At 36.2% G+C, this 72,089-nt stretch overlaps 1 protein-coding gene across 2 annotated transcripts; it reads left to right on the top strand.

Moving 5' to 3' along the window:
- Positions 1–42,093: 42,093 nt before the first annotated feature.
- VSTM2A (V-set and transmembrane domain containing 2A) lies at positions 42,094–67,090 on the top strand. Of its 2 annotated transcripts, none has more exons than XM_041475949.1 (5): positions 42,094–42,597; positions 44,842–45,008; positions 45,963–46,013; positions 49,375–49,711; positions 65,593–67,090. In XM_041475949.1, the coding sequence occupies exons 1-5, from the start codon at positions 42,519–42,521 to the stop codon at positions 65,679–65,681; spliced, it is 723 nt and encodes a 240-aa protein (XP_041331883.1). In that variant the 5' UTR covers positions 42,094–42,518; the 3' UTR covers positions 65,682–67,090. The 2 variants fall into 2 exon arrangements, with proteins under 2 accessions (XP_041331883.1, XP_041331885.1); XM_041475951.1 differs by having other exon boundaries at positions 65,471–67,090.
- The last annotated feature ends 4,999 nt before the right edge of the window (positions 67,091–72,089 follow it).

Here is a 72,089-nt window from a genome sequence, read left to right as displayed (position 1 = left end):
AGTAATTGAAAGCAGACCAGGGTTTTATACAGGGCTACAGAGCAAAGAGATTTCTGAGATAGCATGGTATTGAAAGGACATGGAAATTTTGCTTCAGCAAATCTGTAGACCAAGACCAAATATGAAATTTTTGAAATGAAATGAAATCCAAGTGCTGGATTCTGTACTTGGCATGGGACAACCCTGGATGAATGTACACACTGGGGAATGAAACACTGTAAAGCAGGGCTACAGCAAGGGACCTGGGGGTCCTAGTTGATGTCAAGTTGAACATGAGCCAGAAGTGCCCTGGCAGCCAGGAGGGCCAAGTGTGTCCTGGGGGGCATCAGGCAAAGCATCACCAGCCAGGCAAGGGAGGGGATTGTCCTGCTCTGCTCTGGGCTGGGGCAGCCTCATCTCAAGTCCTTTGTGAAGTTTTGGGTGCCACAATATAAGAAAGACTTTAAGCTGTTAGAGAGCATTCAAAGGAGGGCTATGAGAATGCTGATGGGCCTTGAGAGGAAGCTGAATGACGAGCAGCCGAGGTCACTTGGTGTGTTCAGCCTGGGGAAGAGGAGACTGAAGACAGACTTCATTACAGTCTGCAACTTCAGCATAAGGGAAAGAGGAGGGGCAGACTCTGATCCCCTTTCTCTGGTGATAGGAGGGCCAAGTGTGTCCTGGGGGGCATCAGGCAAAGCATCACCAGCCAGGCAAGGGAGGGGATTGTCCTGCTCTGCTCTGGGCTGGGGCAGCCTCATCTCAAGTCCTTTGTGAAGTTTTGGGTGCCACGATATAAGAAAGACTTTAAGCTGTTAGAGAGCATTCAAAGGAGGGCTATGAGAATGCTGATGGGCCTTGAGAGGAAGCTGAATGACGAGCAGCCGAGGTCACTTGGTGTGTTCAGCCTGGGGAAGAGGAGACTGAAGACAGACTTCATTACAGTCTGCAACTTCAGCATAAGGGAAAGAGGAGGGGCAGACTCTGATCCCCTTTCTCTGGTGATCAGTGACAGAACTCAAGCAAATGGCCTGAGGGTGAGACAGGGCATGGTTGGATTGGATATTAGAAAAAGGTTTTTCACCCAGAGGGTGTTTGGGCACAAGAACAGGCTGCCCAGGAAAGTGGTCTCAGCACCAGCCTGACAGAGCTCAAGATGCACGTGGACAATAGTCACATGCATATGGTATGACTGTGCAGGGCCAGGAGTTGGATTTTGATGATCTTTGTGGATCTCTTCCAACTTGTGTAATTCTGAGTGCTGGTTTGGCTCAATTGGTAGTAGAAGAAAGGGTCCATCTTTTAGGAGCTCATCAGAACTTTATTTTTCAGACTTTCAAGAGCTGGTCACCTTTAATTGGTTGTTCTGTCCTTTCTTCTGACATTACATCTTCCTTGTAATATAAGCTAAGGTATTTACTACCTAAAAGTAAAATAAAATTAAATTACATAAATGTGATTGTAAGTGTAACAAAATAGAAATCTTCAAATCAGCCAGTTCAGTGACAGGTGTATATTTCCAAGGAAGACCTAAAGGAATGCATTTTGCTTCCTAATTTGCATGCTACTTTCTGATCACTGGAGTCCAATTGAATACTGAATTACCTTCGATCAAATAAAACATTTTATTATTGACCTCTATACAAGCTAAAAAAACACTTTACAAAGTATAGTGGCACCAGAGGGTAAGGATCTAGCTGGGAGATAAAGAACAAGTTTACTCTATTTTCCTAACTTTCACAGTATGGCACAAGAGCACAAAGGAGCAAATATTTTCATGGAGAGCCCACTAGAGTCCTTGGCAAGACTTCATCTCCAGAAAGTAGAAGCAGATGTGTTCACCCCATGATGATATATAATTGCTCTGAAAGATACTATGAACAGAAAGCCTCCATATAAAAAGTATTGTTGATAACCCACCACCACAAAGTAGAAAAAGTAGTATCCCTTTGCCTAGGGATAAAGAATAAAATTCATGAAGGCACCCAAGTGATTTAGAAGCCCAAGTTGGTCCCAGGTTCCAAAACTGAAATATGTTTTTAAGCTCAAATCCTCAGGGGAATATTTGACTTAATACAGGATGCAGTGAACTCAGTGGTGCCAAAACTAGATTGCTACCAATACCTGAGATCGTAAATTTAAAATTGGCTCATCTGTAATTTCAAGACTACCCTAAGGGTTATTGACTCAAATGCCTAATTAATTTATGACCATGGGACTTGGGATTCTTAACTGGCTTAGGCCCTTTGGAAACATATTGGATATGACTCAGCTTTACAAGGCCCAAAGAGTCTTTAACTACCATTGCCATCACAGCAAAGTGAAGTATAAGAAGAAAACCAGCAAAACACAAGCGTGAGAGTCAACAGAATTAAGAGAATGAGGTTTTTGTTGTTTTTATTTTAATGTGCAACTTCTGAACGAAGTCTAATTTTCAATAAAAACAATTTCATCATAAATTTATCTACAGGTGGACATGATGATCTTAAAGGTCTTTTTTAAGCTAAAGGTTTCTATGATTGTAGGTCTCTATCTATAAACACAGTGATTATACTTGGTGTTTATATATTTCTACATATATTATATATGTCTGCATACATTATATATGCCTACATATATTATTGATACTGCTAAGTACAATATGACAAACCAAGTGGTTAACTAGGCATAAATCCAATGCACCTGTGCTAGGAAATATGCATATAATGATTAAGGGACTAAATAAATACCACGTATAGAGTAATTCCCTTCAGAATATTCCCAGTTATCCTAGATAATTAATAGCTGATTCATCACATTTTACTGCATACTTTGTGAAGTAAAAGAGAATGTTTCAAAATATTCATGTACTATCAAAAGGTATCTGTTCTTTTACAGTAACCACATATTGTTCAGTCTTGTCAACAAAGGGGTCAGATGAGAGAAATACAGCTGCTAATACAGAAGTAACTTCATGAGAAAAAATTAAAAAACAATATGTTGTGGTTGTCATGTTCTGAATACAGAAGTTTTTCAGAGCAAGAGTACCTATAGTTTGCTCCAATATTAACCTGTAACAATCATATGTAAGGATTGTGTTAAAAATGTTTCCATTTAATTTATGGTGAATACTATATCCTGAAGTTACCTCATCAATCTATTAAAAGCATCACTTCAGCTTAATGATAAGAGTTTTTTCATGATGGCAAGGCAAAGAATCACTCAAGAAAGTCAGCTTTCTTCTTTTGGAATTTCTTGACAAGCTTTAGCAGATCACAAGTTTTGAATGATACTTGGACCTACTTTTCTATTTTGTTTTACCACTATACACTCTCCCTCTGAAATTCTTTCACAATGTTTGGTGCAAAATATTTTGGTTTACTACTTGGATACTAGTGGAGTAACTCTTTTCTAGAATTTGAATTAATTTTCTGATCCTTAAAGCTGCACCGGCTATATCAGCAAGGGACATAATCGTGTGTTATTTAAAATGGTGACTTCACCACAGTCTGCAGTAATGACTTCTGACTTGCTTTTACCAGGGTAGGCACATATCTTGTAATTCTTGCATTTCAGTTTGATATCATTGAGACTAAAATGTATTTGCCTGGGCTCATTTAAGGTGAAGAGTCCCTTCAATATTCACGTTATTACTTTTGTCACTTTCTTCTTTCTATTCTGTCTTGTAAGGATCTCATATATTAATTTTTCTTTCAGTTAAAATGGCACAAGTCTGATAGTGTCCTCATTACCCAAACTGTTATTTCTCCCTCTGGCCTCACAAACTGTATTAAATGATGTTTCTTTTGGGGGAGTCCAGCAATGACATTCTGAGTAATGCTTTAAACAATGGGTCTCAAACTGGATTTAATTTACATATAGTAAGACATGCATGGTATGGTAAATTAATTATTACTGACTGTTGAACATGAGTTTTGAGAATTAATAGTTAAGGAATGAATAGTATGTTTATTATATTGAGGATTGCAGAACATCAATTATATTTCTTTCCAGTAATGAAGTGCTATTTGTTTGACATAAGTTAATTATTTAGTCAGGTTTAAAAGAATAATTATCTAATCTCTGTAAACAGGCTCTGTTAATTACAACAAATAGATTGAAAGTTGCACACAAAAACAACTGAATGGATTCTTATTTTTTAACTACTTCTTTCTTTCCTAGATGTTTTACTACCAAAAATTTTGAGTTTCATGACTTCTGCAAGGGACTCCAAATTAAGTCATGGCATAATCCATAAATTTGTATGCAATCCATTATCAACAAGGGACAAATTAGATATCATATTTTCAAGATACAGCTCTTTGCAGGGTGGTGTAGGTTTTGATGGGTTTCTTTTGTTATTTTCTTTTTTGCATGTTTGGGGGTTTTTTGTGGTTTGGTTTTTTTTTTCTTTTTGTTTTGTTTGGGTTGGGTTTTGTTTGGTTTATATATATATATATATATATATTTGGACTGAAATAAATCTGAAATAAACTAATACATTAAAAGGTTTTTTTGCATGTGATTTTTTTTCTTTTTTTTAAGTATACACTTCAGAGGAAGTTTGATTCCAAATTTCTGGTAGCTTAGTAATTTCAAATGATCCACTGAAATACATCATATTGGTTTGGTAATTTTGTTTGCAGATTTTTTTTTTTTATTTTTTTAACAGTCTGACATTACAGTTCAATTTTTCATAGATTTAAAATTTCCTGGCTGGCCTTTATATCATCTCACTTTTACATGACAAGTCTTGCAAAAATATATTAAAGTATTTCACATAGATATTTAATGAGTGTTTCAAAAAGTGTTAGCTACTGGCAGTACAATGGACCTGATTGTTCATCATATTGCTCCTTCTGCACTCACTGGCCTTTCCAAAGTGAGGGTAAGGAAGCATAAAACATGGCAAAGTATTTTGTTAATCTTTACCCTTTAATCTGTTCGTGGGTGTAAGTGGGTGCTTAAAGAGGAAGGAAAAGTGACCCCAGTCACTACAGAATATATCTCTTTTCTTCTACTCCCCATTCATGGTTGCAAGGTTGGTCACACACACTGGAGAGCAATTTTAATTCTTGTAGCCCTTTCAGAAAAAAGATTTCCAAAGTTTGAAACTGTTTACATTCTTGAACTGATACATGTGTGTGGTATTAAATTGACCTTTCTGTTATTTTGTTTTAATTGGGTAGCCAGTACACTTTTTCTTCTATAAGCTACTATAGTAAGGCTATAAACAATGCAGGAGTCAAGTGACCACCCAATGAAAGTATAAAATATTGAAAAGGTCAAAAGAGTGCAGCTCACTACTATGATTCATTGAATATAAATTAGACATTAAACTCCTGATATCTCATTCCCTTGACTGAGTAGTAATGAGAATGGAAAATGGCAGAAAATTAATCCTTTCTCATTAAAAAGCTTGTAATGAGAATGTGGAACTTAGTAGTAACATAACCTGTTCTCATTACAGTCTTCAGGAAAGGGTCTTTGTGGTCTTCTTCAGATGTCACAGCTGTGATTTTTTTCTTCTAAATAAAATAGAGCAGTGACTGTGGTTATATTGCATACTATGCCTTTGCATTGGTTTTCTGCACTGCACAACTTCCCTAAAGTGACATAACCTTTTTTATGCATTGACACTGGAATTTCTGCTGTACCTACACTTTATATTAATGCTAACATATATCTGTGTCAGGTGTATTTTCAGTGCTGCCTAAACCAGTTAGATGCCCACATCTTATTGAACTTCAGAGTACCTAGCAGACTGAGGTTCCTCAGAACATTTTGCAAAGTCTAGCTTGAGAGAAAATTAATAACCCAGGGATGTTTATCCAAATAAATATGTGTGCACATTGTCATTGATTGCAAATTATCAGTGGGATAAATACCAGAAATGTGCTTACACACCTACACACAAACAAATTTCTGACAGAAATGAACCATGAATATCTATTTTCCACATTCAATTCCTCTGTGCCCACAACATATAATTTATCACACAGATTTTCATTGTTTTCTTCACTTTGAAGTGCTTCCAGACTTTTCCCTAACAGTATTTAAACTGTGAGACCAGGGAGAGTAAAACCAAAAAAAGTAATACAACTGAACAAAACTTTATTTTGCTTTCTGTGAAAAGTTAGGTATAAAATAACTTACTTTGATAGAAGTATATAAGTTAATGTTCACTTTTGTTCTCAGTAACTGAACACAAGTCAAGGAAAAATGAGTACATTTGTTTTTGATACTAAAAAATTCATGCCAGAGCACTTTGGTTATGAAATATGAGGAGGAAAAATATATATCACATATTGTTCAATTAAGTTATAACAATGACCCGTTTCCTACTCCATAGAAGTGATGGGCTGCATTTGTTCTGGTAAGAAGAGCAATCTCTGCACACTGGCTCTGCACAGGAGTGCATCCTGGCAGATGGCCCCACATCTCACATCGCCTGTCCTGGGACCCATGTAACAAGAGTGGTTATTTAGCCTGCAAGGCTGCTTTATTGTGAATTTTACATGAACACATTGGGAATGAAACCAAGCATAGCGTTCCTCTGCAACCCATTAAATCCCTAAAGCCATGGGAAGGGGTTGTTATAAAATGTGGAAGGTTTCAATGAACCAGAGAGGAAAGGTCTTCCGTGGAAGAAGAAATTCCCAACCCACTCAGCTGCATACAGACACACTTGCAAATTCACACATTATTTTTCTAGGTCTATAAAAACTCACATGCCAGCCAGAGGCAGCCAAACTGAAGGTCTTGCCATGCAAGCTCCACTCTGTGCAGTGTGAAATGATGGCATGAAACTGTGTGGCTGCTCCAAATACCCTTGACAGCTGCAGGTTGCAGAACTACCCACAGGCAACCCAGGAAAAGCATCTGCAGCAGCACAGCAGCCTGGCCTGTCTAAATTATGCTGGCAGCAGCTCTGGTTCTTGAAACACTCTACAGCTTGCAAAGTAGAAAAGGGCTAATTTCACCTCTTCCACCTGATCTGTCTGTACAAGTGTGTGAAATGACTTCAACTATCAACATACATATATTTTCTTGAAGTGGTTGATGAGTATGTACAATTATATATATGCTCATCTAGACACACACTTTCTTATGTATTCTCTTCAGAATTGCCAAATGGATTTGTTTTTCTCTGAAAGTGGTCATGAAAATGCCCATGTTTTATTTGCCTTTTTTTGTGAAGTTATTGCTAACTTCTAAAAGCAATTTCCTCTTCCTGATTTTTAATGCTATTAATTTATTGAAAATTTCTATAAATTTCTTTAGCGATTCTATCAATTTCTTTTTAGGATATGCCAGTAAATTTGATGTCAATATCTATGAAAAAAACCCAAACTTTGACATTTAAGTGTTACCTAAGATGACAGAATTGCACTGCATATCCAAAAAGGACCAGGCACACTGCAGATTTCTGCTTGCACTAAGGGATCCTGGAAGGAATACTGTCTCAATGAGGCCAAATTCTCTCCAGTGTCCTTGTGCAGCCTATGGGGACACATAACTTAGAGCAGATCAATGTCACTAGCAAACAATCAACGTGGTAGAATCAGCAAATTTACCAATACCTACAACCAATGACACAGATACATTAGTATCTATAAAGTTCCTGAGATTTGCTGAAAAGGCTCGCTTATTAAAGACCTGCAAATTTTTATCTCTGTACCAAAAACTCACTAGCACAGATACGTGCTCAGTAGCTATCTACCAATTTCTTATCCCACAAAAACTTCACAGGTTTTGGTAAATGTCTATGGAATATATTCTCGAATTAATTTTTTTTTTCTTTCAGTTTCCTGAGAGTTAAATTGCAGATTTCACATTATCTTCTGGGCTCTCATGGGCCCGTGTGATTTCTCAACTTGTCCCTAAATACTCTCTTTCCAATACATATTTTGAAAGAATTCTTATTTTATTCTGGTTTTCTTTATATATAGAGTCTCTGAGAATTCATCTATAGGACCAAAATTTTCCACATCATTTAATATCAAGAGGTGCCTGAGAGAAGTAACTGTTTTCCAGATATGCTGATCTGTGCAGTTAAGGCCTTGATAGCTGACAGGTGAGAATAGCTCTTTCCATTATTTAATTTCTACTCCAGAAATCACCATTCACAAGTAGTAGCCTTCCTCTGTCTTTGTAGTATCATACTCTCACTTCATAAGACAACTAATTTTCTGTTTTCTTCTGAATGACCCTATTCTTGAGAATTCAAGTTATCAAAATTTGAGTGGACAGTGGAGGCCATTACAGATTTTCCTACTTTGTGAACGCTTACCATTACAGTTGTGTCCTTCACCCATTAACCCACCTGTACAAAATCCATTAAACATCCTTCTCTGGACTCATGTGGCCAACAGCTTCAAAAATTTTACTGTTTTTTGAAAAGTACAGATCCATAATTCAATGCCCTTTGCAACCATAGTTCCTGACCCAACTCTGTGAATTATTGATAGTGGTCAATAGAATTGCATTACTTTTGAATAGCAACAAAGCTTTGGAGCTTCCCTCCTGAATCGCAAATGGACTGTTTTCAGGAGTTTAGGAGAATTATTTTTAAGTACATTTACAATTCCAAAATTAATTGTTGAATATCAGATTAGAATCTATTAAATGGGAACAACTTCTGCAAACTTCAATGTTTCCAGAGATAGAACATATTTAAGACATACTGTATTAATAGATGCCCAAATGGCTAATACCATTGGGAGTGACTCAAAGAACACAGTGATGAAAAAGTTCTTCCAGCTACTTGAACTAGTGCTCCTTCGGAAGAGAAAAAAGAAAAGCTGGTAGACTGAAAACTCTTTGTCACAAATCTCTTGATCACTTGTACTGACTTTGACCATTGCACATTTCCATCCTTCCCCAGCAAGGCATGCTTACCTCAGCAGACTGACTCAAGTAGGATTTAAGCAGGAATTATGCATGTGTTTATTAGTGGATAGAGAGTTAAAAACACCTTTGCAAGCACTAGTAATTTTAAGAAAGAAATCATATTGTTTTTTCAATTTGAACACAAAAATGAGCAGAACATACCCAAAAGAGTCCAAACTGCAGTACAATCTCTTTTGCATCTGTAGTAGAATAAGGATGATGTCTGGATCTTCACCACCACCACCAAAGAAAACCTTTAATAGACTTGATAAACAAAAATTTGCCGTGTGATTAAGTTACTCCATGTCCTTCCTCTGAAAAAAAAATTTTAAGAAAATGAATATTACTAAATGGATCTTCAAGTCAAACCTGTAAAAAGAATATGCTGAAATTCTATTTTTGGGATTTGTGTAAACATATCTTTATACCACTGTATGGTGAAATAGGGTTTCTTGGAAATTTCACCCATTATCTCTTACAGATTAGTCTATGACGCAAAACCCCAAAAGCTCATATTGTTATAAAACCAATTACTACTTCAGGAAACTGACCTTGAGAAAACTATTTTCTCTCTTCTATAAAAAAAGTCAAGATTTAAGTGAACCTGGTGTTCTAAGGTGAGCAATTTGACAGGAGAAGAAGAGGCAGTAGTGGAGAAAAAGGCAACTATGACTATCCCACTCCCCCACTTCTGATGATTCCTGAGTGCTGACTACAAACTATCCTTAAAAAGGAGAATGGAAAGTTACTCTCCAGTCTCAAACTGGGACCTTTAGTTGTGTAAATTGTTGTATAATACAGATATATTTTGCTAATTTTTTCCTCTGTTACCACTGAATTGTTGTTGATTAAGCAAAACTTAGAATAAAGCATGTATTAAATGAAGATCTTTAGGCATTTGGCTAAAAACATTAGCTTCTCTCAGGCTATTAATTCTTACTGTGAAAAAGGTCAGTATAATGATATTAGTAAAACTGAGATGTTTCTCAGTCTCCTACTTTTTCTACCATGTATAAAATCAAGTAAATTGTACACTATTCTTTGGCCAGCACAAGAGCATGACCTGTGAAGGAAAGCTGGGTTGGAAAGAAAGATTAAAATATTTGAAATTAATAAAAACAAAACCAACCAAACAAAAATAAACAACTTCTGGACAATCTTATTTTTATTCTCAAGGTCAAATTATTCTGTCCAGGAATGAATGAGTTGATATGAAGAAAAAATCTGAGCATCTCATGGATGAGTTTGGATTCCACATGTTGACAAAGTATCTCCTTTCTAGTCTCTAGGACCTGTGGTATTATATTGTTTATTATCTGCTACTTGTGGATCAAATGAAAAAGGTCACTTGCATTAGTCAAAAGGTTTGTAATGCTCTCAGGAGTCAGAAATTATATGAAATTATATGCTTGTTCTTTATAAAACTACTCCTTAATTGGCAGCAACACACAGTAGGAGCAGAATATCATTTTGGTATTCCTACTTTACATGCTATGCACAGTTACAGTGCACTATCCTGCGAAATGATTTGGAAATTCTTACTGTAATTCTTTGAATTACAATAAACCACATACCTTCATGAATGTGTGGTGCAAAGTCACTTGGCCTGAATATATTAAGATATGCTACATAATTTTAACTCAGCTTTCAAGTAATACAGCTGTTCCAGCTACACAAAGATCATTCTCTTAGAAACAGCTAATTTGAGCTATACTGGAACTCAGGTATCCTTCATGGACACCTTGTCCATTGCCTCTTCTCTAAGCTCTTCTCTTCTCCAGTTCACAAGACATCAGAATAAACCAGATGCAGACCCAGTGATGTAGCTGCCCCAGCGGCAGAGACTTCATATCTTTGGATTTTCAACTCCTCAAAATTTTTCAAATGGCTTCAGCAAATACTACATTTGTAAGTTTCTTCCTTGCCTTAAGCAAGATGAATGTGATAACTTTCTTTTTTCCATTTACTCTACTTAAACTGAGAAAAATTATTGTGTATTGCCTGGTATGGGACAAGATGTGGGGTTATGATCCCATCTGCTCTTCCACATACACAAGACCTGCCTGAAGGCCTGGGCAGTAGCCCAGAAGAGAATGCCAACACACTCCCTGTCACATTTTTGGTTGATGCTTGGTCTTTGTGTCTTTTATTTCCATTGACTGATGGAAAGGTACTTTACTAACCCTGCTTTGCTGGAAGGGCTGCATTATACACGTCAACCCAAGTATTAATCTTTTCTCTATATGAATGGAAACAATACATTTATATTGCCTGCACTCCTGGAAGCATTTTTTGAGCAGAATTTGGAAATTTAGATTAAAGGAAAAAGATGTCATATTAAGGAGCAAGCCTACAGCTAACAAACTTGTCCTATGGCATGGGACTTTCTGAGACAGAAAGTTCAGTGACAATTGAGCACAATACTACAATATTTGCAGTTTCTTTAGAAGGTTACAGTGCTTAATGTGAGCAGGTCATCCAAAGAGAGTTTTTTACAGGAATTCTTTGTTATTACTCTTATTATTTTTATTACTGTGAATCTGTAATGATTGCTTTGTTGCTGTATATTTCCCACTCTGACTCCCAGGGACAGAAATGACAAAATGCTTCTACAGATGATAGGCTATCCTTAGGGTATTTCCAGCTCAGTAAGAAGTGGCAAGTACAAGACAACTCACAAGAAAGCCTATCTTTCAGCAATTTATAGCTGCATTGTGCACAGCCTGAATCTTTTGAGCAGGATCTTTGAGCCACTCTCCTTTTGTCCATTCTGAGTCTATCTCCTTGCTTGTCATTCATCTCTTTTCCTTTTTTTTTTCCCTTTCCCTACTTTTTTCTTTAAACAAGAGTAGCTGCAGGCTTCTCCTCTAGTTTCACTAGGGCTTTAGACCTCAATATTAGGTCAGATCTGCGAACTCTTCTGTTATGTTAGAAACCATGAGACAAAACTTAGGTCCCTTATAGCCCATGAGAATTTTGCCTTCGACTTCAACAGGACATAATAATATACAGATGCTTTGTGCAAAGATCTAGGAAAACAAGAATTTATTTTCCTCCCCATTTAACTTTTTGGCAGTTGATGTTTTTGGTCTTCGAATATTTAACACCTTCAAAATAATAAAATTATATAACTCTACAGCGTAGACTCTCTCACATATGTTTATTAATCCACTCTGCTGAAGGGGGTGAAGACCATTAGCTATACTTACCAGGCATTAAAACAAAATGAAAGTGGCATTTACTTATGATCATCATAGTGACAGCAAAAAGGAGAAGAAGCTAAGCTCAGGGCTTCCAATTTCAAGACCAGGAGCTTACCCTAAGAAGCCACAGTAGCAGCCTGAAAGAGATATATTTACTGAGAGCTCTTTCATTGTGTTAATTGAGTTGGTGAAAAAATAATTGGTGCTCTGAAATAGGGTAAAACTACTACTTCTTTGTCCAATTCTCATAAGTATATCTCACATTGCCACAACCAAGGACAAAAAATATCTAAATTTCGCTCAAATATCAAGTCCACAATTGAACTCAACAGGTAATAACTAGCAATAATTTTCAGATGTTTTTTTATGAAGAAACACCTTTAATACAGTCATGCTTAAGTTTCTGCATGGATCAGAAGTGGGTCCATGGCTCGATTAAACTGAGGTGCCTAAATGCCGCAGCAATAAAATGCTGCTGTGATTAATCCCGTGTCTAGTGGAAACTCATGATTTTGAAGACTGAGCCTTGCTACTGTAAGGGACCCCCAAAATTTGAATACCTGTGGATACATCAACATCAGAAGTGCTGCAGGTGCTAGAACTGACTACGCACTAGCTAACTGAAAGTTAAATAATTATTTAAACATGGTTCTGTAAACACACTAACAAACACTAACAGCAAATATATATTGTATCTTTCTGAGAGCAATGAGCAGCATGTCTCTGCTCAGAGCTGCCTTGTACCATGCCAGCTTTCCACTTATCTCTCCTCTACTTTATGCTCTGTTCTGAAAATATATCAGTTGAAGATTCTCGAAGCTACGGCTTTCCAGTCCAGTACTCCAGAGCAAAAGAGGATACCATAGTTTAAATACACACGGAAATTTGAGAAAATTCTGTTCCTTGTGCAGTTTTTGTGCCACTCCAGAAGGGCTTCGGTGGTGGGGGGTGGGTGGGAAAAGGTAAGTATATTACTTCTGGTTTATGTTTATTGAATTTATATCCAGTGAATGATACCAGTATGTTTTGCATTGGTTTCTATGAATTTTGTAGTAGAGAAGAGTTCATGCATTTGGGAACATAAGATAAGCATTGACAGAAGTACAGAAGAGTATATGACAGCATGGTTACAATGTTAAACACTGTAATTTACAGTATTGATTGACTGTTGCTGTGACTCACCAGGGCTGTGCTGGCTGCACAGTGTGCTGCTGCCAATACCACACTATCCTGTGCTCCTGTGAGTACCCAGCTGTAATGTAATACTGTGCTGAGACATTAGGAAAAGAAAGGCAAGCACACATATATTAGGCATACAGATATGGATTTTACAGAAAGGGTGAGCTATGGGGTCAGTTTTGCCATTGGCTAATCACCTGTAACAACCACAGTGAGTGAAGAAACTGCACAGCTGAGGCTGTTGAATCTCCTAAGAATCACAGTTTGGCCTGCTTATCTGTACATAGCATTTTATATTGCTGCTACACTTCCAGCCTGCACATTTCCACCTATAAAAAAATATGCCTGAGTGCAAAAATTTAATTTCTTAAATCCTCATCTGAGCTGGTAAATGTGGGTCCTGTTTTACATAACTGTGAAGGAAATGCAATCTTCACTTATTTCAATAAGACATTAGGCTGGTTATTGAAAAAATGAAAGATGTGACAAACAATAACCTAGGAAGAAATACGGCTATGTTCTTAGATGTAGTCATACAAACCCTCTACAAGGCTGAAGTTCCTCCTGGTTTGTCCTGTTGGTTGACAACTTCATGTCCTCAAAACCATAAGACACAGCATACCCATATGGTGGGCAGACTATGCTATGCAGCATAACAAAGAGTAAGGACAGACTGGGCATAACTCACAAGGCAGGCTCCTTTGTAATGCTGCAGATTCCCTCCGGCTTTGGAGAAACCAAAATGAAGGAGTGTGGCAGGTGTGTATAAGGTCCCTACATTTCAGACATTGATGGAGGAAAACTGAAGGAGCACCTAGGAGAGACTAGAATACTAAAATTCCTGTACTTCAGTTAATAAAAATATATTTACATTTGTTTGGTCTCCAAATTCTGTTTGAGTAAGATTAGTAAAAAAGATTGCAATCAAAAATCTTAATGGTTGATTGAACCTCAATTTCACTTAGTGAAAGTCAAGATAAGTTATAGCATGAAACTATATTTTCTTTTGAAAAATATAGTTTAGTTATGTAGTTTATTGACTCTGTAATGGACAAAGACAGATTGTCCACTAATGTAAGAATCATTAAGAAAACATTTCTGATACTGTGGCTTTCCAAAGTAATAAAGGATTGCCTCCAGACTTTCAAGAGAACAAATTGTCTCACAACAATTTGTCATGATTTCTGCCTTCCTTTTTTAAGAAACAACTCGGGATGGGGTGCAAAAAAGATACAGCTGTAAAACAAGTCTCTTGTGCAGATTTTTGTAGTTTTCCTTCAACAAACTTAAAACACCTTAATTACATTAAAAAGTACATACTACTATGGTATATGTTACATCCTTATGTTATGTGCATTTTGGCAGTTCAATGGAAATAACCAAGTCTCATCCATGGTGCATTCAGTGCAACAACAGTATGTAACATGATGTCTTCCCTGAGCCTTCCACAGAACAATTCTTGCTGAAGAAGGTGCTTGGCTGATTTTGAATAACCAGCAAGAAGATGTTTAAGACTCAAGTATAAGAAATAAGGATAGGTATGTACCATAAACTGGTGAACAAATGAGAAGGAAACACTGAAATTAAGTAACTGGTTCCGTTTTGACACCTCAAGATTATTTCTGCTTTAGTTTAATGGGAAAGAGTTCTGCTTGTGTGTCTGATGGCAAAATCAGGAATTTTTTAATCCTGCTGCGCATGAAGGAATTGAGCATGACAGTCAAATATTCAGAAGTGTGGAGGCAAAATGTCAAAACTGAGCCCACATTTGTGAGTAGAGCTTTTGTGCAATTCTAAAGAAAAGCAGTCATGATTTTTGTACACAAATGTGGCAGGTTGGAGTATGTACTCTATATTGTAAAGACATCATAGTTACAAGGGTTTTTTAAAATAATAATTAAACTCTTAAAGTAAATGGTATAAATTAGGTGACAGAATGGAAAGTATCAGCACCAGGTTATTTTGGAAGGGAACCAAACACTGATTGGTATAAACTAAAACCAATTAAAAAAATCCCCAATTTAAAAATGCATTTATATTCCATTTGGACTTAGTGATGAAACCATTCCAAATGTTTTTGCTGGCTACTTAATGCCACTCTGAACCTAGCCTTCCAGAAGTAAACAGAATTCTGATATCTGCCTCTTGCATTATCTCCTTCACAGTCCTTTATGTCTGAGGGTGGATATTTTCAGCCTTTGTCTCATTCTCACAATGGAAAGAGCTTTGTAGAACAGCTTTTCAAGTAACATTTCAAAGAACAGAGCTCTAATGATTTCATTAACATAATGTCTGTTCACAGATTTAACTGTAACTGAGCCAATGCATTGCCATTGCAGTGAGATTTAACAAAATTCATTAAACATGTACGTGTTCATTTATTACTCTTTAACTTAAATTTTAATGTAAGAAATGTGCAGGACATTAATTTACTTGCAAATTTGACAGTTTTCATATGTAAACATTTTCAAAAGGATTGAATAAATTTCTTTTTTTAGAAAAACTGTCTTTACAGAGAATTCATCAGTATTGCATATTCTTCATTGTAACATATGAAAATCTAATCAAAATGAAGAAGACGATTGGTAAAATTACCTTTATTTTCTGTATCAAGTCTTTAGAGTGAATAGGCAAGAATTATGCTGCCTTCTGTTTTATTAACAAGTACAGTTTAGTAATTTATTTATTTATTTTATGAATATTAACAGGGATGATAAATTTAAAAAGTTACCAAATAAAAATCCATCATGTTTTAAAAAGATCATCACCTCTTTCTGACTCAAATTGGATTTCATTTGGGGTAGAAATCATACCAAACTTGGCAAAGAAACCCATTTATGTTACTGCTGTTGTTCTAACTAGACAGTAGATAAGAACTTCAATTGAAGGCTTTAAATTGCTTCAGATGCTTTTTGCATTATAATTGCTTACATAGGTGGCTGGTAGAAGCATCACTCTAATTTTGTTCTTTGTTTTTTACCCCTACACATTTCTAGTAATTATTCCTCCACAAATACATCAAGATTTTTAGAAAAGCAATAAAAACCACCTTGAAGACATGAGACAGTTGAGTAACATGGTAGTTCAAGCTCCATGTTGCTTTCTTTCCGTAAAATTAAAATATACTACCTGGTGTCTGATTTATCATGGCATAAAGACCAATCTTCTCAATTTTAATATTTTTAATGATTTTCTAAAGCCTTCCATTGGGTGTCACAATGAGGATTTTTTTTTTAATTGGTTATGAATGAAATTTTGACAAACATTCTCTGAAATTTACATTGTTCCAATGGATCAGTGGACCCACATATGGCTGCCAGCATCCTGCAGCAGCTGCTGTGTGTCAGCCTTCTTTACCTGCTGGCTGTAATGCACCACCTCTTGCTGTGCAATATCCTTGCTGAGCAGGTCAGGAACAGTGCTAAAAGGGTCTTGTGTCCTTTTAGTGATAGCACACACTGCAGCAGTTCAATGGTTTTCGCTTCCTCTTACTACACCTTCTCTTCATCCATAGATGTCCACTCTCTTTCCCTTCTGCAGTCATTTGGGACTCCTTTTTCCACAAAATCCTGCTCACGCAGATTTTGGGGAAAAAAACAAAAAACGGATCTCAACAGAAATCTCCTTTGAACCAATCTTATTGAATCAATCTAGTTGGAATACGTTCTTGAAAAAAATCTCATTTTCTCCCTTTTACATGAATCTTTTCTGAAGCTCACTTTATAATTGTCTGTCACAAAAAGGTATTGCTTTTCTCTTTAGAGCTCAGAATAATTTTTCCCCCCATTCATACATGGGGTAGATCCATGTTTAAACTAGCTAAGGAACTTTTCAAGATTCCAACTGGGCTTATATTGAACGTTATCAATTTGGCCCCCACATTTCCCACATCTTTTCATCACACCTTTATAGGTTCATCTTTTATGTTCCTTCATATTCAAGCTATTGGCAATAGTCACGTGTCTTTTTTGCAGGGTAGCATGGCGTAATGGAGCTAATACTGTTCAATCTGCGCAATGAGAATCTCAGCAACTAGAGAAGAAAATAGAAATCACCATCGGTTTCTCATAGTGTAACATCTCATTGCAAAATGCTCATACTCTTTATACAGTGTGAAAATCCATTTCTGAAAATCCCAGATGGAATCTTGACATCTTCATTACTCTAAATGTCACAAATCCTAGTGACTTTTGTAGAGAAATGTCGTCCTTCTAATGATTGAGGTCCTCATGCTATTGCGTCCACAAGCATTTCTGGGAAGTGATGCATGCTATAGGCAAGGAAAGCAGTTCTGCCATGTCTTTGAGCTGGCCACTGATGCTCAAAGTCCTCAGGCCTGACATCCCTCAGGCATGCTTTGTCCAAACTTGCGTTTTGTTTCCTGGCGCTTTGTTTTGACATATTTAGCTGCAACAGAAATTTCTCCAATGACCAAGTAGATATGTCTAATTTTAGTTCTTACTTTTCTATGGTATAACCATATTTTTAAATATATGTAGTAGCAACAAACAGCTATTCTGGGTAAACTAGATTATTGAAAACTGCAGCATAATGATGCAATGTAGAGAAACACAGTCCTAGTATGACAGCAGAGTTGTTGAAGTGGAGGACAAGGGATAGAATGCCAGAGAGAGCAGGCATGGAATGGTAAAGGAGAGGCTGGCATTGAAGACTCCAGAGTTAGAAACAGCTCACCAAAGGGCAGGCAAAGAAATGCAACCATGGGAGCTAAGTAAAACAAATCTAAGGGTAGCAAAAAGAACAGCAAAAAAGTACTGAACATATCTAACCTACACTGTATAAGGAAATTTCAGTGTGACATGGACTTGCAGACCAAGGAAGGCAAGGGTATAAAACATGTTACCAACTAGCCCCATGTAGACCCTATAGTGAGGAAAGGGACACCATTGTCATTGATTTCACTTTTTTTTCCTGAGGGGAAAAAAAAAAAATTACATCATCACTGTCTTCCTGGTGAACAGTTTGGGACACTGTCAGATCCTTTTAAATAAATCCCCCTTTCATCTCCAGTCAGACTGAAGTTGCTTACCTTAGGATTCAGTGGGTTTTGGATGGATAAGTGTAAGAGCAGAGAAATTAAACAGGTACTAGAAAAAGTGCATATAAATTTTTGAATTGTATTGTACTTATTTATTTTTAAATAGGCCTTTTTTGTAATAGTTTATTTCTTTCTCTTTTGTTTTTCATAAACTAATCAGATCTGTACTAACATTTATGTCATTAGGCTTTTAAGATTTCATTGACACTAGAGATAAATTCGTAGCTTTGCATGTAAGTTATGTTTCTGTTTTGCAAATACAATATTTTGAGCGTAATGAGCTATCTGATTAATGTAGAAATATTCAACCAGAAATCCATATCTGAACTACCCACCTTAAGCTTCCTTTGGAAGCAATAACAATCAGTCCATGATCAATGGAGTCAAAGATGTAATTCATCTTAAAGCAAATATTTAAATTATATTCTGTTTCTAGTGATTATAAAGGCATTTTCAATTTGTAGCTTTGACAGAATATTTACACTAAGGTCTTCTGAAGTTAGAGATGAGTTTCATTGTGTTTAGTACATGAAAGTTAGCACAGCTTTTGTTTTTATATGCTGTCAGATGCTTTTACTTCAACACACATTCAGCATAATAAAAAGAGTATAGCTTTGAAGTAGCTAATACCACGTTGCAGGGTTTGAAGTAATCACACTGCTTCAGTATTTTGATCAGTAGCAACAAAAAATAACGACAGTGAGCCTTTATCTGTCATATACACCACCTAAGTCTTTGCAGATGTGTACCCATATAAGTAAACCTGGGAAGATTGCTCTTTTCTGTGTTCCTGATGCCCTTTTCTCTCAAACTTTCCTGCAATCATTTAATTCTTACCAACAGTATGTCTCAAAAAGTTAAATCATCAGATGCTGTAACCAGAGTATGATTGTTTACTGTAATGCTATGGGAATATTTACTAGAAAAAGATCTGCTCTTATGTACAACATAATGCAACAAGAAAACCCAATCTGACATTATATTTCCCCTTTTCCAGCCTCCTTAGCAGCAGAGCTAAGAAACAGTCTTATAGTTTCCCCATTCACAAAACACACAAAAAATTATCATTCAGTTGAGTGTGACACTGCTCATCTGTCATATTTTTCTTCAGTAAGGGAGGCTTCCAAACCTCAAAGATAAATAACAAACAGCAATTTCGAAGTTAAAAGTAAAGGTGCAATATACCAAATATTTACAAAAAGATAATTGGTAATTCTAGTCAGCTTTCCCTTCAAGAAATAAATTAATCTGGATTCTGTATGTGCTAAAGCAATCAGCATCCTTTCCAAACAGGACCAACAAGAGAACACTGCAATTAATAAGTGTGGGCACAGCCTTGATTTATAATGAACCATGAAATAAAATACTTTATATACATGAACACAAAACACTTTCCATTCTTGCAGTGATTTGATCTTTAAATTTCAATTTTGTGCTTCTGAAAAAGTGGCTCAGATCTTTGACTGTAAATCTTTTCACAGGCAGAAGACTTTTTTGCTTATTTTACTAGCTTGCTTTAAGTAACCAATAAGTGTTCCTTGCTTTTCATTAACAAATGAAAGATGAATATAAAAATATTGCTGAGAAGTATATCTTGAAACGCTTTACAAGCTAGAAATACCCAGACTTACATGTATTTTATTATCAATTTATTGTATCAAGTTACAGGGGGTGTTTTATTTTTCATGGTTAATTACACTCAAAATCTTCTATGGGCAAAAGGAACACACCTAAGATTTATATTGTTAGTGTGATTAAATCTTAACACAATAACCACAGAATTATTATTATTATTATTATTGTCCTACCCACTTACCCTTCTCTGCCCCTCTTACCAAGTCATGCCCATACTTCTCTACACAACATTTTTACCTAGGATCATAGGTAGATCCTTTGCACAGAATAAGTGCTTATTATTACAACCACTATGCTATATGTCCATAACTGTGTATTCAATATACATATATTTTTGTATCTTAGTAACATATATACACCATAGAGTTGCACAAGAGTTTAAGATGTAAGAGTCTCCCAGTCATTAGAGAACTGTTTTTAGATACACAAACTAAAACATGGCTCCAGAAAGGTCCAGAAAAGTCCAAATATTGTCCAACAAACTGTGAAGCCTGTGCTGTGTGCTTAATGTGGTCTGTTATTTTCAATGGCAACATCATACTTACTTCACTTCAAGGTTATAAAGTCTTCTAAAACAAAACTAAAGATTACTTATGGGCATATAATTTCAAATAATTTTCTTGGGCAGTATTGAGGTCATGTTAGAAAGAAAGACCATTTATAGAATTATAAAGCACAGATTTCCAGTAACAGAAAGAAGACCCATTCATGAAAAAGTAAAGATCAATATTCTAAGCAAAGCCTCATTGATAAAAACTTTGGGCTTGTATGAGACAGGGTGGAAAAGCATGAAGTTGTAGACACAGAACACTGGTACTTTCTGTTGATGAAGAGGATGGGGCAAACTCCTTCTTCATGTCACTAGGCACAGAACAAAACAGAGCAGAGCTCATTCAAAGGAAGTTAAATTAAAAATAGATATATATATTTATATATTTATATTTATATTTATATTTATGTTTATGTTTATGTTTATGTTTAGGTTTTATTATATTTATGTTTATGTTTATGTCAATATATTTATATATGTAATCACATAAAATTTTCACAATAAAGAATGGGAAACAAATAAATTGCCTGAGAATGTTGTACAATGCCATTTCTGAATAGAGAAGCAGTCCAGAATAAGCTGGAAAAATAATTAGATACAACACATCACTATATTCCTTGGACATAATTGCTGGAGCTAGCAGTATTTAGGAATCCTTCTAGTTTTTCTCTCAGATTCAGTAAAGAAAATAATTATATTGTTGGTGCCTACCAACATTCAATGTTCCACTGCAAGAAACGACAAAGACTTTGGTTAGTGTTGTTTATTTCCTATGATATATTGACCTAAAGTGGTGATGGCTCTTGCTGTTTTTAGAGTCGTGAAGAGTTTAAGTAGTAACAGCACAAAAATGTTTTACTCATTGTGTTTGTTCACTATAGCTCTGCATAATCACCATATGCCCAGTTCTCATTTCACCAGCAGTGCTTTAGTTCTAGTAATAGGACTGATTCCAAAGTATATATTCTTGGCACCCTGCAAGGAGATCATGTGATTTTAAGTATACATAGAGATTCAGTGAAATAAAATTCACACTACTTTGACAGGAATTTTTAAAATTTTATTATTGTGAAAACACATTTTTACGAAGCTTATTAAGGTGAATCCTAGATTCTCATCCATATACAAATATGAAGCAGACATTTACTGGACAGAAATTTAAATGGCTTGTGTCTTTAGATGAATTCTTGAAAATATGTTGAGTGGAGCTATATTTTCCAGAGAACTATTACATTCAAAACATAATTAAGTCATAAATGTATGCAAGGTTCATTTTTTTTCAAACCAAATTGAAATACATACTTATGTATGTACCATACATGAGTACACACATGAACATCTGCTTATGCTAGGCAGAAGAAAATGTCAGCTCTTCACTCTGAAGAATCAATCTAGAAAATCTAAGGCTAAAAATATTAAGCTAAAGCATGTCATGCTACATATTAGTGTTATGAGAAAATATGCTGAATCATAGTATACTTCTGAACTGTAAAAGTAATTGGGGGGTTATGTATGTTACATCATTAAAAATCAAATTTGTATTCTAAATACAATTTCAAGTCCACCATTAGTATATAAAATCCTCCTTCTTTCATAATCAATTGCTTTCTTAAGAAGAAAATAAGAGAAGTTCACAGGCAAGAAATGCTTACCCCAGGCAGAGGGTGGGTCAGTGGTTAGCTGCTGACGATGTTTGTTGAAGCACTTACTATATTACTTCAGGGTTTGAGTGTGATCCTCTCTTTTACAGCAAAACTAGGTGTGTTAATATACCCTGCAGTGATGTTAAAAGGTTTAAAGTGGTGATGCTGTCAAAGTAGCTGTGTCACCACTTTCAAAGCTTTAAAGCACAGTTACAGCTTGAAAAATGTTTATAAAACCCCCATATTCATACCCAGTAGATCTAATCCCCATACATACATGATGTATATCTGCTTATTTTACTGAATAAAACAAAGGTTTTGTAATAGTACTGCGAAACCAAGACAGTACTCAAAGATCGCATGGGATTTAACTCTGGTTCATATATTGCCACCAGACTTGACAGATGAATTCCAGCTGAAGAATATTTATTACTGATGATGGTGCAGAGGAGAGGAAGAGCAGAATTCTAGTTTAATTAGGATTCTATAGACAGTTATAAAAATTAATCTTTTGACTCTCACACACAAGCAGAAACCTTAAACAAATCAAAGTAAACAAAACCCCCCAAACCAAATAAAGCAATCAGGGAATCATTATGAGAAAATGGAGAATATTTATCCCACTTATTTTGCTCTTGAATGTCAGATTTATTCAGAAGAATAAAGCGGGGAGCTCAAGCTCTCTCTCAGCCAATGACAGATTCACAGAGTTACGCACAATCACTAGGCTGGAAGAGACCTTCAAGATCATCGAGTACAACCCATCCCCCTAACACCTCAACTAAACCATGGCACTAAGCACCACATCCAGTCTTTTTTTAAACACATCCAGGAATGGTGACTCCACCACCTCCCTAGGCAGACCATTCCAGAAATTTATCACTCTTTCTGTACAAAACCTTTTCCTAATATCTAACCTATATTTCCCTTGAAGCAGCTTAAGACTGTGTCCTCTCATTCTGTCAGTTGCTGTTTGGAGAAAGAGACCAACCCCCACCTGACTACAGCCACCTTTCAGGAAGTTGTAGAGTGATAAGGTCACCTCTGAGTCTCCTTTTCTCCAGACTAAACAACCCCAGCTCCCTCAGTTGTACCTCACAGGGCTTGTGTTCCCAGCCCCTCACCAGCCTCCTCTGGACACGCTCAAGTGTCTCAACATCCTTCCCAAACTGAGGGCCCAGAACTAGAGGAAAGGTAGTTTTCTGTCTCTGAAAAATATGGAATGTGTGTGTATTGTAAATGTGAATTTCCAGTTAGATATTTATAAGAACCTAAAACGTGGGATGTGAATTTATACCAACACTACTCTCCACCACTTCAACAGTCTTTTTGTGAAGTACCAACACTGTTATGAATATACACAGGGGAAATTTCTTAAGCATAACCTTCCTTACCAAGAGAACTGACACTTTTTCGGTGCACTAAATGACATTAGTTTCCGAAGTATTTTTTTCATGCAGTAGCACACATTATTTCAATAACTAACCATCTACTTACCCACCCACCTACCTGTAATTTGCAATTCCTTCTTAGAACTTGTATCAGGCAAAAGCACTCTGCCATAATAGTTTTACTGGAGTTAAGACTGTTTATTACTCTTGCCTGTTTGTTCCTGCATGTTTAACACCATGGCCAGCTAAAGAGATATAAAGGATATGGATGCTGTGCATGTCCATATGCAGCTATTTCTGAAACTCTGGGCAACAATGTGCAATGCAAGTCTCAATACATGTTTGTGTAGGTTCCTCAAATTTGGGACCTCAGTGCACTGTACACTGGCTTTTTTTCATTTTGAACTATACCTCTGTACTTTAAAAGAACTTTGATATATTTCATTGTCAAAACCATGGCAAATCAGTAGCTCACTGTAGCCAAAAAAACTTTAAGTTATATGTATACAGTCTGCTTTGCAACCCTCACTAATGTGATAAAGTGCAGCCAGTTTTTTCTTGGACTGATGCAATCCACAGCTGAGACCCAAGGACTTTTTTTCTTCCAGCTACTTGATTTCTAACCAGTAATTTCTAAACAGTAATTGTGATATGAATGAGATTAGATATGAAAGCTATATAAGGCAATGACTCTTCCTTTTCTCTTTGCAGTCAAAAAAGAGATGCAATTTCTCAGTATAAACTTCTCTCTTAAGAACTTACACGTCAAATTTCAACCTCAGAAGAAATAAAGTGCACAAAAAAGGCTGTGGACAACAAACGTTAGGAAGAAACCACGGTGCATCCTTAATCAGCATCATTTGCTTTATCTCATACTGCTTCCATGAAGATGTAATTCCAGCATCTGGAATTCAGTCTGAAATCTGCTGGTCTTTGGAGGGCTTTGTGAGATCAAATCTATTTCCCAGACATCAGTTCTCACAGTGACCGCAAGATCCCGGCAATAATGTTTTCACACTAGAACCAATAAATTTGCTGTGCTTCAGGAAGAGGTTTGTGAATATGGATCACAGAATTTGCACAGGTGCTTGGCTGAGAAATGACCTTTTATTGCTTTCAGCACTAAATACAAAATTCATTTCTTTCAGCTGACACTAAATACAAAATTCATTTCTTTCAGCTGAGCTTTCTTCCATCAATTCTTCACACATGTAAATCTAATAACCACTACCCCTTAGCTCCAAAAAGAATCAATCTTTCTTTCCCAAAGGATATAAAATAAAAAGGATTGTTCATTTCTGTTTTAAAATATTAGGAAGGTTTTACAGGGATCAGGACTCAAAAAGCATGAAGATTAAAAGAAAAAAAAAGACATTGAAACAAAGGCTAGAATCATCCACAAAATTTAGATGGAAATATATGTTTTCACAATGAAAAACAGAAAAAAAAAAGTGGTTGATGATTATTCAATGATTTTGATTTCTTCCTTTTAATTTTTTTTGGTAGGCATCTGACTTTTCTACCCCCATTTTATAGATAAACAATGCACAATGTGATACATGAGGGAAATTCAGTGGTTTATCTCTGGAAACCTGTTAGCTCACACTTGACCTAAAGTCCAGTAAAATAAAAATAAAAAAAAAAAAAAACAACCAAATTTCAAAAATGCAAAGCCTATTTCTTACTCTCCTAATTGGCTATTTCAGGACAATAGAGAATCTTGTGGGTCTGAATATGTGCTAGACACACGAAAAAAATCAGAAATAGTGTTCACACAATTCAATTTGGAAAAAAAGATCAAAAATGTTTCCAGCAAGATGACATAACTGAGAAGTTGATACTAAATCCCATGTACAAACTACATCACACCTTTTTCTTTCTGAGGTCTGTTTCCCTGTTTTTGATTCACTTGCCCCAAAGCATCCATTTTTGTATGGCACCAGCCCTTAGATGAAAAGGCATGATTGTTTTGCTCTGGGTGTCCTAATTTCTCTTTCGAAGTACATTCTGAGGCTACAGAAGGGCTTATCTCGAAAACATAAGGCAATCTACAGAAAATTTAAGGAGAAGATTCTCCTTTGTTAGTGGCTCTGAAACTAATGGAGTGTACCCACCAAAAATTTTTGACAGATGGCTGGTGATACCAGATGACGCTGGGATTTTACCAACTCCTGAAGCCACCATATAATTTGTCATTGCTAAAATTGAGTGTTAGGAGCTTGACCCTTAATTTTAGAAAATTATCTTGTCTTTGGACAGAATTACCAATAAAAAAGTAAGGTCATAATTTTTCTTAAGTTTTTGAGGATAATAATAATTGACATCATTTTCATTCTAGCTTGTATGCATATTCCCCACCCATGCCATATTAAAAACACCCCCAGTGCCAGAAAATAAAAGTAAATGACAGGCATGCAGAAAAAGTCACCTCTGCAGTGTTAATTCAGTGTTGTGTTTTTATTACTTGGCCAGTCCTTACACATGACCCCAGTTTTTCCTCTGTAAAAGGATGGATTACATTCAGGAAAGTAATGAGGTGCTCAATTTTTTTTCTCTTCTTTTTCTGTAAAGTATGCCCTTAGGTCTTGTTTGCACTGCATTATTCAAACTCTCCTTTGAGGCCATTTGTTTAGACTTCTCTGTGGTGCCCGTGACTATGTTTCATGAATGGCAATGCCTTTAGTTTTACAACTGCCCATAAAGTATGACTGCAATATTATCCCCACTTTACACTGGATAGCTAAAGCAACAAGGTTGAGGACCACTGATTTGGGGAACTCACAGTCTGGGATGACTCTGACTTGGTTGTTCTGCCTTCTTGGATCTCACCTCCCAAAAGCTGCAGCCTCCACATCAGTCCGTCAATACCAGCTGCTTTGCCATTTGGGGAGCTCCTACCACCAGGTATCAAAAGCCGGTCTTAGAGAAATGGGAAAGGTTATTAGTCAGCACTGTAAAAAATGTATTTTAAGCAGCTTGCCTAACATCAGGCAAAAATTCTGCAGCAGTGTCAGGGACAGAAATAGAAATCAGCTTTTCAATGACCTCATCAGGAGGTAACCTTTGTAGCCTTGCCTCATGCATGGTACAAGTTCCAGCTTCTGTAAGACAGAGGCAGGGGGCCCTGAGGAAGTAGCCTCCCTCATGCTCCAAGGCATTTCATTCCCAATTTCCAGTCTGCCCTCTCTGAGATTGAAGCTGGGTCCTGTGGTATCAAAGAGCACAGAGATGTGTCATTAAGTGCATAATGGGACCTATGCTGGAACAGACCAAAGGTCACTCAGTGTCACGTCTAACAATGGTTAATAGAGGTTACTTAGAGGAAAACTGTAAGAAAATGTTGAAATATGGACTGACATAACTTTCTACCTTGCAAAAATAAGAAGTTTAAGGTTTCTTTCACTCATACACTCTTCTCTTTTTTTTTTTTTTTCAAGGCAGAAATTGCATCCACGCCAATGTATTTAACAGCCACCAATGAACATTCATTAAATAGAGCTGCCTAATTAACTTCTAAACAGTTTTGTTTCCTGCACAATATCTTACAACAAAAACCTTCATAACTATAAAACAGATTTATCCAAAATAACCTGCAGACCTATTTAGCACATTGTCCTTGTGGAGCAGAACCGGACACTTGGTTCGAACCCTTGGTTTGAAACCCTTGGTTCAGAAGAGAAATTATCCTGAATCCTGCACATTAAAGGATGAGTACTTTAACCCAAAGGTACAAATCAAGATAGTGATTGCAATGTGTAACCTAAGACAGTGAATGTGTCAGGTAAGCTGTTTGAATGTATAGACTGTTCTGGCACCCCAACTGCTGTTAAAAGGGGGAGTTTTTCTGATATACACTGAATACAGGAATAAATCTTGATTATTGTCTTTTATAGTTCCCAGCTAATACAAACACAAGGTGTTCACAAATATTCAAGGGGAATTATAGACTTGAAAGCAGATGATATGAAGAAAGCTTTGCTGATATTGTTTAATACACCTGAATGCCTAGTACAAATAGTCCTACTTACTTTCTCCCCTTTTATAAATATACACAGAAATTTCATGGTCATTTTAATACTAAAGAATTAGTGATTTTGTCTCTGAAATAAAACTGGAAGATGCTAAAAATTATTTTTAAATAATGTGCATTTTTTCAGTCTCCTCTGAAGATGCACTAGATACCACCATTTCACCATATGATGAAAAGTTGAGAGCTTCACCTTAAATTTCTTTTATGGAGTCCATGGAGGTTGCTAAAACACCAAACTCCAAATAGCTTAGGAATATTCAACTCATATGATTAGAAAGGTTCAGCAATGTAACCTTGAAACAATTATAACTTGCTGGTAGATCACAGTAGTAGCCACACACCAAAACCATACAGGTATCTGTTAAATGAACCACAAATCAAGGAAATAATAAATGACTGACCTTTATCAGGTAGCCATAAAAAGGAAGAGCAATTATACATCACCCCCAAAAGCTCTGTTTTAAAATTTCAGACACTGTTCAGTCCACTATAATTATCCTAACTTATAAGCAGCAAAATGATTAGTGGGACAACTTAGGGAAGCAGAATCTATGAGAGAAATTATGCAGTTAATGGAGAATTGCTCAAATTATAACTTACTAAATATTGTTCTAGATTCCTTTTCAAGCTGCAATAAAATGAAGATGTTACTAAATTAATTTATATTGGTTTATTAACTCATACAAAATAACTAACTATACTTTTATGCAATGTAAATCCAATATTTTAAGCCAGACACCTGAGATTAGACATCCAAAGTCTCATAGTACCAGCTGTTGTACAGATCTTTACCTTATGCATTGACTTAAATGGCTGAAAGCAGACAGACACATTTGAATATTGCTTTGTCACAACACTGCTGTACTGATTCAACAATTACTACAATCTGTTACTTCATTCTGATTGGCCTTTGTATATCTGACATACTTGCTAAAAAATTTGGTCCCTGAAAAATGAAAGAAAGGATGAAAAATGAAAAGTGGGCTGTATATGGGTTATTATAAACACTGCCCAAGAGTAAAGAGGAGCTCAGTGAGTAGTTATTTATTTGAGTGGCACATATTTACTTGAGAGTGCTGGACATTCTTCAGTAATGCATATCACTTCAAGCTAGGAAAATGTGACTAGCTAAAGGCAGGGATGCAAATGATGCTGTGTAAGCTTTTTCTACCTTTCTTCAGTCTTTTATTTGCAGTGGGGAGGGGGGCAGAGAGAGGTGGGTGGAAAGAATTTCTAAGAAAAGGCTTGGTGTGCTACATTTGCTGTCTGGACTTGCTCCTGCTGTTTGCCTTTAAAGTGGTCTTACATGGCTGTTGCTCTAAGAATAAATAAATAAAAATAAGTTTTAAAAGGCCACATTTTCAAAGAATTTGTTTTGTGAGAGACCTCAACAGATTTTTAAAGCTACTATGGAAAAGCAGCAGGAAAAAAAGCACACCTGCACCCCAGATTCAAAGAGAATCCAAACCAAATTATAGTTAATAGCTGAAAAGGTCAGTTTTGCTTTTTTTTGGGCATTCATTTTCCTGTTCATTTTCCTTCCAAAGTTTTGAAGAAAAAAGTCCCTGATAAAATATTATTTGAAATCCTGCAAGTAATTGTCTCTCCCAGTGCATTTTTAATAGTAAGACTCTACAAGATACAAACTAAAGCAACTCACTGAAGCTGACAGGCCTGAGGACATCACTTAAGGTTTTTTTATGTTGTTCCTGTGATATATGGCATTCCCAGGAAGGGCAGTACCATGCCAGAAAACCTCAGTTAGACCCTGACATTACAACATCACTCTCAGAGGAACTGGGCACAAAAAGTAATGACACAGTGCTACAGCAAGCAGGCCATTTTAGTGAGTGACCACTGACAAGTTACACTTAGGACCAATACATTAGCTTTCATTTGTAAATTCCAGAGTCCTTTGGACAGAGTTAACATCTTTAACTCAAATCTGGATAAAGGACTTCTAATTCTATGCAGCATTCCGAATGCAGGGAAAGTCAATGCCAGAGCAAGGATCAGAGCTGAGCTCCTCTGAATTTATGCCTGATAGGATTTAACCAGCTGGCTGGACTGTAAGGTTTTGTCAAAACACTATAATACTTAATTTTGATATGTAGATGGTTCATTAGGGGGGAAGACATTCACATTCTTGGTTAGTGTTTCCTCATACTTGCTGGGCATTTCAGATAAATTTAGGAAAGCATAACACTGGGGTGGAGGCTGGCCCTTTATTTTCTTTGTTGTTCAGTGGTAGATCAAGAAATCTGTATGATTTCATAAAAGCCTTCACTAGTCACAGTGTTAAAGTCACCCTGCTCTCTGCTCTCGATCATTCCTGTGAGGTGTTGGTGGAAGGCTCTGCAAGGACCACTTTGTGGTTTTCCAGGACAAGGATGGAGCCATCTTTTTCGTAAAGCAAAGGTAGTTGCTGTTGCTGGGCAAATTTTAACTTCCTTATTGCTCTTCACAGTACCTGCAGAAATGAGACCAATGTGTTCAGAAGAAAAGTCCATCTTTCTTTATTTTGTGCTTTCACAGTCCTTTACAATTTACTAAATGCTCCCCGGGGGTCAACTTGAGTAGCAGTGCTGTGCATTATGTGGTAACTGCCGTGGCAGTACTTACACCAGCACTGGAGAGAATTACACCTGAAACGCTCCCTTTGGTTTTATAGTACAGAGCAGTGCCCTCTGCAATGCCTCCAACTTTACAGTACAAAGAGCTAGAATGACTCACTGTCCTACTTCAGATTCAAGAGAAAGCAGACTTTTGCCTTGCTATTAAGTAAAGAGAAAAAAAAAAAAAAAGGCTTTTAGGCATCTCCTGTTCCAGCTGTAAAGATGTGGCAGGCAATGTAAATTGAGCATTCTTGGCAGGTAGCTTCTTCCTAATGTTTATGGGTCAGGTTGTCAGACATGAACAGCAGGGTCAGCCAACTTCTTTCCTACAATAAGTGACACATATTTTTACTTGTAGAGATCTAAGCGATTTTGTGCGCTGGCCACCTTTTCCCTGTTTTTGTTTACCAAGCAAAATTTTAAATGAACTTTTAAATTATATTTTAAATTACCTTCAATCAGATGGGTGTCTAGACAAAAGACATTTTATTTTATTTTATTTTTTTCTGCTTCAGGTACTATACCAATAATTTGTATTTTTTTAGCATTACTTTGTAATAACACAAACCAGCCACCACCAAATATATTCACTTCTTATGTATGTAATTGAAAACAATTAAAACAATTAAAAGCATTAAGTGGATGGCAGTTTCCGAGGAGCCTCTATATAGAGGTGTGAAATCAAAGTTCATTTTTTTCCTTCAACTAGAAATTTTTTCTTCAGTTTCTTCTGAAATTATGGGATCAGACTATTAAGAGTGCAAGACACCCCTAGCATTCACGGTGAAACACCAATGATATGACATCTCTCCCAGCACCAGGAGGCAAAGCTTTTTAAAGTTTAAAGAGATAACTTTTTCATCCAAAACTCTACTAAAATCTTCCTGAGAAAAAGAGTTATTATTTTTTAATCTAAGAGAGATGTCAGGTAGTATCACTTGATCTCAGTAACAGAAGAATCATTTTCCCAAAGATTTCCTCTGTTACCAAAGCTTCATATCATGCATTTGTGGAGAGAACCAACATCATTCTCAGAAAATATTATTTCCATAAGGATTTTTTTTAATTTTTCATAGATTTCTGTATCTGTATTCCATCTTATCTTTTTTTCATCCCTTCAAGTGATTATATTAGCATAGATAAATGTTAATGTCTTTCTCTTGGACATTTATTTTATGGAAGAATGGACAGAACCACAGAAATCTTATGAGTGCATTGGTTGCCTAAGCATATGTGCCTTGTGCCTAAATGGCAACTTAAAATATCCTAACTTGTGTCTAGCTGCACTCTCAAACAAATTTAAAATAACCCACTCTGTTGTGAAACTGCCAACCTTATGCCAACACCTGGAATACTCTAGGAAACCTAGTAATGCCAGTAGCCACCTTTAGGATATGCAGCTGCATTGCTCTCCTGTTTCAGAGAAGTGTTAAAGAACCCAAGAACTGCCAGTAAAACATGACTTAAGAGTTGTTACTTTCATAACCTTTGTACCTAGAGTGTAATGAGAGAAACAAGGATGAAGCTCAAAACATCTTCTGTTTGTCCTTTTAAAATCCATCTCACGTAGTCAGAGGAAAGCCCACTGCGACACAAGCAACGTTCCAGAATTAGAGAATTATCTTGGACAGACATCTTTTCACTCTTCCAAATGCTGTATTAATTAAATTCTCTTGTAATCTTGTGGAGTGGCAGCAAAAAGCTGCTGTTGTGGCAACCCTAGAGCTGTCCCTCATGAACAGGCTCATGCTGAAAAATTCAGTTTACAATAGCTTCTCCTAATAGCTTAGATACTTGGCTTTAACTGGTATTGCAGTTTTCAGAGTATTTGTGACATTTTATTTGTATGACTACAGAGAAAAATAGAAATATTTCAAGAGAGGGAAGGAGCCAGTTTCCATTTAGATCAATTAATAGTCTCAGGTTATTCTTCTGAAATTTTACCAAGCCCTTAATAAATAAAATTTTATTTTACTTATATAGAATATGGAATGGTAGTATTCTACAGAAGGTAAAAGTGGTCCTTTTTTGTTAAAATGCCTGTGTCTGCAGTTTTCTTCAATTTTCAACAGATGCATTAGCTACATATTTCTATTTTTGTACTATTTAGTATTATGTCATAGTATGATAATAAAAGTCCCAACCCTGGTTTCTCATTTGGCTGAGCTTTGCTAACATAGTTATTCTTCAGGCTTCACTTAATTATATGCTCCACCATGTGTTACTTTTAAACATCCTAAGTGGTACCACCTTACTGCTAGGAATATTAAACAATGAAAGGCAACACAATTTTGTTTGGTTACGCAGCATGCTGTGTCTGACTTCAGTCTCCTCTTATAGATGCCCTCCTCCCATCTTCTGAATTATATCTTTTACAAGGTTTCAAAGAAGGGCACTTCAAGTCATACTTGCTCTAAAATGTTAGGGTTTGTGTGTGGTTTTTTGCATTTCCTGTATCTCAGATATTACCCAGTTTTTCAGAAGCAAATTTAGAAATTAAAAGAAAACAAATAAAGAAGAATGAAAAAAATAAAGAAAGAATCTACAGCAATTCCGAGGTTTTATTTCAGACCGTTTTTTTCTTACCGTCTCAAAATGACAAGCTAGCAATCAAGGTGAAAAATAAAGCATTCGAAAAACTACTTATCCACAAATGATATTTCTTAGGCACATAACATTGTGTTTACCTTAAAGACTAGAAATGCTTTAGAATAAATTTTTTAAAAAAAAAAAAAACAAACAAACAAAAAAAAAAAAAACAAAAAAAACCCACCCCAGAGAGTGATTAAAAAGATACCAAAGTTCTTGATCCAGTTAAATTGATAGAATCACAGAATCAATTAGGTTGGAAAAGAACTCTATGATCATTGAGTCTAATCTAAGACCTAACACCTTCAAGTCAACTAAACCATGGTAGTAAGTGAGATATCCAGTCTTTCTTTAAACATCTCCAGTCCTTCCAATGTTGAATGAGAGTTCTAATCAAGACTTTTACATCCCCAAAGTTTTTAAATTATAATCCAAAAACACAGAACCTTTTGCCACACAAGTGCTAAATATTAACAGTTTGACTAACCAACTCAGAAATGCTATTTTTAAATGTGTTTTTTCCTGAAAATAATTTTAAAGAGTTTGATTTTAAGAAACATATTGACATTGTCCAAGTAAGTGAGACAAATGGAATTTTTATATAGTAAACACTCTTCTATATCACCCAGAGAAGCTGTGAACCCTAGGCCATTGAAGTAAAAAAAAAAATCTCCCATTAGTTAAATCAGCTTATCAAACTGAAAATGAGGAGATATTAGGAACGTCACAAAGACAGAAAGCTATTTTAATAGATTAGCCCAAATAAAGTTAATTTTGCTTTAGTTTGTGGCTTATTTTCTTTCACAATACTCCAAGTCATAATTCTAAAACATAACCTCTCAAAAAACAAACAAAAAAAGAAAACCGACCAACCAAAAAACAAAAGCTCAAATTGAATCTTATTGATAAATCATCCTGAAAAACAAAGTAACCTGTCAATCATTTCCAATCAACAAATCCTAACATTTAATCACAAGCATATTCAGACTTCAACATGGATCCACTTCTGTCTTTAAGCTTCTAATTAATAATTGTGTTGTCAAAATGCAGAATCATGAATAGTCCTTAAGGCTTTTCCTGTACAGAAGATGATGAATACTTGTACTTAACCAATCAAAAGTTCATTTAGTTGTTAAAGAATATTTGTCTTTAAAGTAGAATCATTTAATTATAAAATTATTATGATTGGAAAAAGCCTTTAAAATCATCGAGTCCAACTGTTAATCCAGTCCTGCCAAGTCTACTAAACCATACCCCCAAGTAGGTTCAAACATTCAAAACATTCATGCCTTTTTTGCCATTTTCAATATAATTTTGAATGTTAAAGAAAGTGAATATCTAATTAATGATTATTGAAAAAGGCACTTCTCTCTAGGCTGTGGACTACTGTTCCATGGGTCTTAGTACAATGAATTTATTGTACCAGGCTGGATACTATAGGGCAAATTATGTCACCCATACTGATCCTACATATCATGGATGTCATTTTCTCTACAGAGTGTAGATGCATGAAAAAACAGTGGAACAAGTTCTTTTCACAAAAAAATCCTCTTCTCTTTTTCACAAAACTGATTCACTGGATAATGAAGAGAGAGAGAGAGAAAGAGATAAAAAAGAGATTGTTTCTACAGTGACTATGTCTAATACTGGACAGTTCCTTTCTGCTAAAGCTCAGATGAAAATTAGTCTTGGATGGGTTTCTGCTTACCAGCTACCTTTGAAAGAAAAGCTTTCCCATTTTGCAATGATCTCTGGAACTTCCAATTCCCTCTTGGCTTCTCGGTCCTGCATTGTGAAGGACCTCCCAGTTATCAAATTTACTTGAAAACTATTGTCTCATAGGCAGACTAATGCAGTAAAATAATGCCCGAAGACAAATGCTGACGCTTACTTTTTTCCTCTCCAGAAAATTCCTTTCACAGGCTGAAACTGTTATGGTAGCTGTTTCATTGATCTATATAAAAATTAAAGCAAAAGAAATACCTGTAGTTAAAATGATGAAAGCAAATTTATTTACTGATAAAAATGGAATAATTTGATATGTAAATATCTGAAGCTTTGCCAGTGTTTTTCATCCTCTCCTCTCTGAAGTTTTCCAATGTGTTGAAAAGGCATTATAGTAGGCATTTTGCATTGTCATTGGCTTACCTCAAAGGGATATGCAATATCCATTGTTGACTAAACAGCCTATTTTATTTTGAGATTCTTATATTTGCTCTCATCAGCAACATAATGAAAGATTACAGTTTTATTAAATCAGAGCTCTCTCCCTTTTCAAGCTAAAGGTACTTCAATACATTGGTTTATGAAGCATGTCTTTTTTTGTTTGTTGTTTTTAGAATTTAAAAAAGTGCATAAAGGTCTTTGGAGAATAGCTAAAAGGAATTGAATTCTTTAGCTGAAAAGGTTTGTACATGCCTCATGTTTTCCTGGATAAATAATCAGGAATAGCAATCTTGTCCTAGCTGATCACAGGCAGATAATGTTCAAATGGTACTTTTCACAGACTGTCTTGTTTAAGAGTTGCACTGACTGTTTCAGTTTCCAGTTTCCCAGTTTGCTGGGAAAAGTTGCAGTAATCTATTCCTGTCCTCAGCTTTCTCCTTCTTTAAAGTACTGTCCACAAGAGGGCTAGGCATAGCATAGACTAAAAACACAAAACAAAATTCCTTAAAAATTTAATGAAGACAGCAATGTCATAATTTAATCTTGATATGGACTGGGATTTTTCTGAAATGCAACAGTTATAGTAGATAGAAATTCATAAGACTGCAATATGGTTAAATCTGTATAACTTGTGGATGATCCTAAAGCTTAACTGACAATTGAAAATTACAACATAGCAAAAATGACCACAGAGCAGCATTGTTCATAAAGACTTATTTGACAAAGATTTTGTTCCAAAACCAAACAATCAGATAACAGATCCTATGAAACAACAGAAGAATTTTCAAGTGCTAACTAAGGAACTTGTCTTGCAAGAAAACAGTTTTTCCCTAAGGCTACTCTCTACCTTCATGATTTATTGTAAACCTTCACAATTGGAAGAAAACAGTAACAACAAACAAACAAACAAACAAACAAAAAAAAACCCAAAAAAAACCAAAAAACCAAACCAAACCAAAACCACAGAAAAAAAAAAAACCAACACAACCAAAAAACCTCAAGCAACCAACTAAAAATACAAAGCCACTAAAAAAAAAAAAAAATCAGTAACCCCAATGTAACATCTATTCTGCTTTCTTTGCTGCTTTTTCAGTGTGCACTTATAACCAACATGCCCGTGCCACTGAAGGCAGGGAAAGAAAGGGAAATTAACAATGTGAAAAATATAAATTCACCAGGGAAATTAGCAATATGAAAAATATAAATTCATCCAGTTGTTAGTCCTTTAAGGAAACTAAACATGCTATTTGAGCCCTATGACAACACTTTTTCCTTCATCAAACTGACAGGTTTTTCTAGGGTGACTTTATGATGGTTGTAAATTATTACTTTTTTAAAAAATTTAAAAATTTGTAAATTTGTAAATTTCTTCTCAAATTTGCTCTAAACCAGGACACAGGTCTTAAAGAATCAAGCAAATTTTGGAGCCAACTCTATACAAAAAAGAAAATAGAATTCTTTCATGGACAGAATATTGTTTGCTTTAGTACTGTTCAAAGAAGGGAATGAATTTTTCTATCTAGCCAGCATGATAGTTGTCTCCTGCCCTTCCCATTTTTTTGGACATGGTGGGCACATCCCTCACCAACAGTGCTCCAAATAGCATGGACAAAACAGCCTAGTTACTGTCTTGCTCTCCAATGTACCTTTCTTCCAAGAAACATCCCCAGCTTCTATTCTGTTTGGTATACACCCTCAGGGACACCAAGAGCTAAAAAAGAAGGAAATCAAACTGAAATATCATTGAAGGTTGAGTTCAGAAAAATTGCAGTTAATACACATAATTCAGGCAATATAAAATCCTATCCTAACATTTCTGTATCTATTTTTTTTTTTTAAATTTGGTTTGCTAAAAAGTTCTGTTCATATGATTCTAAACAACTTAGGAACTCCAGGTTTCAAAAATTTTCTTAAGTCAAAATGGATGTATCATGCCTCAAAGAAACTTCTACATTATTCTGGGTATGAACCGCCTGGCCAAAAAAAAAAAAGTAAAAAACAAATTGAAAAAAAGTAGGAAGTTTGTAACAAGAGTAATACAGCATCAAGGTTTTCTGTATCAAAAGTTTAGCTTCACATGTTTTCTATAAACTTAGTGTACAGACTATGCTTAAAACAATTTTTTTTTTGCTTTTCTCTTATAAAAGCTAAGAAAAAACAGGGAAAAGCATTTGGATTGATGCCTAAAGTCTCATTTTAAGGTTCTGTGAGCTTTTCTCCCAGCTGCCTAATGGTAGAGAGACAATGGTAGAGAGAGAGCTATAAAATGTTCTGCTATACGTAAAAAGCTGTACTGAAAGACCATTTTTAAAGTTTCAAATCAAGTACTCAAGAGACAGCAAAGCAAGAATTAACTCTCTCTCTTCATATACAAAAGCAATGTAGTCTTTAAATATACCATGACACAGGGATTTTTTCTAGATCCTCCCCCCACCTCATTATGGGTATGTGAAAAATGGAATTAAAGTAATCAGCAGGTCTTCAACATTTGGCTTATTTTTATTTTTCATTGTGTGTCCCTAGGCCTCACCCATGCACACCACTCAAACACTGAGCTGAAGACAGAATTATTCATTCCCTTCTGGGCTTCCCTATGGTGCTCATCATGCAAAGCTCTGAGAGCTTCCTGAAGGTTAATTTGTCTTAAAAAAACTTCTCTGAAGTGACAAGGTAATATATTCCACTTTACAGACAGGCAGCAGAGACATAGACAACAGCTAGTGCTGAGCTACCCAGGGTCCAAGTTGTGGGATTTTGTCACATTTTATAATAATCTGCATCTTCAATCACAACATCCATTCACTTTAATTGCAACTGTGACTGCTCAGTGATTCTTCATCTGAGCCATGAGGGTCCTGAGGTGGGCATTCAGAAATGAGAAGCACACTGTTATTGACCCTATAGGAAATGTCTGATGTAAGGGACTGTGGAGAGTCCCTCAGGAACTCTGACAGCCAGAGACAGACACTCTGCTTCTAAGCAGAACTTAACTGCCCTGAGAGGAAGGCATTCATTCTCTTCCAATGCATGTAAAGTGTAAGTACCACGTATGACAGCTTCCTTTACTTCTCAGGCCTAAGCAAGAATCCATTCTTAGACTAGCAGAACTTTGTCTAATGAGTGAAGTATGAATCCTCGTTAAAAATAGGAGGGGTTCACCTGCAGTAGATCATAATTGCCAGGAATGAAAGGAATGGATTAAGATAACGGACAGACTTCATTATGATATTTTCTAACTTTCAACCTTTTCATTGATGCCTCATTTTGTTGTAGAATCTTTCTTTTCTCTTACTTTACTCCCGTTTCTCCAGATACTAATTGCAGGGGGGGTTGTGCAGCTAGTCCCTTTGCATGCCTGTTGACTCTGTGAAAATGTCATATATTCGCTCAGTCAGCATGTGGGGCTCTGAGGAATTTAGGCACCATGAATGAATACAGACTTCTAAGGGATGTGAGCTACTATTGAGCATATGCAATCCATTTTTATTCACATTTTTGATAATGGCCAAATGTGCAGGAATTTTCACAAGAGTGAAATGTCCAAATACAAATGATACCTCTGTAAAATACTGTGCTTCTTATCTGAGGAGGAAGAGTGCAAGAGTATTTAAAATGAAATATCTTTAAAGTAAAATAGAACTAATTTCTAACATTTTTCTAATCCTCTCCTCTTCCACTGCTGGTTTCACAGATAGTTGATATACATTTGAATAAGTGGAGAAAACCCAAAGGTAACAACCACCACTTGAAACCCTGAAACGCAAAGCTAGCACAGAAACATTACAACGAAAATGTATAGTTTCACAAAGTACAGCCCTATAAACTATGAGTATGGCTTGTGTTTATGCAGAACAATACTCAGAACAAGCAGTCTCACGGAAGTAACAAAAAGCATCACTTGGCAAGTGCTCTTCAAACAGGCAATTGTCTCAAATGCTACTAGTTTTGAAGGATTCTACATTTATTCTAGGTCATGAGTAAGGTTATGATGTTGCTTTCATCATGAAATAGCAGTCAACTGTATTAAATTTCAGGAAGCCTGCAGTGACATCATATACAAATGTGAGAAATTCTAGTCCCCAAAGAACTTAAGACAAAAATTTGTTTAGATTTTCTCTCTTTAATGATCACAAATTCCCTGAGCATAAACAAGGCTCTCGTTGGTTTGGGTACTAATGATTCTATGTGTGTGTTATCTCCTTTAACTGAATAAGTATGCAATTGTCTAAGAGGCCCCTGATACTATCAGGTTTGATAGTCAACCCTGCACAAGCTCTTTTCCAAATTACTACCAAAATAATTACTACTGAGTTATGGTGCTACTTCTGATATATAATTACACACTGTTGAAAAGAGACAACAATGACATGCTGGGACAGCCTTATATGAGCACTTGGGTTAACAAAACCAAAGAGCAATCCCCAGTGAGGAGAACCAGCCCACATTTCAACTTTTATAAGTCACAAATTTAATCAGAAAACAAAAAATTTGCCTTGAAACTGTAAAGAAATAATTGAAATAATGATGGAAGAGCTGAAAATATCAAACAGTCAACACAAAAATAATACAAAAAATAATTTAATTTAGCTTGTTGGATAGCAACACAGTCATGGTCTCAAACATCAGCTGATCATTGAGAGGGAGGAAAAAAGGCATTAGGAAGTTCACATGAACCATATCATTCATGTTATAAAGCACAACTGGTACTTCTCACTTAAGTTAGACCACATTAAAAGTTTTTCTACAGTACAAAAGGCAGACCTTTCACACAAGGTAACTAGACAAATTCACTGCCCAAATTCATACAGCATAGTTGAATGTGGAGAAGTCACACCCATCAGGAGGAATTTTAACACTGATAATTTCTGCTTTCTGTTTAAAGTATTTTATGGAATCATATGGCTTGTTGCAGCATATGAATAAAATAAAAATAATAAACATGTAACCAAGTTAAAGGATTCTTTCCACTAAATCCATTGCCTACTACATCCTCTGTTCTGATATTTTAATAACCATATATATTATTTTGTATGTCCCTGGGACATTAATATTTCATTACTTCCATTGACTAGAAGTTATTTGGGAGAATTATTCTTCCTTTTAAATTAAAAATTGATAAAATTAAATTTACCTATCAAGTGTCTTGAATTGGAAGAAGCAAATAAAAGAGAAAAAAGTGATCTGTTTTTTGTTTTCTGCTTTTCTTCTAAACCAGGTGATACTGCTTAGATTCTTTTCCCCCTGTCTAATTTGCATTTAACTTGGCTGCTGATAATATGTCTCTAATTTCTACTTTCTACTGATTACTGATGACGTACATGGGTTTGAAGTGAATCCTATAATCAGCCTTCCTTTTCAGGAGTGACTTGGATTTTGGCTGCCCATCTGAAAAGGAACTGAGTTCTTTTATAGACATTATTGAAACATTCACTATCTAAACCTGTAAAGATCTCTATAGTGTGCATTTAATCATTGAATACCTGACAAACCTTGACTATTTCAGATAATTTAGGTCTACCACCTTTAAAGACTGATACTTCTCTTTTGTTTAACAGGTTTTCTTTGGTTTTGAATATATCCATCATGACCTCCTTTAAAGTAATTAAATCTCTGTGCTAATAGGAAATCTTTCAAGTAACACAATTGTTTTCCCATTTGGTGGATCATTTTAATAATTTAAATTATATTTGATTTATTGTATTTTTTTTGCTGAGAATTATTGTAAGCTTAAATTATGACATGAATGGAATAGGCTACTGCCATGGAGAAATGGCTCCCTTATTTTTATGAATAAAAATGGCAACTCACACAATTATGAAAAAGAAAAAAAGAAAAAGCTAAAATTTAGTCAAAAAGATTGTTCTCCAATCAGATATCATTAGTCCTGTGAAAGAGATCTCTGCAGCTATGTCAGATGTTTTGTATGCATGCAATAATTTGGCTAGTGCAGTGAGTAAGGTGAAAGTTGCATTTTGTGCCATTGTGCAACTGCTGCACTCCCATTGCCAGGAATGACAGAACCTGTCCTGTTCCAGAAAAACATACTGCCTGTGCAGATAAAATTGTCTTAATTTGGTACCATCTTGTAGCTTTTTTTAGTTTGTGATTAGCAGTTAAGTTCAGCTATTTGGCTGTCTGAGTGATTATCAGGTGCTCTTTTCAGTTTCTATTTAATCTTTGCCTCAGCCTTCAGAAGGTATTTGGTGATTGCTTAGTGCAACAAGCACTTTCTAGATGGCTCCTTACTGCAAGCAGCAGGGCGATTTCAGCCAGAGAACTTCTCTCAGTGCAGATGTGTTTCAGGGTGTTTTGAATACCTAACACAGTCAAGGTTAGTCTCTTATCTGAACATTATTAACATACATAGGCAGAAAACAGGGAGCAAGGAAGATTCACTGCAGGAGGAAGCATTCTTTAATATACTGTAAACACCTTCTCTGGTGTACATAAATATATGCATTAATGTCAGCAATCTGTAAGATATGACAATCCATTTTTATCTAGTTAAATATTTTTCTGTAGAAATGTGTATAAAGCAACCTAAGCACACTCTAAGTATCATCCTCTTTATCTGCCTTTGAAGACAAATGAAGTAATTTTAATGTAAGATGCTAGAAGCATAGTTATTTAGAGCAGGAAATAGCAAGTGCGACAGGATTACTGAGTAACTATTTTCCTCTCAGATCCTGTAAGAGGGAAAGAAAAAGGAGAAAACAGAAACAGCTTAACTCACCAAAAATCAAACCACTGCATTGCCCTCTTAGCCACTGAGTGTTTTGGGATGAAAGACCGAAGATTACATCAGTACAATAAAAGCTCCCTCTGTCATAAGCAGTATTAAAAAAAAAAAAAAAAAAAAAAAAAAAAAAAAAAAAAAAAAAAAAAAAAAAAAAAAAAAAAAAAAAAAAAAAAAAAAAAAAAAAAAAAAACCAAAAAAAAAACCAAACCAAAACCCCAAAGAAACAAACAAAAAAAACAAACCCACTAAAACACCTGCAGATATAGCCCAGCATCAGGCAGCAGAAGTTAGAACAGGTAGAGGGGTAGAGTATGAGGAGGGAGAATGAAGGGTTAAAGGCATTATCGCAGCCATTAGAAGGAAAAGTTGTAGCAATACAAGCACAGTAGACTTCTCTTTCCCCCCCTGCCCCCCTCCCTTTCTTTCCCCTACTCCTCTCTTCCCAAGCTGGATCAGTGTGTAGGGAGGGCAGTCATCACGCCATCCTGAGCAGCAAGAGCTGACGTTGGACGAAGCTGCCAGGTAGCTGAAAAAAGGCACAGAAGGCAGCTGATACCCACTTTTCAACGGTTTGTGTTTTTTTTAGTCTGTATCTGGACTTCAAGCAACACAGCGCCTGAGACAGCTCATCTGAACCACGCTGTATTGCAATACTCGCTCTTCTCAAAGAAAAAGACTCCACTGAGCAGCAGAATGCTGCCAGTGTCGCAGCCAGGTCTACAATACAGAGCCTTTTTGTAACATTGCAAATTTCTTTCTCTTCAGATATTTGAAACTCACACATACACTTATATATCAGTTCTCTGTTTCCTGAGGACACCTTTGGATTTTTTTATTTTTTTTCCCTGATGTGACTTTTTCATCTTGGAATGATGGGGATCTTTCTAGCTTATATTGGATTCATTTTCTTTTCAGTTATGTATATTCAACAAGGACTTTCTACCCAAGGTAAGATCACTTATTGTCAAATATCTGTCTGTCTGTCTGGTTTTCTGTGTAAGAACAGGCTGAGAATGGGATTGGGGGGGAGGGGGGGAAAGGAAGAAAGGGGAAAAGAAGGAAAACAATGAAAATGTGTAAGAGATTAGGACACCAAGCATCAGGTTTACATTTAGTTTGTACAGACAAAACTGTCTGTAAATAGGAAAAGAAGTGAGAAGTTTCCCCAAAGTAGAAATACAAAAGGCTTCCTTTACCCAAATGCAAAGAGGGAAACAGCAGGCACCTTGCAGAAGAGTAAAGGGGTGCTGGGGAATGGACATGCATGTGTTTGAGTTGTACATGTTATTATAGGGGCATGTTTGCATACAATAAACACCTACCCGTGCATGCATAATTACTGCTTTCAGACCAAGTACCGGCGGCTGGCTAAACCTACTGCTTCTTTTAAAATATTGCAGTCTGTGCTGCCTTCCCTTTCCTCACTTATTATCCTGCAATCCTCAGAGTCAGACCTTCATTCCTATTCCGTGAATGTGCATTTCTACCAATCACCCCCCACCAAAAAAAAAAAAAAAAAGAGAAAAAGAGAAAATCGACTCCTTTGAATACCTCCCCCACCCGCGTCGCCTTCCTCCCTCCCTCTCCGCCGAACGGCGCGCCTTGCATTCCAAGCAGCCCCGGCGCTGCAGGAACCGGCTGTTCGGGACCCCGGGGCTGCGGCGCCGCCGTCAGCACCACGGACAGATCGCGCCCGCTGCCCCCGCCCGCTCCTGAGCCCGCTGCCCCCTCCCTCCGCCCCCTGCCCGCCGCCCCCTGCCCCTGCTCGCCCGCCCCTGCCCGCAGCTCCCCGCGGCTTCGCGCTTGGCGGTGCCACCGGGGGGGATGCCGGCAGTGTTCCCCTCCCTGTCCCCACGCCGCTCGCGAGTACTGACCAGGAGGGGAGAGAAGGAGCAAACCGAAAAGAAACCCCAAAACAAACTTACTAGCACCGAACGCACAAAATGCACTGTCCTTTTTGCAGTTTAAGTCGGTGACTAGCAATGGCTGGCTGGTGGGGGGTGGGGGTCTGAAAAAGGGGCACCGTGGAATATGAAGCTATCAGCTTTGAAAGTATTTGCTGCCAAGCACAGATGCAAGGGTAAAGAGAAATAACACTGGTTACCAAATTATCCCACCAGTTCCAGGTTGGCTAGGAACACTGTATAAAGAGAGGGGAAGAGGGGAGGAGACAATGAGCAATATTTCTTTCGCATCACATTTCCTTCAGATCATAATGTGCTCTAGTCAATCTGTAGCAATTCATAACAGAAAGCGACATTGCAGAGTCTTTCCAATTTTTCCTCTTCTTGAAACACATTTATTTATTAGATTGTTTTTCTGCAGTTCTCCTCACTTGACTATCATGATTCATTATGTTGCACAATTTTAAAGTGAGTGATAGGAAGGATGAGAAGGAAGTAAAGACTGAGACTTAAAGAATTACTGATGTCTTGCACAATATCTATCAGCATTAGCTTTTATACCTTGTAGTGGTGAACTGAAATGGGCAGATCTTGTTGAAGGACTGAGATACAAATATGAAGGTTAGCTCTAGAAAGTGTCTGCTGGGACTGAGAAACAGAAGGTGAATTGATTTTTGGTCTGATTATGCAAGTAGAGGTTCTCAGAATCTGAGTAACTAAGTCAGGTAAAGCCTTTGAAAAGGAAATTTGAGGAGTGATTGTAACACTCACTCAGAACAGTACCCAGAGGTGCTTGTGCCAACAGCTGCTTCTGCTGGCAGTGGAAGTTTAACAATTTACAGGTCTACAGCCCAGCCCTACAAAATACAAGAAATCAGTCAGATTTTTTTCCTCTCCTAAAATGGTCTTGTACAAAATCCCTCAGTGTGTCTGGTGAAATACTGCATTCTGCCCAAGGGCATTTGGATCTAATTACGTGAAACTTCACCAGCTCATGGGAGGAAGCAGGGGAATCTATAGTATTTCCCATAAGCAGAATTGAGAGTGTAAAGAGGGTGGATTTGTGCATAGGGGAGGAAAAACATACCTGGATGTGAGAAAAACTGGGGGAGATAATGTGTGGGACACTTGGGAGAAAAAAAATGAAAAGAGTGGGAAGAAGAAAAGAAAACAGAGAATTTGGGGGAGGGGGAACAAACAAACAATAACAAAAAAAAAAAAAACACAACACAAGAAGCAGAGCATAAATGATTAGAAGGTACCAATATGTTACGCATTTGTTTTACAGCAAAATTCACAGAGTTTCCCCGAAATGTCACGGCCACTGAAGGGCAGAATGTGGAGATGTCTTGTGCTTTCCAAAGTGGCTCTACTTCGGTGTACCTTGAAATCCAGTGGTGGTTTCTGCGGGCAGCTGAGGACCAAGAGGCTGGTGCTGAGGTGACAGGCACTCAGGTACTGATCTTCTTCCATGGAGTCTTAAAACCATCTGGAGAATGCTACAGAAAGGATGGGGAGGAAAAGGGAGAAGGAAAGATTGGAAAAGCAGATGGAAAGAACAGAGAGAGGTTCTGTATCTCCCTAAGGGACTTAATTTGAACTATGAAATGGCAGAGCAGGAACCTGCACAGAAAAATGCCCACCTCAGGGGTTGGTGCCTTTGGTGTCTGTCACTTCCACTATGCAGCTAGGGCTGTTCACATAACCATACAGGTTTTCCAAAGTCTATTTCCCTACACCCCCCTCTCCCCCTTTTTATTTATATGTATTATTATTATTAATATTATTATTGCTTTTCCTTATTTCGTTTTCCCTTGGAAAGCAGCTGTTCAAAGATTGCTCCTCGTGAGAATCTTTTTATTTCCCATGTGGCAAGATCCTTCACGTGCCGTCCAATTTCCAGCTAGCGCAGTCGAGCTGGCAGCCCTAACTCCGTAAGCAGCTGCCACAGGAGGGCACAAGCAGGAGGGGGCGGGGGACGCAGGGGGAACCAATGCCCCTGAAGAAGTAAAAAACCAAAATCAGTCAACAGCGTGATTTCATCCTTCTGACTGGGGCAGGAAGAGCCATGCCCATTCACACTGCCATTCGGGGACGCTGTTCCCTATGCCAACTCCTACCTCCTCACGGGGCGCGGGAAAAGACGCCCATGCGAGGCGGGAGGGCGGAGGGTCCGCGGGTCCGCGTTCCTCGGCCGCCCGTGCCGGCTGTCCCCGGCTGTTCCCCGGCTGTTCCCCGGCTGTTCCCCAGGCTGTTCCCCGGCTGTTCCCGGCTGTCTCCGGCGCGGCCCGCAGGTGGCAGGCGCGGCGCGCCGCTCCAAGGGCTCGCGGCCGGGCGGGAGCGGGAGCGGGAGCGGGCGCGGAGCGGGGCGAGGGCCGGAGACCCACGGCGGCGCTCCTTTCCCTGCAGGTGGAGCTCCTGCCCGAGCGGGACCTGGACAGCGACGGCACGAAGATCAGCGTAAGTGTCGCCGCAGGGCGCGGGCAGTCCCCGCCGGCCGGGGGTCCCTTCCCAGGGAGGGTCCACCCCGCCTCCGAGCGCCCAGCCAGTTCCTGCCCCGCATCTCCTCCCCATCCGCGCCGCAGACTGCGGGTAGCTGGCAGCCTGCAGCTCAACGCTTGGACTCGATGATCCTAGAGGTCTTCTCCAACCTAAATAGTTGATTCTGTCATTCTGTGACCATTTCCTACTTCCTTGAAGGCCCTGGCAGAGGGTGTCAGGACAGCCTTTCCCCATGCAGCCCCCCACACCCTTGGACATGGAGGCATCGACCAGTATGGTCGAGGCAAAGTCTATTGGCAGACGCTGCTTATACCCTGTGAAAAATTCAGCCTGCACCCAGTCGTTGCATTTCTTGTTTTCATTTACCCTGGGCAACTGCTGAGTCTGCCTTAGCACTCCAAAGTTGGTTTTGAGGCTGAAATTTGTCCATGAAGCTGCACTTTCCGTTAGCGCGGTGTGCAGCTGCTTAAACGAGTGTTTTCTCAGGTCCATACACGCTGGCAGAAAGAAAGTTCAGAAAGGCTTTGCACAAAACCTCCCCATTGGGAGCTATCTCAACTTTTGACCACAGAGACTCAGTTTTACAAAAGTGAGATTCTGACGCCCGTTACCAATCTGCTGCTTGGAGGTTATACCAGAATCTTATCTGAACAGAATTATAAAGCAGCGGTGCTCTATTCCCCCTGCAGCTGTTCTCTGCAGGGAGAGAATGCCTTCCACAGCCGACTCATGTCCTGAGTCAGGCACAGCCAGAAGGCTGCTTCTGACCTCAGAATAGGTCACATCCTCCTCCCTCAGCATCCCAAGAAATGTATGGTGGTGGGATGGTGGTGTGCTGCTCACTGCAGAGGAAAGACACAGATACTTAGAAGATAGTGCAGCATGAATATTCCCTTTGAGCCTAGAAGGGTTTTCCCTTTCTCTGGCATAATTGCTTTGGAAGTGTTTTTTAGCTGCAGACAAGGCTTTAAGTACCAGCAAAGCTTAAAACAGCAACAAATAAAGGGGAATAATTTCTGACAAATCCTTTACTCTGCTGGTTTTTTATGCCTACAAATAACAAACCAGATAATACATCAGGTCAAAGTACACCTAAGTGTAGCTGAAAAGCATTTATAAATGAGGACTCAGGTATCTTGTGTTCCACACAATACATATTCTAGCCATACTTACATTTTCTGTGATACTTGTCACCATCGACTAGAAAGGATTTGTGTCATGGACCATATCTTTAGTTGCATTTGTAGACTGTCTTGCAAATGAGGCTCACATGTGGTCCTTGGATACTATTCTACTAGACATATGGCTAGCAGATAATTCATTCCTTATCAATACTGGGTCATTTGAAATCCCTGAAGTAATCCATAAGAACTGAGACACAATATAGACTGTAAAGCTTGTCTCATCTTTGAAGTTGCAAATCTCTTTCATTATGTATAATAGTAATTCATGAGAAGGCATGTACAATGCTCCTATAAGCTTGCATAAAGCATTTATTTTACATTTGTAATAAAAATAGTCAACATTATGTAGATGTCTAAATCTACTTTTTATCTACTTTTTAGAAATGTAGCCTTTCTTTTTAAGGCATACACAGCTCCATTAGTACTAATGTAAATTATCATAATGAAGAGAAAACTAAAGTACATTTAAAAATATTTTTTAAAATGCTGGATGTGGGCTGAAATACACCATTTCTATCTGTTCTAAATGATAAAGTAGCACAAACTGAAAACATGTATATGTGTTGCCTGCAAGATTTTCTAAATTTCAAATGCAAAAGTCAAAAACAATTCTGTTTTTCACCAGGGCTATGCAATACTGTTAATTTTCTGGCTCTTGCACAGGGACAAATGAAGTAACAATATGACCTACCAATCCTCTTTCCATTCATACGAATCTTCTTTAATCCTTTTGCTGAACATGAATTGTTCAGTAGAGATATATATTGTTATTGAATATGATTTAAATAACTATCCAGCACTTTCTGTGCAATTAATATTGCATACATTATGCCTGTAAGTATATAATCTATACTTTCAGCTCAGTTTGCCAAGTATAAATTCAGAGCTGGCTACAACACATCAGGCTATAAAGTCCATCCAGTACCTTAAAGCAATGACATATTCACGAGTATTGCTCTTCGATTTATCAAGAAGGCATAATAGGTGCCTTGCCAACACTGGTTATTACAGTAGGCCAAACTGTCAGAAACAATATATTGTACAAACCCCAATAACATGTGTCTAGCTTCAGTCTAGTGGTTCTCTATTTTTGTGATCTACCATGTATTTATTCATCATCTTGATGTCTCCTTATTGGCTGTCACTGATAAAACACAAAGCAACCTTTGCATCTATGTTTATGCAGTGGTGGAAGTAAACCAGGTTCAGAAGTTCTTCAAAGCTGGAGATTTATATCCTGTGGAATGCCTTTTAACTGGCTTCCTGTGGGGCAACAGATACTAATTCAGATAGAGAGTAATACAAAATTAATTAAATAAAAATTCTCTTAAGTGATGAACATACAGAAAGGAAACTGTGTTAACTTTTCCCAATGCATCTTAATACTGATCACACATTTCTGGATGTATAATTTACTCATGTGTGTTTTAATTATCAGAAATAAAAATATGTTATGTTGCCCTCAGATATTAGAATGAATTAAAAATAAATCAGGAGGTTTTTTTTAGCTGACAACTTTTAAAAAAGTTCTGAACATGTGCTTCTAATAAGTACACAGATAAACAAGACAAAAGAAACAACCTGACAATATTTCTTGTTATCATTAACAGAAAAAAAAATCAAAAATTTTGACATACTTGAAGGAGACAAAATGAATGTAAAATATAGTTTCAATATAGTGAAGAGTACAAGCTAATCTAATAAATAGTTATTTTTACATAGTTTAAATCTTCATCTCCAACAAAATTGTTAATGCACTAGTTCAGAAACTGAATTATTCAATAAAGCCAACAAACTGGAAAGGTTTAACCAATAAAGTACACAGATACTAGGTTTACATAAGAAAGCTCATTAAGAATGTTCATAATCTTAAGCAATTAATTGGAATGAACATGGTAGTTTGGGGTTTTTTTCTGAGGCTAATTAAATTTCAGAGCAAACTATCTAAGCAGATTTGGAAAGAAGGCATCCTTATAGATACAATTAGCCATACTCATCTTTGATGTAACTTCCCTGCAGTAAGCACAATCACACCATTGAGTAAATTGGTGCTATGCCCATAGAATTTTTCCTAAGAAAGAAGAATTCATGACAATGTTTGTTTCTCTATTTTTTTTTTCCTGGAAAATTTGCAGACAGTGAAAGTACAAGGGAATGACATCTCCCACAAGCTGCAGATATCAAAAGTGAGGAAAAAGGATGAAGGCTTGTATGAGTGCAGGGTGACCGATGCCAACTATGGAGACCTTCAGGAATACAAGGCCCAGGCATTTCTCAAAGTCAATGCTAACAGCCACTCTCGGCGAATGCAAGCCTTTGAAGCATCCCCAATGTGGCTGCAAGACATGAAACCTCGTAAAAACATCTCAGCAGCTGTCCCAAGTAGCATCCACAATTCTGCCAATCAGCGTGTACGTGCCACCTCCAGCCCCGAAGCAGCAGCCAAAATCCCCAAACAAAGTCCACAATCAGGTATGGTAAAGCATTTTGAGCTTTCATTTGATTGCTTACCAGCATGTAAAAAGGAGGTTAAATCAACAAGGTAACCAGGAATTGTGACTAGGAAGAGTGTGGTGCTCATTTGTTCCTCCTTCTGTCTGGTTCTGTTCTTCCTGCTATCTCTTTACTTCCTGAAATCTGAAAAATAAGTTTCTGAGCAGAAGAAGCAAAAAACCTTAAACTTCTATACGTGGATTTATCTCTACCAGTTTTACCCACCTAAGGCTAGCTCTCAAATCAAAGCTTAGTTTTCCCTGTAGTGTGTGTGGAGAGACAGGGGCATGCCAGTGAATGACTCATCTCATTTTAAGATGTCTCTGCATGATAAATTAAATAAAACACTCATCCAGATGTGTTTCTTCCTAAGTTATTTTACACCAGTCACCTAACTTATATCTTCAACATGTGTTAAAATTAATCTACTTTCACTGACAATCCTATTTTCATAAGGAACTTGACTTCTAAATCTAAGTGGACCTTAAAGACATGAGATAGTTTCTCTGTTGTGTAGGCTTTAGAAAGACCATGGGTGTATCAGAGAGTGTGTGTTTGACATCTTCAAGTGCTTGATCATTGGCTTTGAATCAAGGATTAAAATGGCAGTGCTTTCATTTTCTGTCATGTAGAAATTAACATTTTATACATTTTGTTGGGGGGATTTTGGTCACCACTGCAAAAATCACCTGTAATCAATATCAGCCTTAATTTTCTACATTGATACCATAAAATTCACAGTTATTCAAAAATACATTAATATACAGGAGGTGCAGTTCTCTATGATGGCAACAGAGAAATGGACAAGATAAAAAACTGAGATGTTGTAAATTATTAAATATCCTCTGGAAAACAAACTGTTCAAGTTTAAGGGTTTCTGAGTTGCTTCTGTTTAAACTGAGGGCCAATGTAAGGCGCAAAATTACAGCTTACCTTAGAATATGTAATGGAAGCTAACTCTGATGCATCATTTTTCTGCTAGTGTGTTGTTGAATCAAAAACTGTGATTAAAACAAATTTCACAGCACACCTCTTGTGAAATCATTTAAAAGTTACAGGCAATAAAAGTTAAAGACTCTTTTAGTGAGGAAAATGCATTTCCTTACAGATTGGAACAATATGATTATTCATATAAATTCTTAAAAATTCTTATTGCTGTTAAAAAAGGTGATGCATATACTATCAATATTTTACCTCTGCATACACATTTAAAAATTAAGTTAATTTACACTCAGTTTTATTTCCCTGAAATGGAGCCACTTTCATTTTTAAGCTCTTCCAAAAATATCTGAGCTCTAAGAAGAAAATAAATATTTCACTTGATTTAAAACCACAATCTACCATAGCTTTCCTTTCAGATAAACGTACACACTTCTTATTTTCCATTGGACTCTTACACTTCAAAGCAGCAGACTTTTCCATAAAGGAAAAATTCTGCTTTCTATTCATCCTATGTGAAATTAATTAAAATAGTCAGAGATTTATGAAATATGTAGTAACGGACTATACTGCATTGCGGCTGATGTGTGCACAAAACAGCTAATCCACTAAATCATTTTGGATATATAATTTTCTCTATACTATTGTGTATGTCCTTAGTCCAAGCAATGTCTTGGCTGATTACTGGACATTTCTTATTTGAGATCTTATAGGTCATTACATGGAAAGGCCCTTGTTAGAGAAAAAAAAAAAGAAAAAAGAATCTTTAATTTTTTACTTGAGCAAAGATTAATGCAGATCAAGTACAGACAATCCTAATCAAAAATAATTTAAAAATGAACAGATAAAATATAATTCAGTTTATTAGTTCATTTTTTTATGACACAGCACAGAGAAGTGCTACATTCATCAGAGGTATAGCTTATATACTGAAGAAATAAAAGTGTACCAGGAATCACTCATATGCTTAATTTCAATTTAATGGTCACTTGCTACACAAATGATTTGTGGTATTTTTGACATCAGATTTTAAACATCAGTTAAACTGCTGAGAACCAAGATTTGCTTTCCTTTACTTGAGAATATCTTGGCCTGTCCTGGAATATCTTCCAGGTGGGGTGAGATTTGGATTTTCATTCCATTTTATCTTTGTTCTACAGAAATAGAAATACCCACAGGAGCACATGGAAGTTGGGAGTTTTGAGCTTTATCTAACTTAGAGGAGCAACTTCAGCTGAGGGAAGGGATATGTCAGTTATGAGACCTCAAATAAAGCAGAAATGAAGTTTCATAGGTGTCTTTTTATGATACAGAATCAACACAACTTCCTCACTTTATCAGAGTCTTCTTCTTTTACATCATGCTAACCATATTTATGCATGCACAAGATTGCTGTGTGATTACATTATATGTAAGCAATATATTCCTCCAACCTAGAACTTTGAAACACGTTTGAATACAAATGTATCATAATTAAGTACATATTTGTACTTGGAAGATGTACAGGTTGTGATATTTGTTCATGTTGAGTAAAACATTGACTTCAGCACTAATGCTTGAAGAGAAAAGTACTACTAACCCTAGGTAATTTTATAAAATATTCTCCAGTATAAAGAGCAGGTATGTAGTTATTGACAAACAATAAATTTTACTGCCATGCTCACAGATTCTTGTGAAATACAATTACAATGGGAAACATGACACTGTCGAATCATTGGGAATTCTGTATTCAGCTACTGCTGAAGAACTTGGCTACTAATATATAAAAAATTGACTCTGATTATATGATTATTTTGTCCCTAAAAATTATTTTTAAAAGGTAGATAACACTCTACTCGACTTCTTCTATCCTGAAGTACATTGCAGAATTTATTTGTTTCTTAACAATAGATATTTACTATGTAGCTCTGTAAAAACATTTTACAGTCACTACCATTTTAAAACATCAGCACTTCCCAACTGAACAGATATTTCTGCTATTCTCTTACTCTGTTTAAGAGTAAGAATATCAGTGATAACTGTCAGAGAACTATATAGCCACAGCTGACAAATTAATGTGCTACGAGGCCCATTTGGTATTTTGCACTGCTGTGAAAAATATTATGTGAGTGTAAAAAAAAATATTTATTACAGTAAGCTTAATGGAGATTCAATACAGGAAGAAATAGATAATGCGAACATGTCCCACAGAGTCTTCATATAATATACTAAGAAGCACTAAATAACTGTCTCAAAGTCAAAAAAGTTAGGCAAGCAGAAGTCAAAGCCAACACAGATTGACCCTTTCATTTCATAATTATGGGCTGCAGCAAATGAAGTGTCTCATCACAGCTTAATAGGAATCTGAGTAATTTGACAGAGTAATCTGCATACATCCAAAAAATGTCCTATGCAGGTGGAGTGACAGATATATTTTTTCCTGAATTATTCATAACAATCTATCTTAGTCCAAAGGTAAAAGCACAGAGGTATGACAAAGCTTTGCAATTCTAAGGAATTAGGTGGGGTCCAAGAGCTGAAATGAATTCAGGTGAAAGGAAGCTAAATAATCTCTAAACTGCAGCAAATGTCATTGTTTCATGGATGAAACTAACTGCTGTCTGCATTCAAATCACTCAACATTTATAGCAGCAAAACCAGATGAAGAATTTGTTGTGCTGAGAATGAGTATATCGCCCAAGCTCTTCCTGTTCTGGCAGTTCTGGCAATACTCTGTTAAAGAACTCAAAGCCATTAGCTGCTTTTCAAACTCAAGAGGATCAGTCTCAGAGAATTACAAATGAAGAAGTGACAATTAGGTCAATTTTTTGCCTGCTTATACACAGACTCTGCACATTTCTAGCAACTTTTTGTTCTTTCGTGAAGTAACAAATTCATCTATTAAGCGATCTACATGCCAAAACTTCCTGTGGTGATGGCAGTGTTCCAACAAATGACTTGAAAAGTAACTCAAAGGAGAAGGTGGTACTTACCTAGGCAGAATGACCTGGATTCTTGGCATCATAAATCACCCTGAGAAGCTTATCATCAGGCATGAATGCAAAAAAAAGGAGGATTTTTTTTTTCTTCAGTCTGTTCTTACTGATAAACTGAGGACATTACTTCCTGTCTCTACTGTTATCTAGAGAATCTAGAAAACTTTTGTCATCAACCTATTTTAAGCACTAATTTTATGTCCAGTTTGGAATCTTTTAGTATATAAACCAGTTTCCATGTTGGGGTTTTTTAATTCTTTTTAATTTATGTTCCATCTCTTCTCAAAGAAAAGGAACAACATGTCTGCTCTAGCTTTCATCAAGGTGACAGCCACCATTATTGCTTTCTTCCCTTAAAGAATCTTTGACTTTCATAGTTACTGTTTTAGAAACTGAGTACCCATAAGTCTGGGAGGCACCAACCATTACTGTGATTGTGGCATAGCAAAAAGTCATGTCTCTGTTTCCTTTGGACTTCATGAAAGCAAAAACCCAATAACAGTTTTGTTCTTCTTGTTCTGAACCTTATTCAGCAGTTCTAAGAAATGCTTACAAAAACACAATTCCAATTTACACCTCTATGCACTGCAACCTCTGTTTTTACCTGAAATATACACTTTGATTCCCTCTTCGTGAAAAGATGCTGCTCTACTTCTTTTAGCTTCTCAAAATAATAGAATCAACTCAAACCATGTTAGTTGATGTAGCCCTAATAACTAGTTAGCTCTTGGTCTTGAAACTGTAAATGTCTTTTAGAAGTGCTAATGTGCTCTGAATAAATTGATTGACAAAGCAACACCTTTAAGGCAGCTAACCCTCCACCCTTTGGGTTTTTTTAAGGCTTTCCAATGCAAAATCAACTCAATAATGCCTTAAGTTTCTTTTAAAAACCCCACATCTTAATATCTTATATGTGTGATTATTGATAGAACAAAATGCATACAAGTACTTAAAATCCTTTTCCTAGTGCTTAGTTCACCTAGACCCGGAAACAAACTCTTCTTGATGTATCTGCAGTTCTAACTCCTGATACAAGCATGTTGTCTATTTTTTGTAAGCATCCCTCATTGCCTTTGCCAGTCACTGATATTATACTACTGAAAATTTCTACTAATTTCTATCCCTTTTATAAAAAACACTGGTTTGGGAATTAAGAAGAGAAAGTAATCACCAGCTAATATTTGTTCCTTTTTCTTGTTCTACAAGATTGCGCAGTTGTGCAATCCCATGTGCCCATACCAGACTGAGTACTTGGGTATGCTTCATTACAAACATATTCTTTCTGAAATCAGAGATGTTATTTTCAACCTTAGTTATACCCATGTTTAAACACTAATAATGAATCACAAGAGAAAATAATAGTTTTCTGAAATTTCTTGAGACAATATTTGGGATTTGTTGTTAAATATACGTCAGCATCACTGTAACTCATATTTCTGTAAAAATTGTGGTATTTGGATGCTGCATTAATTATTTTTTTCTTTTGAAGCTGTTCATGAAACAGTGAGAACAGACACAGTTAAAACTAAATGTACAAAGTCTAACAAAATAATTTTGCCCTTCACCCATCTACAATGTTATTTATATAATGGACATGTACTGAGATCTTTCATATTCTTTTAGTAACATTACCAGTGTGTGATCACTGTCTGTGATTGCTACATATGCACTTAATCATATCTCTTCCTTTCTTTTAGCTGCTTAAAAATAAGCTTTTCAGCGTAACCTCATGTTTAAAACAAAATTCACATGCAGAGATCTGGTAAGAGACCACTTAAGAGCTCCCAAGGTAGCAGAATCACAGTAGTTCTGTTCTACATGCCTGATACAACTTTATTTGGTAAATATTACTAGAAAGATTACAGGTGGGCACACATTCAGTAAACAAAGAGAAGAAAATAAAGGAAGAAGAGGGGAAAAAAGGGTGGGGGGGAAGCTGTGTATGATTTGTTTGTCAACTCACTCAGATTGGTTTTCATTACTTCACAATCAGACAGATTGCACTGGGTCATCAGAGATTGCAGCATATGTGACAGGGCCTGATCTTGAAATAATTGATGGGATTTCCTTGCTTCAGAACACAACCCATTTGTTACATGACAGATATACAGCAAAGCAGAGGATATTTTCGCTTTTTTCAGATGAGAAGCAGGAAGTTTCCCTTCTGTGGTGTCCTACTTCATTATGAAAATCCTTTGCATCACATAAAATGGAAAAGAATGGGTGTAATTATCTGCTGGCTGGAACGGATACAACTCTGCTGAAGTCTAAAGGATGTCATTCATCTAAAATAGCAAAAAATTTGACTAAAGGATGAGGATGAAGATGAATTCTCCTCTACTCATAATGTGAGAGTGAATTACAAGAAGAATTGAAGCTTTGCTCTGCTCGTACCATCTGATAAAGTTTAGGACAGTGAAGGTTTCTGGGAACTGAATGAAGGGAAGGAAAACACCTGAAAACTGCTCTTTTCAGCTTGCACATTCAGGGGGAGAGAGCATTATTGATGGTGGGTTTTGTTTCTTCAGTTTTTTTCTGTGTGCTTTTTCTTCAACTTTGGTCAACTTTTTTCTTGTGTTTCTCTTTCAAACCTTAGCCTAGACTAGCTAGAAAGCTCAACATTATCAGTAGCTTCTTATTCCCTAGAAAGGGATTTTATATTTTATTAAATCATTTAAAAGCTTTAAAAATATTCCAGAGATTGTTTCTATATTTATGCTAGAGCACTAACCAATTCTTCTTTGTTGATGACAAAACTGGACGGTATTTGAAGAGAAGCTAATGATCTTGCTGCCTTCCTTGAGAAGACTACTCCAAACTCCATTTTACTGTATCATAAGGAAGTTGCCACTGTACTTTTTGGCAGTGCAAATTGTTATCCTGTCTGTGTGTGGGTGTTCTAGTCAGATCCATCTCACTGAAGTTTGATCCCCCACCTACTCATGAATGCTACTATCTTGGAAAAAAGCTGCCTAATTTTCTGTGAATAAAAATGTGAAAGTTAGTTGCACAGCCCCATTTACAGTGCTTCAAACAGTCAATCTGTGTGTTCATCAACCAACAAAAATACAAAGAAAAAATCTGGATGCTACTTCTGCTGCCATTGCTAGTTTTACTGCTGTAAAACTGCTGCTTTTGTTTCCTGTGACACTGACTGAGGATTTTGGCCACCAAATCACAGCCATGGGGCAGTAAGGATTATAAAAATGACTTCAATAAGGCTACAGAAGATGGTGTATCCATCTCCAGTTCATTCTGTGCTACTGAAAGAAAAAGTTGAAAAGATAAAATATTTTGTCAAGGAACAACAACAAATCAATCATGAAGGCAAGAACTAGCAGTAGGTCTCACAAGGAGCTATACATTCAGAGGGTGCATGGCCCTTTGGGAGAATTCTAATGTTAGATAATACAACTACATAGGTTTGTAGTTGTGAAATGCTGACAAAATAACAGGTCAATTACTTATTTTGTACTTTTCTGAATTATTACCACACATTCAGTATTTACTATTCAATGGCCATCTTTTACCTGAAGAGTCTTTGAATATTGATTAATGATATTTCATGGTTATAATTGATCCCACATCTCAGACGTATTTGGCCAAAGACTTTGAGCTTCATTCTCACAGTCCACAATTTTCAAACTGGTGTACTGTGGCTATAGGGGTGATTTTTTTTTTTTTTTTTAATTAAAATTTTTTTTTGGTTTTTTTTTTTTTTTTTTTTTTTAACTTGCAAAACAGAAATACCAAGGGTGAGGGCTTTAGATTGTGAACACTGATTTAGCTCTAGCAGTTCAAAATTATGCCCGACAAAGTATTTGTCTTGCTCCAATCCAAAGTTATTGCCCCAAATCTGGATGGTAAGAGGAAATAAGTGTCTACTGCTCAGCTTTCCTAGTTGACAGTGTCTAGCCTCTATATTGTCATAAAGGCATCAATGACAGCTGATAAACTAAAGCAGGGCTGTTAAACTGAGATAAGTAAATAGGTGGCATGGGGTTTTTTGCTATTGGAGATTTAATTTCCATAAGAGGGGGAGGCAGAGAGATGGAGGCACTATCATCTTAAACTGCTCCAGCTAAAGCCATTAAAAACTTGTGAGTCATAGCTCTTAGACAGAGGCGCCTTCTGTTAGTCAGAGACATTGTTCTAATCTCTGTAACAGCTGCATTATTCACCAGGCAAACAAAGGATCAGAGGAATGGTCCCTGCCTCAAAACACTTGCTATCTAGGAATCAGACAGAAGAAAAAACACACTCATCCAGTGGAAACATAGCTGAATTTAATGAAAATAGTTCTTATATAAATGATATAAACAGAAGGAGGCTGGGTTGACTGTATGTCAAACATAAGCCTAAGTGTCAAGTGTGAAAAATGATAAAAGGGGAACTGCATGTCGCATATTGAAATATTAACAAAAAATCAGATTTTTTATTCTGTCTCTGTTATAATACCTTCTTTGCATGTGTTTTTCATGACAGTGATGTTGAGGGTTATAGTGTACTATTTAGTAACACCCACCTAAATTTTCTTTCCAATAGATGAAAAAATTAACAAGATACAAAAAGCAAAGGGGAAAAAGGACAAGTTTACTTTTTCTTCAAATAAAAGTCCTGTTGTAAATTTATCTTTCAAGAATGGCTCAATTTACTGTTTAATTAAACGTGGTGTATATCAAATAGACACAAATTTATATACACATTACAAAAATGCTGAGCAGTTTGTGTTGGAGGCATGTTTAGTTGCAACAGCACAAGCTGGCTACTAAAAAAATGAGTCAATTCAAGCATTTTTGTTAACAGGCTAAATTCCACCTTCATTCAGTAGAGGGCATAACGATATGAAAGTACAGTAACGATATAAAAGTATGAGGATGAGTTACCACAGAACAGTCAGAAAAAAAACTGCATTTGCTTTCGAAAAGGCCATTTCATACAGATAAATACAAATGCACCAGTATATATTTTTTCTGTCACACATAAAAAAAGGTCTAAGGTATTTTTTTCCATGATTTTGAGAGATAGGATGGAAGGAAAGAATGAGAGGGAAAAGTGCCCAGTGCTGATAAGAGCAGTCAAAAAACCTCCTGCCAGGTTTTCTGAAACAATAATGATTATCAATTGCATTTGGTTAGGCTTGCAACTCTCCCCCTAAGCTTTGAAGGAGTGCAACAGGCATTGCTGCCTGGACTGCTTCTCACGCAAGTTTTATTTAAATAGCTAACACTGATATTTCACAGACTGTATGCAAACACCTCTTTTAGCAACCATTTTCTCATAAAGTACTCTCTCACTGAAATAGAAAGAGCTGAAGTCAATGCTTTACTTACACATGTGAAAAGATTTTAAAATTTTGCAAGTCCAAACACCAGCTAAAACATGGAAGAGAAATATGATGTCTGCTACAAATGGCTGATATTTGGACATTTGTGACTGCAGGCAGGATGCCATTGTACTGAGAAAGTCAAGGAAGATGGAGAAATTGGCTAAGTCAAGTACACTATCTATTTAATCTTTCTGAGAAACTGTGTTCAAACTTGACAGTCACTTTTGGCTATTTTCATCAGAAAAGTACAAACATCTATAAATGTTGATGAACTGCCCATTTTAATTATATTTTTAAGGATCTTACACCTCCCTCTGGTCTGTTCAAAGCAAAAGGATAACAGGGTTGAATCATTTTGGTGATCTCATTTTCATCTTTGAGAAAGACATTAGAGATTCTCTTAGCTTCTTCATATGCATGATGGCCCAATTAGGAAGCCTGGGTCTACTCATGAGGCTTAAAAATGAGATGTGAACAAGAGAACTTCTTTAAGAATTAAACAGGGAATGATGACTCTCAGATATGTTCTAGTAGAAAGACAAAAATGACAAGAATTAAATATTTCTCTAGGTAGGAGTTAATGTCAGGAATGATGTAGAAAGTGATCTGAATGTAAAATTCCAGTTTATTTTACACCAGTATACCCTTAATTCTACTTCTGTCCATCTTGGCATTGTGAAAATGAAGAAGTCATTCAAAGTCCCACTCCTTTTTCCTTCTCGTTTCATACTGCTATCTGTTGTCCTTTTTTAGTTTTGCTATGGCTTCTTCTGGACCGCTGTCTGAAGCCAAGTATATTTCCTGCAAGCTACCAATATTTTAAGTCTCCTCTAGTTTTTTCTCTTCCAAGCATTTCCATCTCAAGTTTGCATAGAACATGACCTGAGGTGTAGCTGGCAGCAAGGTAAAGGCTGTGACCTCCCTTAGCTCACCAAGGGCTCCAGAAGTTATTGTGGCTCAGATTTCTGGAAGATCTCTCTCCTCTAGGGTTGGAAAGTTGTAAATATTTTTTACCTCATTACAAGACTGAACACCTCTGGCTGCCTTATCTAGTAAAAGCTAAGGATTAAGCATCCATCTAGAATCCCATTTTTCTTTCCCATCTTCTCTTCTGGGTATCACTAACAGAAAAGGAATAGACATCAGATAAACAGAGTTACACGCTGAATGCAAAGTCTAAGTAGACTTCAGGGAAATTCAATACATAACCTGTTCTAAGTTTCTTCTGGTGTGTGAGACAAAGTAATTTGTCCTCTGCAGTGTGTGATGAACAAATCACATTATTTTAAGCTGATTACTTTGCAGCCAATGGAGAAAAATGGAGTAAAAGCCTAAAAAAAGGTGTCTCCATTGAATATGAGTGATACTTACTGCTCATCTTCATTCAGTCATTCAATTTCCCAGAATTAAACACAGATGACTGAACCCTAAAACACGGTTCAGAAGTCATTCCCCCAAAGAAGGAAAGGGGATTTTAGGTTTGTGGATAAGAAAATTTCTTCCTGAGTGCAGGCATATTTATCCCATCACTATAGAACAGATATACACTATTGCGATTTATGCAATTCAGAGGAATAAGAATGATAGCAAAGGCCAGAGGGGAAGAATCTATTTATTGAAAACCTGTGTTCAAACAAAACTTCAAATTAAATCAGTCATACTTGGTTTTACCTGTAGTTATGGAAATAAAACTGCAAATATCCTCCAAGTAATCTTATGATTCATTTTTGTCCCCAGTAAAATTAAGGCAGGTATCACATGAACTTTTACTTACTTTACCTGGAAATAATACAAAATTATTATTTTGTCTGGGTTCAACTGGGGCTGACAAGGAGAGTATTTCAAATCTAACAGTATAAAGCAAAGATAAATTTTTACAAAATTTACAGGCATTTAAAGATGGGAAACCTCAGCACAAATTCCTGAAAAATGAAACTTCCAAGGTTTCAACAGCTCTGTGATTTCAGAAATCAGCAGAACAACAAAATTAACTCATACCCAGCAGAGCCCAAATATATGTCTCCGAAACATATGTGTTGATATTTTGGCCTAATGTAATCTGTACAGAGAATCTGGGATGAACTTTTTGTGACTGGCTGTATTTCTCCTGCACTGGTCAGCACAAAGCCAGGACTCTACTAAGGCATTACTCTTTCCTGTGATCAGTTGGTTACTACTTAACGGAAACTCAAGGATACCCTAACTAAAGTATCTGTTTAGTAAAATACTAAAGAAATACTGTTGAATTTTCAGATTCCTTCTGTTACTTGTATGAGAATACACTGTGCATTGTACAGACAAGTGTAAGGAGACAATTTTCAGAGGCTCTGACAGCTGTTGAGACTCAGAATGCTGGATGCTACTACATCCCTGACAAATCCTAAACCTTACAAAGCACAAGGAATGTCAAACTTACTGAACTTCAATTTTGGCAGATGCAAACTGTTTGAGACCCAGGGTGGTTTACCATGTAAGGTATTCTTACAAATAGAGGATGCTAAAATTTTAGTTCCTGAGGCAGTTGCTTTGTTCTCAAGTCGGTGTTTCATCCAGTTGTGAAAATAAATGGGCAAAGTTATTCAACCATCCCTGCTTGCATCCCCAAATCCCAAGTATCATACACAAATTTTGTATGATCCATATCTTAGTGAAGGCAAGGGGTCATGCCTGTTTGCATTCAGGCATGGAATGAGTAACTAACATTTTTACCAGTTGCATTTTACTAAGAATTTATAACTTCTGGTGGCTTTATTTTATAATTAGGTGCTCTAAAATTCATTTCATTAACACAGCAAAACTGATGTTTAGCTGTGGGATTCATACACCGTGAGCCTTAAAATGCAAGCATTTGTGACAGAAACTTTTTTCATTTTGAACACTAGGGTCACAATTATTTATCACTATTTTTTTTCTTTGTGTTCTTAACATTTAAGTAAATCATAAATTCGAGTAAAACACAGTTTCAAACACTTTAATGTCATGAACTAATCTTTCATGCTGTTGCACAAAAACTCATCATCACATGCCTTTGGCAATATAGCATTTGTTTACAGGAGAAAGCTATTTCAGGGACATTTGCCCTTTTAGATATATGTTAGGAGCAGGAAATAAAAGACAACTAATGGGGATTTACATATCACAAGAAGAATTTAACTGGATCCCCATGGCTGACAGGTGAAATTGTGAGAGCGGTGAGAATGTCTGACCCACACATCAGGTGTAGTTTAACTAATAATGCAGAAATAATACACATATACATTACTTGACAGTTCTTCTGAGTGAATGTCTTTGAGGATTACATAATTGCAGTTCAGCTTTACCCAATGTTGTTGCCCCGCAATAAAATTTCTTTTAGCTGTCATTTTGTTAATTAGAAAATAATGCTTGAAATGGTGGGATAATGAGTAATCTGTTTATCAAATCCACAGTCAGATAGACAGCTTTTAACTTACATCAATATGCTCACAGTTCAGGTGATACTGTTCAAGTCCTAGTCAGAATAGTAGACTAAATACACACCTGCATGGAAGCCTGAATTTCGATACAGTGGAATTGAGCCTTGGATTTAAGCACAATATGACTTCCAAATTCTAAGTCAAAACAGAAATTTATTAATAATTTTTGTTACATTTTTTTTCAAGATGAAAAACAAAGTAATAAACTATGAGCAAAAATGATAGAACAGGAAAAGGAAAAAATATTAAAAAGCTGCTTTCAGTTTTGCTATGTTCTTGTTCTGCCTTTGCAGCTTTGACTCTTGCAAAATATAAACAAATATTTAGGTTCATGAAAGAAAAAATACAGTTCTTCTCTGGAAAAGAAAAATGAAATCTGAGTATACTTAAACTTCAGTTTTATTTCATAAAGCATCTCACTAAAAAGGTGAGAGCACACCTAATAGCCATATATGTCATTGTATATTTCAAATCAATTTTGTGTGGGCTGATATATGACCAAAAATTTCTCTGTTTGGATTAAACAGCATTTTGGAAACTGTTAAATCAGATTATGATCTAATAACCAGTTCCCAAAACCTTGCAGAGGATACAGTCTATTACAGTTTTTTTCTAATAATCCTAATAGTCCCCTTTTCACATAGAAACTGAAATTGTTTTAGTTGTTATTTCCCCTAATTTGTTCCAATAAGTTTAGAACTGCTTTAGCATCCACTTACTGCATGTACTCTAGTCTAAATTCCCTGCAAAATAAACAAACTTACTGTTTAGAGAAGAAAATGGATGTAGAACATGTGAAATTAATTGGAGGGATGTCATGATTTAGTCAGAAACTGACCATTTTAAATAAAAAGGTTGTGTGTATGCATTGTATATTACCCCCTAATTTGGGGATCTACACATTGTCTTATTGAAAAAAGCAAAATGAAAACAAAAATCAGAGACTATTTGGTCTGCACATATGGTGCTGCTTTTCCTACTGTGACATATTGTAAGTTAAACTTATACTTTTTCTCTTCTGCATAGCTTTAAAATTCTTAAATACTAACATCATTACTTGCTATAAAAAACTCTTTTAAATACATTAATGAGGTTGTTCCAAGTTCCATTATATGTATTTTGTACAGACAAAATGTATCTCTAAAGACCTCTTTAGAGTTGTATTGAGACATATTTCTTTAGTTCAATCAAAAAGAAAAAATATTGAATAAAATAAAACAAGTAAAAATAATTCAATACACCAAGAAATGACCTAACATTAACAAAGATTCTAACTCAGTTTTGCTAACCTTGTTAAGGAAAGAAATGCTTTCATAAAAATCTGTCAACTGCTAGCTTTTGCAGAGAGAGAGAACAAAGTCATGCTGCAGTAAAACCAAAACCAGAAATTGAGCTCTTGGGTTCAAGATCATAAATATTATCAGTGTGAGAACAACACACAGGAAAAAGTTGCATTAAATTTGCTTGTGCATCTGCTTGTTTGCAATGCAGAACAAGTGTCCTGGGAAGTGCAGCAAACTACGGCAGTGCAGCAAACTACAGCCCATCATTATCAGATAGGCAAGAGAACAGCAGGGCTTCCCACTCACGTCTTCTTTCAGTAGAAACTAAGCTTAAAGTTCCCTTGGACTTCTCTTGGAAAAGTGTTATTAATGTCTTTGAGAAAAGTTTTCATTTAAAAGTTAATATTTATTTAGCAATTCGGTTCACACGTATAATTGAAATACCACTATTGCTTACAAGTTCTTGTGTATGTGACAGAGAACTAGGAGTGTTTTATAGAAACTGCTATATATGTAACATCTCACACCATATATTTAGCAAAGCAAGCAGTGTTTATCTAAAATCTGTGATTTAGTTTAATCCCCATTTCAAAAAGGAAAAAATTACTAAAGACAGAAATACTTCTTGCTTCACTTATAGTTTGCAGATACAAAAAACAGTGTTACATCTGAAAACTTTAAAAAAAAATGAGCACTTGCCTGGATTTGTTTTTGCTTTCATTCTGTATATTCTTTATGATAAGATAAATGTGCTTTTGGGGGCTGCAATGAAATCCATAATTTAGTTTAATATTAAGTTCTTTACAAAAATACCTTATACATGATTAATAGATTTAAAAGCCCTAACAATGTATTACAAGTCCATCATTATGGATTGCTTATAACACCATTGCTACCCTGTATAGGAGTGATGCCTCTAACCATCAATAATATTTATTCTTTTCAAATACATGACACAGATATAAAATCTATTAATTGTGCATCAACCTGTTATAAGCTGAACTTCTACTTACAGTGCTACCAAATTACATTTATAGTTTTGACTTCAAGTAATTAGTTTCAAATTCTGAATGTAATTCCAAATGATACAGGGAGTTATCAAGCACTGAGACTTGGCATCTAAGACAACTAAATACTCATGTCCTTGGTGTGTGAACATTTCAGTTTAATCAGTCTAGCCCTGAATGGTTTTATTCTGCTACCATACTAAAGTTGTGGGTTTAGAAATAATTATACAGACCATTGTTTTTGTAGCTTTTTAAAAAGAAAACAAAGTCTGAGATAATACAATTTCTCAAAAAATAAATAGTCCAAACCTTTTGGCAGTCTGTTTCCCCCTTGTAAATAGCAGTCATTTGCTTGTATCTTCCTACTCTGGTTTACAAGAAAACACTCTTTAGCCAATAGATGACTTTTTTATTAGCAACCGATGATGTGATGCTGGAAATTATTTTGTAAAGAACACTCTGACATGGAAGGTGTTTGATTTTGTTCCTCTTGGTTTATGGTTTCATTGGGTAATATTGTTTAAAAAGACAGACAAGAAAAAAAAAAGCAAATCAAAACCAAAAAAAAACCTCCCTGGGACTGAAATACTTTGTATGTGTTGTTGTTTGCAGTGCATGCCAAGACATTCATGGGCACCAGAGCCAACCTGGCGAGCTAATTAAATAAATAAATGTATATGTTTAAAACAGCCTTATAAGGAGCATTGGAAATCTGCAAGATGAGCGAATATCTTATAACTTCTTCCGCAGGTGCGAGGATAGCTACAAGCCATGGACTTTCTGTCCTGCTTCTTGTTTGTGGCTTTGTGAAGGGTGCTTTGCTTTAATCTAAAAGTGCTGACTTTTTCCAATATCACTTTCTCTTCTTAAAGCAAAGAGCAAATCGCCTGTAAAATCCACGGAGCGGACAGCAAAGTTGACCCTAACCTCCAACCACCACTCTGCACCCAATGTACTCTAAATCTCTACACAAGGAGCACCTTCTTCAGGAAGTACAAACAAAATTACTAAATAAATAAAATAAAATAAAATAAATATTATAAAAAGAAGAGGATACCACATGTTTTCTTGATATATCTTATTTTCTTTGGCGTATCACTGATATTTTATTTGAAGAGAACTGGTGTGATGTAATCAAACGTTTTGTAACAGCAAGACCTAGTTTCCTTTTCTTTCGGCAAGGAGAAGCCTCATCCTTGACTTCTCAGGGGTTGGCCTGCGAGTCCTCAGTATTACAGAATTAACCATGGATGACATTTGGTTTCCTACACTGAAAGAATTGTTCCAGCCTGGAAGCAAAAAGAGGCCAAATAATGAAACAAACTATAGTGATGTAACATAAATAGAATACACACAAACTTTATAAAAAGTCTTGTTTTTCTTTTCTTTTTGTTGGTTTTTTTTGGGTTTTTTTGGTTTTTTTTTTTTTTTTTTCATGAGGAATAGGAATATTCTACTAAGCAGCTCAGCAAACTAGGGGATGTTGTTTCTGAAAAACATATGAGGATATTTTTCTTTTGAGATTTTTTTTTTCTATATTCTATTCTTTTCCCTCTTTGGGGTTTTTTCCCTGTCTTTCTATTTGTTTCTTGTTCAGTGATGACAAGTACCAACTTAGGCCAACCCCTGATGACTATGTGGAGGTTTATATATATGCATCCTTTTTTTTTGTGTGTGTGCGTTCTATATTTCAGTGTGTTTTCTCTAATTTTGCAACTCCTGTATATGCAAAACCAACTTCAATTCTGTAAATTGCTTACAGTCTGTGTGATATAACTTCAGAGTAGACATACTTTGGTCCTCATGCAAGCCAGTTTTTAATATTATCTGTATGTCGTGCCACCAAGAAACATCTTTATTTCCTTTTTTGAACAAAAACACCACTTTTTAGTTTTTAATTCAGTAATGTGTGGATTTTGTAATGCATACCTTCACTTTGAATGGTTTGATCCCCTTCAGCCCTCTGTTTACTCTGTAAATGCACATTAAAATTTGTTATGGTCTCTAGACAATGAATTATTTTAGTTTGTATGTTGTGTTGGAGTTCAGATGCTGAAAGCTCTTTGAACTTGTGATGTTTATAGAAGATTAAGTGATTCAATCACTAGAGACTGTAAAATGCAGGTTTGCAGTCAAATACTGCACATAAAGGAAGGTTAGAAACAGAAAACTGACAAATAAACCAGAACATGTCTTTAAGGATGTTCTTTTGGTAAAGAGTTTTAGGAGAGTGAATTTATTACACTGATAAAATATATTTGCATCACAGCTCCTTCTACATGGCCAAAGAAATGTCTTTTTTTGCTTTTTCTGAAAGTGGATTGTCATTACTCATTGATATTCTTAATTAAAATACTTTTTGTCTGTGAACTGAATGTGAGAATTTTGCTGTTGAATGATGTAATATGTGTTACATGAATTACATTCATTAATGCAGGAAGCAAAAATTGCTACCATTTGCAGCTGCAATCAGGAAGGTTTTTTGCTTTTTCCCGTCTTTCCACTGATGCTGAAAAATTCACACCCTTTCATTTGTCAGCACAGACAATCACATACACCACATGCTTATTATGATCTATTTATAGCAGCATTAAGTAGCTGCAGTGTGGTCAGCTGTGTGATTTCTCCTCACTTCGTAAGTACTGCAGAAGAAATTTTAAAAGTATGTTTATTATCTCCCAGTCTGTGGTCTACAGGCCTAAAATTTTGTTTCAAAATGCTCATAAGTCCAATGCCTTCCCCCATTACTTTCAAAGGATAAAGAACAAATAAAGGCATAAAATCAACATTTTGTTAACCTAATGCTTTGGAACACGATGACATATTTGTGCAGATCTAATTTTCCATAAATTCTGTAGTATAAGCTTGACTGGGAATAGCCAGTCTTTCTTCAGTTTTAGACAAGTCTTAGCAGTAATAAAGTGAGCAGGAGTTCGGCATAATACAAACAAATCAGGTGTAACCATCAGGAGAAATAAAATTTCTTTTATTTCAACATAAAATTTATGACCCACTTAGAGTGTTGTATATTGAGAAAGTTTTTCTCCATAGTTATAACAGTTTATCAGGCTACTGACAAATTAAAAACTGTCCCTATTAAAATGTTCTGAATCCAAGCCATTATTGTGGATCAGAGAGGACAGGAAGAGGAAAGAAAAAGTCAAGGGTCAGAGCTTTTTTGAAGTCTTACTTTCTGAACACACCTGTGGAACCAAACTTTGAGAGTTCTGGAGAAAAATCTCCATTTTCTTTCTGAAACAGATATCTGTGACTGGATGATGTGAGAATCTCCTGCTTGGAGCTCAAAAACTTCAGTTTCCATTGGTCTTAACTGGAACCAAATGCTTAATGTCACATTACTGTATTGTTTACTGTATCCATATATCTTGTATGAATATTCCATGTATGCACATAGAGACTACCCATCATGGCATATGGAATTTGACAGCACAGTTTAGCCTCACATTGCTTAAGTTGTTACTATGTTAAACTGATACTGTGTTTTGCTTTATGCTGTTAGCTGCTTGGATATGAACCACCATGTACTAGGAATTCAGATTAAAGAACGAGCTGAAATTAAAAGCAGAATTCTAGACCACTTGGATTAGTGTGATGCAAGCCTGAAGACATTGCCATGTTGGGATCTGCTATTGTACAACTGTGCCAGCAAAAAAAAAAAAAAAAAAAAAAAAAAAAAAGGGGGAAATCTGTAGGAGTTTGAAAAGCCTTTAAATTTTCCATGAGATGCTAAGAGGACGCAGAAATTGTCCTCCTTTCCCTCTTGAAACAACATACCCAAATTCTTCAGATGAGGCTGATTGAGCCCTTCTGGTTGCAGATCTAGAGCACAGCTTTACTTCCTGCCAATCTGTGTGGATGCAGCAGCAACAGGAGCAGGTATTACATTTCTAAATTTTAAACTGTGTCTTAACAGCTATTCTTCAAATTAAGAATTTCTCAGAATGGAAGTTAAGATACAGTAGACACCCTTGTTTCTAGGAATTCTGTTATGAATAATATTTGTCACAGGAATGAAGCTACTACAATTTTCTGCCAGGTGCAGTTCTTGTTTGGATTTAACACAAATAGTTTTTTAAAAAGTGGCTTAATTAAATCCTGAAAATCTCCCTATTGTGTAGGGTATTTAGAAGGGAAGTTTGCATCTAGCAGTTGTAACATCTCTCAACTCAATGTCCTTATCCCTTTTACAAAATGAGTCCAGTTTTGAGGGGGTCTTTTACATGACTCATGCTTCTCAATTTGTGTCCCCAAAGCCTCACTGCGTATGGTGATGTTCTTCAGGTGTTTCCAACAGGTTTTGCTTTTCATAGAAGAATAAACATGGGTGAGTATGAAACACTTTTGTATTTTAAGGTATATGCCATCTACACTCACACACTTTGAGATTTGATGTATCATCAGATACTAAAAGAAACGTGTTCCAGTCCAGTGAGGTGTCAATGACAGTCTTTGTATTACATGGAAAAACAATCCATGGCATTCTGGTACTGCTACCAAGGATTTGTACTGCAACAGAGCCTATCTCAAAATTTCTCCTTTTCAATGATTATTAAATATTCTTTTAAGCTCTGGAACCGCGTACATAGAAGTTGCTTCATAAAATATTTGAATGTCTCTTTCTTAATTGTATTTGGTAAACTTAGCAAAGAAATTTGTGGACCATGAGGAGGGCTCAGACCATGGGTTTAAAAAATCTTGGCAGACTAACTTAAGATTGATGGTTCCTCAGAGCTCCTATTAAGAAAGCTACTAGAAAATTTGAATGGTAAACACAGAATCTATCGGAAGTAATTGTTATTTCTTTTTCATTCTCAATATTGAATATTTATATTAAAGCACTACCCGAAGGCAAAGATCAGAAGTAGGTATAAACATGAGACACCATGGCAAAAACGATAGGACTTTTTGGAAGTTCATACATTTTCATCTAATTCAGTGCTACTGTGATTGAAGACCAGAACATGTGCTAAAATCAGTCTTTTTCACATTCAGTCTTTAAAGTGCTATCACTTCATTCAAATAAAGTGAGGAAACAGTGACCAGCACAAAAATCTGATTGCTTGCCTGATATTTTTCAGTGTTAAACATTTAACTTCTATGATCTTTGATTTCTAATGATCTTATCTTCTAACGATCCTAAGTGATGTCATCATTTAAGTCATCATTAAAAAAAAAAAAAAAAGATTCCCCCCTCCCCCCAAAAAACTAAAACTGGCACAGCTGAAAATCTTAAATTCCATCCTTAAAAAATTATATATATTAAAAAAAAAATTCAAACCTTTGTCATTTACAGGGTATGGGAACATTTTTCCATGACATTACTGTTGGTAAATGTCAAACATTGTTTATACAGCTAAAAGCATTAGGAACCAAGATTGGGATCATCATACTTTCTAATATAAATTTTTAAAGGTTAATCTTCCATGATTAGCTCAGCTAAACAATGCTAAGCACACAGTAAATTGATTAATGCAACTCACTATAAATGCCTTCAGTCTTCTGTTCTGAGCTTCCTAAATATTGATTTATTTCATTTCACAGTCATAAAGTTTGCACATACATTGACATAGCTGAAAGATTATACATATTTTTTCTGCTGATATTCATCCAAAGAAATGTAAGAAGAATGGTAAATTTTTCTGTAACAATGGATTACAATCAATTGGTGAAGGTACTTGCAAAGAAACAAATGTGCACTTTCTTGAGAGTCAAGTTTAATTGCAATTCATTACTTAAATTCTCCTTTTTGTGCTATTCTTTTTTTGCCAACATTTCAATCAACTTCTAAAACAATACTATATATCTTATTACTCCCTAAAAGGTGACAGGACAAAATAATGTCACCTTTGTTATGAAAAATCTAGGAGGGAAGAACAATTTTTTTTCATTTAACAACATTTTAAACTCTCACTGTTACAGTATCCTATCACCTCAAAATATCTTGAGATATATTAATATATATATAGAGAGAGAGAGAGAGAAAGAGAGGTAGATATATATAGATACAGATATATATAATTTGATTTCCAACTCTATCATGCTGATAATAGAGATGGTCTTCAGATGAGAGCAAATGAATTTTTCACTTATTGAAATGCTCCTTTACACTGATATTACAGCACAGAAAGAGTTCTTATGTGTATATGAGATTATTTAATGAGTGACAGCTCATAAGGAAGCCAAAACATACATAATAGACTATTAATTCCTTTCTTGTTTTTATATGCCATGAACTTGAAAAACAAGAGAGGAGATTGCATCTGACAACTAGCTGCTTAAAATAAACCATTTCATTCAAATCTTTGAAGAAACAAATTCCTTATTAAAATGCCTTGTATAACTATAACCTTTTAAACTACATGGGGCTTCGATTTTTAAGAAGAGTTATATATATTATATATCTTTGTACATAAAATTTGGAAGGAAGGAGTTAATAACTTCTTTTGCTGCTTCTGGTAGAAGATTATGTTCATTGCTGCTGATTGTCTTCAATACCAAATGATTTAAGAGACCCTTTAAATTACTGGCAACCATACTTTGAAAAAAACAAAAGAAAATTCCAATTTCTCTGATCATGTACAATACACTTTAGTTTCTGCATATTAACCAGCACTGGTTCAGGTTTTAAAAATGTTGTTTTTTCATCATAATAGAAAAGAAGTAATCCATACTTTATTAAAAATAAATACCAACATGTTTATGAAACCACCTTAATGTCTTTTTCTTTGGTGATTCATGCACAAGATATGTTTTGTTCATATATTTAAATCTGCTCAATGGGGCTAAGCACTGAAAAAAACAGAGGAAAATGGTTCCTAGTTGTTCCAGCTACTAGTTGAAATGTTGTGTAAGAGAGAAAACAGAGGTGTGACTCTTTCTGTTTCCCTACCACGGCCAAAACCAAAGAACCTTCACAGGGTCTAACAAAACAAATCACTGCTCTAACAAATAACAGTGGTAGTTCAACTATGCAACAAGGTGAAAAACAACAGAATTGAGTGCAATTTCTTTAGCAAAATGCAAAGCTTTTTCTTCCAAAACTATTACTCTCCCCACCAGTATGAAAGGTCTTGCAATCAGGGCTTTGAACAGGCAAAGTATTTGTCCGCCTCTTGCAGCTGCCCAATGGCAGCCCCAAAGAGACTCAGCTGTCTCCCTTTCACCAGCTCTGTCCTACGTATGATTATAAATCATGAGGGCACTCAGAAGATGAATATATATTACAGAATAATAACCTTCTATACTTACACCTTTTTTTTAAACTATTTTTAACAGAAAAATCTTTTTGTCTCAGTTAACTTTATTTTAAAAATTAAGGCCATGTTTATGTAATTCATAAGCATTGTAG

The sequence above is a fragment of the Pyrgilauda ruficollis genome, unplaced genomic scaffold (genome assembly GCF_017590135.1).
Source record: "Pyrgilauda ruficollis isolate IOZ18807 unplaced genomic scaffold, ASM1759013v1 scaffold37, whole genome shotgun sequence".
Classification (NCBI taxonomy): Eukaryota; Metazoa; Chordata; class Aves; order Passeriformes; family Passeridae; genus Pyrgilauda; species Pyrgilauda ruficollis.
The sequence above is the reverse complement of the archived record's forward strand: the minus strand, read 5'-3'. Positions and strand labels throughout refer to the sequence as shown.

Coding starts and splice junctions, on each gene's coding strand:
- VSTM2A (XM_041475949.1), top strand. CDS start 42,519: ATGATGGGGATCTTTCTAGCTTATATTGGATTCATTTTCTTTTCAGTT. Junction 46,014..49,374: donor GCGACGGCACGAAGATCAGC/GTAAGTGTCGCC, acceptor GAAAATTTGCAG/ACAGTGAAAGTACAAGGGAA. Junction 49,712..65,592: donor CAAACAAAGTCCACAATCAG/GTATGGTAAAGC, acceptor CTCTTCTTAAAG/CAAAGAGCAAATCGCCTGTA.